General features: G+C 51.4%; 4 protein-coding genes across 4 annotated transcripts; 2 read left to right on the top strand and 2 right to left on the bottom strand.

Annotated features, from left to right (window-relative positions):
- Positions 1–14,887: 14,887 nt before the first annotated feature.
- On the top strand, positions 14,888–15,850 carry LOC116500328 (olfactory receptor 14A16-like). The gene has a single exon (XM_032205252.1). It carries the CDS (start codon positions 14,888–14,890, stop codon positions 15,848–15,850), a length of 963 nt encoding a protein of 320 aa, XP_032061143.1.
- Positions 15,851–25,278: 9,428 nt separating this feature from the next.
- LOC116500327 (olfactory receptor 14A16-like) lies at positions 25,279–26,238 on the bottom strand. Its single transcript, XM_032205251.1, has one exon. It carries the CDS (start codon positions 26,236–26,238, stop codon positions 25,279–25,281), a length of 960 nt encoding a protein of 319 aa, XP_032061142.1.
- Positions 26,239–42,069: 15,831 nt separating this feature from the next.
- On the bottom strand, positions 42,070–47,324 carry LOC116500326 (very low-density lipoprotein receptor-like; the record flags this gene model as incomplete). Its single annotated transcript, XM_032205250.1, is given in 2 exon segments — positions 42,070–42,246; positions 46,053–47,324. Coding segments are annotated over 2 exon segments (1,449 nt in total), but the record flags the coding sequence as incomplete, so codon positions are not given.
- A 12,472-nt stretch (positions 47,325–59,796) lies between these two features.
- On the top strand, positions 59,797–60,756 carry LOC116500325 (olfactory receptor 14A16-like). The gene has a single exon (XM_032205249.1). It carries the CDS (start codon positions 59,797–59,799, stop codon positions 60,754–60,756), a length of 960 nt encoding a protein of 319 aa, XP_032061140.1.
- The last annotated feature ends 555 nt before the right edge of the window (positions 60,757–61,311 follow it).

Genomic DNA, 61,311 nt, shown 5'->3' with positions numbered 1-61,311 from the left:
ATAACCATAAACCAGCCCCCACAAAGGATAAACAGCACAACAGGGAACACACAGAGTATGTAATATGCTATCCAACACAGTGCTGAGGCCAAACACAACTACTACACTGAGATAAAACCAAAATGAAGACTGTGGTCAGCAACTATGAAGCTGACAAAATGCTTGTATGCCTGTGATGATAATTGGTGCCCATGACAATATTTGGTGAGTGACCTGTTTTACCTCAACCCTTGAGCTCTTTTCATCATATTTTCTCCCCCTTTTCCTTGTAGGTGGGGAAGTGAAAGAGCAGTTGCTGTGGAGTTTGCCTGTGTAGCTGGGTAAAACCACCACATTAGGCATGTGGAAATGATGCAGCACCAGGATTGTGGCCATCCAGGGATGGCATCTTAGCACCGAGGACATGCTCTGCCAGCCTGGTGGCACAGGAGGGGCTGGTTCCCCTGAAGGAGTCCAGTACAAGGGGAAGGCTTGATTTCCAACTCAGGCATTTCTGGCACATTCCTGAGAGGTCTGTGGGAGCTGCAGACCACACCAGTCTCTGGGACACCAAAGGACTTTCCTCCCAGATCCAGATCCCTAAGAGGCAGCAGCTCCCAGGGAAACCTGGTCCTGGATTGTCCCAATCACAAGGAGGCTGAGCCATGCCCAGAGGAGCCCTTGGGCTCAGGACAGGACCCATCATCAGGAACCAGGGGTCCTGGCTGCCCCATTGTCCCCTGAGCCCAGTGGGACCCTCAGAAAGGGCTCTCGCAGAAGCCACTAGTACTGTCCAGTCCCCTCCATCTCGCTTGCTGCTGGCCCTCAGATCAGGACAAGGGATGCCCACCCTGGCTCCTCAACCACAGCTCTTCTGCAAGGTGCCCCTGCTCCTCTGCCTGTCAGCGAGGGTCGCCCAGTGCAAGCTTGCTGCCTGCTGACTCCACTCCTGGCCACAGAAGGACAGCAGTGGGGAGCACCCAAGCAGTGCCCAGCAGGGGTCAGGCCTCGCAGGGAAGTGCCGGCACTGCTGCTGCTCCAGTGACGATATCCTGGTGATGCAGTGCCCCCGCTGTGACATCAGCACGTGTCATTTGAAGTCCTATAAGGTCAGCAGCAAGGAGACAGAACAGGCTGGGAGAGAAATGAGAGGTTTCCCTTCTTGTCCTGAGAAAAAGATACTTCCCTTCTACCCTGTTATTTTCCAACATTTCCTGACAAATCCACAAGGGACATCTCCAAATGGTGACAAAGCCCATGGAATAAAGGAAGTGGAGCACTGGAGAAGTCCCTGCTGTGTTCTTGCACTAACAAGCCTCTGCTACTGGGAGTCCTCCCAGGAAGGTGGGGTTTGAGGCTTCTTCTGGGGCTGGGCTTTTTTCAAACGATGGGAGTGAAGGCATGAAGGCATCTGGGATGCAGCAGCCCCTCAGTATACCTGAATTCCTCTTCACTGCATGTCGCTCACCTGGAGAAGTAGTAGGTCTTATATGGAGGAATTGCAGCGCATGCCAGGGCCTTCCTTCCCAGATATCACACAGGGCTCTGAGATTTCAGAAGACCTCAGCACCATCCCCCGGTCTGCCATCCAGGAGGCAGAGGTGGTACACGTGGGAATGGCAAACGTATTTGCTGTTTATCATCCCTGCTTGTCTCTTCTGAAGAATCTGCCCCCATCCAGCACAGCACCCCAAGCTGAGGGACCTGTCCCCCCACACCTCAGCAGCTCTTCCATCAATGTCCCAGCCCTGTGACAGCAGGCGGGGATCCAGCTCCTCCTGCCTGTGCCCCAGGCTGAGGGCATTGAGGCACATCTGGGCTGCAGCACCTCAGCTGTGGCACAAGGTCCAAACTGAGACATGTTCCAGACCTTGTACCAAGAGCCTGGGCATGCACAGGCTTTCCATCACAGCTGCCGTGGATGCCAGATGGCCAGAGGAGGATGAAATAAGGGGTCCCATGGAGGGCAAGCCCTGGTGTTCCTTAGGCCAGAAGGAAAACAGGCCTGGGCTGTGCTGCCCTGACAGCAGAGGGTCTTTGTGGTGTTGGTGCAGCCCTGAGGGCCTGAGTGTTGAAGCTGTGCCCATTCTCCAGGCATGAGAATGAGCTGCGGAAAATGTCTTTGGCTATGGGCATCCTGTGATCCAGGGACATAGAAAAAAATCACTGGGCTGTGTCTTGACTGAGTAAGGGATGGGGATGAGAAGCAGCAGCAGTGTGCAAACCAAAGGACACAAGTGGAAACCCCGTTGTGATATGCCTCATATCCATGCACTGCCTACCTCTGCCAGATATAGAAGGCACAGACCTTGGCTCACTGCAGCCCTGGTAAGTGGTCACTTGCTCATAAGCACCAGGTCTGTCAGAGATGCCCTCAGGGGTGCCCGTTAAGTACCAGCTGTGAATGGCTAGAGCTGCCCTGTGGGTCCTGTGCTGCCCATGTCAGCTGCATGCTCCAGTGGTGCTGGGCAGCACTGGCATCTCAGGTAGCACTGCAGGCCTGGAATTGCCTTTAAATGGAGAAGCTGCCCCAAATTTCATTAGGCAATGTAGGGATGTCCATGAGAAAAGTGCCATTACAGTCCCTGGAGATGGAGGGAAAACCAGATGGAGAAGAGGGAGAGAGAGACTCAGCTCTCCTTTGGCACGGTTCTTCATTGGGTCAGCTGGATGCCTCTACAGGCTGCCCTGAGCCTACTGAGGAGGGACAGGTTTAGTTGTCCTAAATGGGTGCATTTGCTGTCATTTCAGCTGGCCAAAGGCATTCCTCACCAGCCTCCAAGGGGATGCCCCCAGGTGCTGCTCTGTCCCTCAGGGTTCCTCCATGAGAGCTCACAGATACCTGCACGTACCTCTGCCCCCTGACATGTCACCAGGTGTTTGCAGTCCCTGATTTCCTCCATCTCCATTGGTGATGCTGGAGCTGAGAAAAGGAGCTCACCTGCAGGAGCCCATGTTATGCACACCTAAATTGAGTGCAGAGGAATCCCAGGTCCTGTGGGTTTGTGGCAGGCATGGGAGGGATCTGAGTCCCATTGCAGCCCCAGGACAAAAACCCAGCATGAGATGTTGGGTTAACTCACTCTGCTGAATCCGTTCCTTAAGCAGGGAGTTAAAGGAGTTACATCCATGACCATGCCTGGGTGTCCCACCAGCAACTGGGAGGAGACGAGGTGATTGTCACAAATAATTGTTTTTTGTGCAAGGAGAAATGATCCTGCTGTCAAGAAGTGTGTGTGCCAGGGGAGGGAGGGCAGCCCAGGGATCCCTTCAGGCTGTTTGCCAGCAGGTTCCCCTGCAGCCCCAGGGCCATGTGCAGGGAGCCTGGTGGGGGGCAGAGCAAGGGAGGCCTTGGGCTGGGCCTCTGCTGCTGAGCTGGGCCGGGCTCCTGGGCCCAAGGGGAGCTCCTGACAAGCGGGCAGCGCTGCAGAGAGACAGCTCTGCCCAGGAGCAGCTCCTGTGCACAGTGCAGCAGGGCTGGGGGCACTGCCTGCAGAGACACAGTGCTAAAAGGCAGGCAGAAGTGGCAGGATGCCCAGAGCTCGCTGCCGGAGAAGACTTCCCAGCCCTGAACCCGGTGGGTTTCTGGCTGGAGACAGGAGAAGGCAGGGGTGCAGGCAGGGGTGTCCAGGGCTGTGGTGCAGAGCAGGGTCCCTGCTGTGCCTCAGGGGCTGTGTGCCGGGCCAGGGCCTCTGCCACCTGCCAGGCTCAGCACTCAGCCTGCCTGGGGAGCTGCCCAGGGCGCTGCGGGGAGAGGCTGCGGGTGGAAGGAGCCCCACTGGCAGGGCAGGGTCTTGCCGCTGGTGGGAGGCTGCTGCCTGGGGCAGCCTGCTCACGGATCTACATCACAACCAGGATATATCCAAGGGGAGTTTGCAAGAGCTGGGATGTGGTAGGGCATTTAGACTTCAGTCTCAGCTTTCCTGAGCCTCCTGAACATTCAATCTCTACTTTGGCTTGGCGGTAATAGAAACAGAAATAGTTAATCCAAGAAGAGGCTGAGATTCCATGATGCTGCCTGAGGCAGCCTGCTCACAGTTCCACATCAAATCAAGGCAATTTCAAAGGGAACTTCACTCTCATCTTTCCTTAGCCTCTGCTTTCAGTTTTCTCTTTTTGGCTCAGTAGAAATAGCAAAATATAATGTTATTTTCTAGAAAAGCCTGACAGTCCTAAGGCATCCTAGTGAGGTTGAAATGACCCCCAGCAAGTCCCTTTACTGCCCCTCAGCCCATAGAAAGCTCCACCACCACAGGTGCAGTGTCAGCAGGGTCTGTGTGACCTGGTCTCTAGGACATGCCCCCAGTGAGCTGCCCCTGGGTAGAGCCCTGCTGCCAGGAGGTGTCTGCAGGGCAGAGCTGAGCACCCAGTGGGTGGGATGGGGGCTGTGAGCTGCAGGCAGGAGGCATGGGGACAGAGACCCAGCTGCAGGCAGGGACAGCTGCAATCAGCACAGCCATGGGCAGAGAGTGAAAGGGAGCTGCTCCCAGCAGCAACATGGGAGGGGGGAATTGGGCACTTCCCTGCCATCCTTGCAGTGCAGACACCTTCCCCTTAGCAATCTCCTGGTCTCCTTTCTCATCGAGCATAGATCTCCAGCCATAATGTCATCGAAATTTTATTAGCTGCTTTGTACTCACTGCAGTTTTAGGGATGAGAATTCAGGTGCAGCTCAAACACTGATGATGTTCCTGTCGCTCAGGTAGGTCCATGGAAAAAGCATCGATGTTTCTTCCAAACTTTTGGGCCTCTGGGAAATGTTTGTGTGGCTGGGAAAGAGCTGGCTCTCTGTTCAGGACATCACATCTAACGACCTTTGACTCTTTACTTGGGGCTTCTGCTGGGCTGCAGGCTGCCCTCCACAAGAGCACAGCTCTGCCCTAGCAGCTCTGTGTTATCTAGCAGCACCATGGAGAAGACATGTCAGTCGTGAGGCCATACAAATGCTGCTGAATGGTTGTATATGGGCAGCTGCTGTGATCCCTGTGTGTCCCTGGGGAAAAGCAGAGTGCTGAGATCCTCCTTAGATATGATGAGATGGGTGAGGGGTTTGGAGATGCACACTTTGAACCTGGAGTCCTCTGCTGTCAGTAGCATTAAGGGTCAAGTCAGAGGAACACCTAAGTGTGACCAGCCTCCCGAGGTGCCTGCACGGGGCAGCTGAGACCAGGACTGATTGATACACCTTCTGTCCTCACTCTGCCCTGAGGGACAGTCCCTTTGCCTTGCAGGACCCCCAAGATTTCACTTGGTGGGCAGTACACCAAGGATTTCTACCTTAAAGGACTTCTCAGGTGTGTAGGACAAGTACAAAAAAATACACAAAATATTATGCACCAAGCCCTGCACTTCAGTGAATTTCTGCAACAATGATGAAAAGTTCCTTTATATATTATGACTACACAAATGTTGTTTTTATTTCCTTTTAGACCGGCCTCAAGGTCAAGAGACATCAAATGTCCAACAGCAGCTCCATCACCGAGTTCCTCCTCCTGCCATTTGCAGACACACGGGAGCTGCAGCTCCTGCACTTTGCGCTCTTCCTGGGCATCTACTTGGCTGCCCTCCTGGGCAATGGCCTCGTCCTTACCGCCATAGCCTGTGACCACCACCTCCACACCCCCATGTACTTCTTCCTCCTAAATCTTGCCCTCCTCGACCTGGGCTGCATCTCCACCACTCTCCCCAAAGCCATGGCCAATTCCCTCTGGGACACCAGGGCCATCTCCTATCAAGGCTGTGCTGCACAGGTTTTTCTGTTTATCTTCTTGATGTCAGCAGAGTATTCCCTTCTCACGGTCATGTCGTACAACTGCTACGTTGCCATCTGCAAGCCCCTGCACTACGGGACAATCCTGGGCAGCAGAGCTTGTGCCCAGATGGCAGCAGCTGCCTGGGACAGTGGGGTTCTCTATGCTCTTCTGCACACTGCCAATACATTTTCCCTGCCCCTCTGCCAAGGCAATGCTGTGGACCAGTTCTTCTGTGAAATCCCCCACATCCTCAAGCTCTCTTGCTGTGGCTCCTACATAAGGGAAATCAGGCTCCTCATGCTTAGTATTTTTTTTTTTTTGAGTGTTTTGTATTCATCATGCTCTCCTATGTTCAGATCTTCAGGGCTGTGCTGAGGGTGCCTTTGTCGTGGTTCCGCTCGAGTGGGCAGCCGAGCTCCACTACAGCCGCTCTCTCACTCCCCCTCCTCAAAGAGGAATGGGGAGAAAATATGTGAAAAGGGCTCAAGGGTTGAGATAAGGACGAGAAAATCACGCAATAATTATTGTAACGGGCAAAACAGACTCAGCATAAGGAGATAGTAAGATTTATTACCTATTACTAACAAGCGAGAGAAGTGAGAAAACAAAGGAAAAAGCAAACCAAAAGCACCTTCCCCCCCCATCCACCCTCTTCCACCTCCTCCCCCCAAGCGGTGCAGGGGAACGGGGGGATGGGGGTTATGGTCAGTCTACAGCACTTCTTCTTTGCCGCTCCTTCTCGGTCACTCTTGTCCCCTGTGCTGTGGGGTCCCACCCACGGGATGCAGTCCTTGATGAACTGATCCGGCGTGGGCTTCCCACAGGCAGCAGCTCTTCCAGAACTGCTCTAGATATGGGTTCGTACCACGGGGTCCATCCCTCAGGAGAAAACTGCTCCAACCTGGCTCCCCTACGGGCAGCAGCTCCTGCCAGGTCACCTGCTCCTGCGTGGGCTCCTCTCCACGGGCTACAGGTCCGGCCCGGAATCTGCTCCGGCAGGGGTCTTCCACAGGCGGCAGCCTCTGTCGGTGCAGGGCCACCTGCTCCACTGTGGTCTTCACCACGGGCTGCAGCATGGAACCCTGCTCCACCATGGTACTCCATGGGCTGCAGGGGGACATCCTGCTTCACCATGGTCCTCACCACAGGCCGCAGGGGACTTCTGCTTAGGTGCCTGGAGCACCTCTCCCCCTCCCTCTACACTGACCTTGGCACCTGCAAGGCTGTTCTCTCATTCCCTTGACTCTCCCGGCTGCTGTCTGGTGCAGCGTTTTTTTTTTCCGTCTTAAATATGCTCTCACAGAGGCGCAAACAACATCGCTTATTGGCTCAGCTCTGGAAAACAATGGGGCCCTTCCCAAACATGGGGCAGCTTCTAGATCTTTCTCACAGAAACCACCCCTATGGCTCCCTGCTACCAAAACCTTGCCACGTAAACCCACTACAGCCTTCTAAGCAGGGGCGGCACAAGCCTTTTCCACGTGCCTCCCTCACCTGGCCGTGGTCTCTCTGGTTATTAGCACTGGCATGTTTGCCTACCTGAAGCCGCCCCTCACCAGTTCCTCATCCCTGGACTATGTGGTGGCAGTTCTATATTCAGCGGTGCCCCCAGCAGTGAACCCCTTTATCTACAGCATGAGGAACCAGGAGCTCAAGGGTGCTCTTAGGAAAGTGTTTTCAAGGATATTTCTGAATAGTGATAAATTTCCCTTACTTCTCCACGAATGACTTCCTTCGGGCATGCTCTTCGTTATATTTTCCTTAGTGTTTTGGTTATCTTCAGTATCAATTGCATATATCATGTTATTAAAAATATGGTTTATACTCATTGCTGCTCTCCTTTCACGCCGTCTTTATTGTAAAGTTCCTCCAGAGCTTTGTTCATCTTTGTGGCCCTCCTCTGGACTCCTTCTAATAGGTCCATGCCCTTGTGTTCTGGGGCCCAGAGCTGAATGCAATACCCCAGGAGGGATCTCCAAAAAGCAGAGTGGAGGAAGAGAGTCACCTCCGTTGCCCTGCTAGGCACACTTCCTGCAGCCCAGGATACAGCTGGCTTTCTGGGCTGAAATGTTCCCATCGATCTCATTCCAGGTATGTGCCACAGCCACTGACCCCAGCGAGGGGCATCAGCAGTAGTGACCCAGCTGGGTCTGCTTCCCTCCCTGCGCAGCACAGCCAGTGTGCAGTCACCTCTTGGGCACCACAGCCTGCTTGGTCTACTCATGGCACCACCAGCTCAGGGCCCTGTGGGGAACATGGGGAGATGCCAGAAACATCTGGAGAGGTGAGAGGAGGGATGGGGAGAGATCAGATGGGAGCTGAGCTTGGCTGGAAGGTGCCTCAAATACTGGTGCTCACCTAATCCAAGACTGTGGGTACCCTAACTTGTACTCATCATGCAGAGCCATATGTCCATTGTTTCCTGGTGTATCACCAGGCCTGGGCAGTGGCTGAAGAAAGAAAAGTGCCCCCTATTGTTCCTGAAGCCTGGCATCAAAAGCAAGGCTGTGACCCTGCGTCAGGATAACAGTGTGGTGGTTCTAACCTGCTACACAGCTGAACTCTACCACCACCCCTCTCCCACTCCCCCTCCTGAAAGGAAAAGGAGGAGAAAATATGATGAAAAAGGCTCAAGGTTGAAACAAGGACATGGAGATCACCCACCAGTTACTGTCACAGGCAAAACAGACCCAGCATAGGGAGACCAATATAATTTATTGCCTATCACCAGTAGAGTAGAACAGTGAGAAACTAAAAGCAAAATAAAACTGCCTTCCCCCATCCACCCTCTTTTACCTCCTCCTCCCCAAGTGGTGCAGGGGAATGGGGAATGTTGGCTGTGGTCAGGCCATAACGCTTCATCTTCACTGCTCCTTCATGGGCACTCTCTGCCCCTGCTCCAGCTCTCCCCCCTCTCTCCCCACTGCTGATGGGGAAAGAAAGGGAAAGGTTTTTTTCACCTTAAATCTGCTCTCACAGAGGCACAAACAACATCACTCATGGGCTTGGCCAGCAGCAAGTCCCTTTTGGAGCCATCTGGAACTGTCTCTGATCTGACATGGGGCAGCTTCCTGACTCTTCTCACAGAGCCCAAACCTGCAGTCCCCCTACTACCAAACCCTTGCCATGTAAATCCAGTACACAGTGAGGGAAGCTTGACCCATGTCAGATTGCTAATGTTCCTGAATCCATGTCCAGCACATGTCTGTGAGACAGTCTCCCCCAACCTGTGTGCTGAACATGAGGCCAAAAGTCCTCAGCAAGTTCTCAGTTTGGGTCCACCTGGAGGACTGGAGTGAAGCCATAACCGCAGGAAGGATGAGCCCTCTCTTCGGACTGCTGCATGGGTGGAAGCCTCTGCATGCTCCATGTGAGGTGGGAGATTATATAAGAGATCCTGATGCCCTGTTCACCATCTCCATGTCCATAGGGCCCTCAAAAATGTCCCTCAGTCCTAAGATACAGCCTAGCATTTTCTTACATCAGGAACCTGGAGAAATTGCCCTAGAAGTCTCAACATTGGTGCACCCAGGCAAATACACACAAATATGCATGCCCAAACACACAAAGCCACAATCTCATCCACACACACACACACATATGCACACAAGGCAAGGACACAACCAACCAGACACAGACCAACTCCAACAGGGAAAAGCACCTTCACAGCCACCACATCACCAGCAGCACACACAGAGCCATGAGCAACACACTTGGCCCCATCCCATTCCCCACCTCAGCCTGCTCTGCTCTGACAGTCACCAGTGCTCCATGCATCCCCTGCAGCACTAAACATGTACAAGTGTATGGGGCCTGATGACTTGCATACCAGGGTCCAGAGGGAACTGGCTGACATAGTTGCCAAGCCTCTCTCCATCATCTTTGGAAAGTCCTGGCAGTTGGGTGAAGTCCCTAGTGACTGGAAAAAGGAAAACATCACTCCCATTTTTAAAAAGGGTAGAAAGGAGGACCCAGGGAACTACAGAATGGTGAGCCTCACCTCTGTGCCTGGCAAGATCATGGAAAAGATCATCCTGGAATCCATGTCAAGGCATATGCAAGACAAAGAGGTGATCGAAGACAGCCAGCATGGCTTCACCAGAGGGTAGATCATGCCTGATGAATATGGTGGCTTTCTACAATGGAGTGACCAGATCAGATGACCAGGGAAGACCGACTGATGTCATCTACTTGGAATTCTGTAAGACCTTTGACACAGTCTCACATGACATCCTGGTCTCCATAATGGAGAGATAGGCATTTGATGGACCATTCAGTGGATAAGGAGTTGGTTTGAAGGTCACATCCTGTTAGTGGTGGTCAACGGTTCTATGTTGAAGTGGAGCTGGTGACAAGTGGTATACCTCAGGGGTCTGTCCTCGGACCAGTATTGTTTAATATCTTTATCAGTTTCGTAGACAGTGGGATCGAGTGTACCCTCAGCAGGTGTGCAGATGACACCAAGCTGAGTGTTGTGGTTGATGCAACAGATGAAGGGATGCCGCATGAGGTTCAAGTGCAAGGTGCTGCACCTAGGCCGTGGAAATCCCAGGCAGGAGGATAGGCTAGGAGAAGAATTCATTGAGAGCAGCCCTGCAGAGAAGGACTTGGGGCTTCTGCTGGACGAAAAGCTCAACGTGAGCCAGAAATGTGCACTTGTAGCCCAGGAAGCCAACTGTATCCTGGGCTGCATCAAAAGAAGAATGCCAGCAGGTGGAGGTAGATGATTGTCCCCCTCTCCCCTTCCCTCCTGAGGCCCCGCTTGGAGTCTTGCGTCCAGGTATGGGGTCCCCAGCACAAGAAGGATGTGGATCTGTTAGAACAGGTCCAGAGGAGGGCCACAAAGATGATCAAGGGGCTGGAGCACCTCTCCTGTGAAGAAAGGCTGAGAGAGCTGGGGCTGTTTAGCCTGAAGAAGAGAAGGCTCCTGGGTGACCTCATCACAGCCTTTCAGTACTTAGAGGGGGCTTATGAAAAAGGTAGACAGTGATTCTTTGTTCAATCAGATAATGACAGAACAAGGGGGAATGGTTTTAAGCTAAATGAGGGCAGATTTAGAGTAGAGGTTAGGAGGGAATTCTTCACTCAGAGGCAGGTGAGGCACTGGAACAAGTTGCCAAGAGACCTTATAGATGCCCCATTCCTGGAGATGTTCAAAAGCAGGTTGAGCAAGGCCCTGGGCAACCTGATCTCATGGGTGGCATCCCTGCTTACGGCCAGTGGGTTGGAACTAGATGATCTTTAAGATCCCTTCCAACATGAACCATTCTGTGGTTCTATGGTCTCACAAACTATACCTCAAGCGTAACTCCCAACCCATCAGCCTTCTGGTGGTCTGTCACCTGACCAGAACAGAAGTTGCCTCGCCATCCTCTTCAATGCCATGTGCATGCTTCTGGCCTTTGCAGTCCCTATCTGTGCCATATTCCTCCTGCTGGTCAGTGAGCTCCAGAGACAGAAGTGACCTCCCAGCCTCCTTCACAGCCATGTGCCTCCTGCAGGCCCAGCAGATCCTGAGGCACACCTGATCCCATCAGAGCATCCCAAGCCACATACTCCTTGTGGCCTTTGATCTGATCAGATACTTGTCACGCATGCCTCTTCCAATGCCATGCACTGCTCCAGGACCTCACAGACCCTGTCCTACCCCAAACGGCTTAAGTTAGGGATAGGAGTGGGGTTAAAGCTGAGATGTGCTGTGTGCATTCTGGAGGGCTTTGGGAGTTAGGTGTTCAGGTTAATATTTAGGAATTACAGATCACACTCCTGGGTTAAGAGAACAGCAAGGGCATCAAGGGAGGGATTGATGTTCTGCTCAAGCTGTCTGTTCAAGGTTTGGGATAAGGGTAAGATTTGACGCTTTTAGTTTAGGTCTGTGTTGAGGGCTAAGGCTGGCATTATACTCCTTGGTTAGGCTTAATCATCTTTCTGCTTGCCCTTCTAGTAGAAGATGGGTTTGGTGTCTGCTTTTTCCAAGTACCGAGGAATGTCTCTGGTCAATCTGCCCTTTCCAAGGTCTTTGAGATAAGTCTTATGATGACATCTGCAGCTCCACCAACACCCCTTTCACCATTCCCACACTTCTTCTAAGCAACCTGAGGGCTGACCAGGCGGATGATGAGGGCTTGGGAAAGGGCTTGATTGAGATCTGTGAGGAGGGCTGTTCTGCTCTTCACATGGACAGTGATGATAGTGTCATAGAAAACAGTGACGTTCCTGAGGACAGAAGAGCACGTGGATAAGGCCTTGGGCTTGCCAACACAGGATGAACACACATGAACACTACATGAGAGGAAAGAGGAAGACTCAATCCAAACTAGAGATTCTGAAAGCAAAGACCATGAGTATCACCATGTCACTGCAGTAGAGCTCCAGCAATGGGGCAAAAGCATAGAACGGGTCCACAACACTGGGGCCACAGAACTGTAGCTGGGAGGAGGAGAAATGATTCCTGTACATGAGAGACATTCCCCTGGTTTACTAACAGCTGCCTTCTGGAGTCAGACCTTCCACTTCACAACTCTTCAGAGAACAGAGATGGCATACAGCCCAGGACTGACCATAGGGCATGGCCCTCAGCAGGAAGCACTCAATTCATGCAGAAGGTGCAGCTGATAGCGCTACCACCTCTGTGAGCAAAAGAGGTGCTGTCTCCAGCCAGGAAGCTGGCCAGCATCTGGCACAGGGTGGTGGAGCTGTACAAGGTCTGCAAGGAGGACAAATCTTCCCCAGGAAGAAAGCCAAAGGCATCTGCAAGTGTTTGCTTGTAGGCACCAGCACAATGACGAGGGTGTTCCACATCCCAGTCACCGTGCTGCTCGTGCAAGTGAGAGGAAGAAGATGCTTGTCTATGTGTAGAGGTCCTTCCATATGGACAGCAGGGGAAACTCAACCAACGATGTCTTTGTGTCCCATTCCGTTCATAGAAACCATTTTAGAGCATTCTGGTCCCCCCTATCTTGTTAGGACACCAATGAGCAAGATGTTTCTTTCTCAGTTTCTAAAAGACGTGGTAAAGGGTGTTCAGAAGGGTTAAATGATCCCTGGCTGTCATGCCTGAGGTGACCTGCCACATGGCGAGAACACAACAGGGGTTAAATGAGGAAATCATTTGTGCTCGTGTTTGACAAACACACTTTAATAGCACTAATCTCACTTCTAAAATGCATCTCTCCTGTGTTCAGAGAGGAGCAGTCAGTGATGACTTCAGTCTGCTTCAAACACCACGCCCCAGCAGAAACCCTGCTGCCTTCAGGAGCTGTCAGCACTGAGGCCTTGGGGACACCTGGAGGGAGCCCAATGGCACAGAGCAAGCGATGCCATAGTCAGATGCTGTGCTGCTGAGCTGGGCCAGGCTTCTGGGCCCAAGGGAAGCTCCTGGCAAGCAGGCAGTGTGGCAAAGAGACAGCTCTGCCCAGGAGCAGCTCCTGTGCACAGCACAGCAAGGCTGGGGGCTCTGACCGCAGGTGGCACTGGGAGAGGAGAGAAGGGAGAGAGAGGTTATGGGTTCAGTGGACTGAGTGTAAAGTAAGAGATCATTGGAGATTTAATGACTAAAGCACATAATATGGTAAGTTTCTAGCAGAAGGAAAATGTAGAGAGGCCAGGCCCCAAGGGCTCCCTTGTCACAGGCTGGCTGCAGGCTGTGAAGCCAGGGGTGCAGGCAGGGGTGTCCAGGGCTGTGGTGCAGAGCAGGGTCCCTGCTGTGCCCCAGGGGCTGTGTGCCGGGCCAGGGCCTCTGCCGCCTGCCAGGCTCAGCACTCAGCCTGCCTGGGGAGCTGCCCAGGGCGCTGCGGGGAGAAGCTGCGGGTGGAAGGAGCCCCCCTGTCAGGGCAGGATCCTGCTGCTGGTGGGAGGCTGCTGCCTGGGGCAGCCTGCTCACAGTTCCATAGCACAGCCAGGGCGTATTCAAGCCACCTTGTAAGAGAGGAGAGAAGGCAGGAGTTGGCTCCTTGGATCTCTGCTTTCCTGCGCCTTTTCTTTCAGTTTTCTGTTCTTTGGATGAGTAGGAATAGAAATAGACACTGTTATTTACTAGAAAAGGCTATCATTTCTACACCATCAAAAGGAGCTTACAAGGATCCCCATCAAGTCCCATTCTTGCCCCTCAACCCATAGAAAGCTCCAACACCACATGTGCAGGGTCAGCAGGGTCTGAGTAACTTGGGCTCTAGGACGTGCCCCCAGAGAGCTGCCCCTGGGTAGAGCCCTGCTGCCAGGAGGTGTCTGCAGGGCAGAGCTGAGCACCCAGCGGGTGGGATGGGGGCTGTGAGCTGCAGGCAGGAGGCATGGGGACAGGGAACCAGCTGCAGGCAGGGACAGCTGCAGGCAGCACAGAAGCTCGCTGTGGGAATGAGAGGGAGCTGCTCCTAGAAACACCATGGCAGGGGAGATTTCGACATCTCTCTGACATCTGTGCACTGCAGACACGCTCCCTGGAGCAACCCCCTTCTCATCCAATATAGTCCTTCAGACATAATGTCTTGGGAACTTGGTCATGAGTTTCCTTTGGATTTCCTGGGGTGGTGGTGTGAGAATTCACACAAATTCAAACCTGAAATAGGTTTCTCAAGTGAAAGTTCAGGTATGGTCTACCTCCAGGGTAGAGGCACTCAATCCTCTATTTGTTGCCCGACAGGCAAGCCAGACTGTTAGTAATGGAGGAATAGTGTTTTTATTACAGATTGAGGCTCCTAGAGCATTGCTCTGGAAAAGGTCTGCATGTCTTTAAAGAACCTCAACAAGTTCTTTCATAGACCTCAGCCTATAGCCAGTGCCACCATCAATTTTATTGTTTCTTGAGGGATTATCTGACCTGCTCCTCAGGATCTGCAAAGAGGGAGATGCCCCTCGCCAGCAGGCATTTGAGGTTGCACCCAGTTCCTATGCCTTTGGCTGCAGAGCAGAACTGACTCTCCCTGTACCAAAAGGCAGTTTCTCCTGCTCACAGAAGGAACATCAACAACAGAACCCAGCCAGAACTCTGGCCAGGGAGTTGCACGGAGGTCTTCCAGAAAGGAGTAAGGCAGTGCATGTCTGTTGTGTGCTGGTGAGAGAGAAGTAGCTTAAACGACCTATGCAATAGATTTTGTAGATGTTTGACTTTTCACTTGTTATTCCTTCCTTGGACAGAACCCAATGTCCAGAGGTAGCAAATGTCCAACAGCAGCTCCATCACCGAGTTCCTCCTCCTGCCATTTGCAGACACACGGGAGCTGCAGCTCCTGCACTTCGCGCTCTTCCTGGGCATCTACTTGGCTGCCCTCCTGGGCAATGGCCTCATCCTCACCCCCATAGCCTGTGACCACCACCTCCACACCCCCATGTACTTCTTCCTCCTAAATCTTGCCCTCCTCGACCTGGGCTGCATCTCCACCACTCTCCCCAAAGCCATGGCCAATTCCCTCTGGGACACCAGGGCCATCTCCTATCAAGGCTGTGCTGCACAGGTTTTTCTGTTTATCTTCTTGATGTCAGCAGAGTATTCCCTTCTCACGGTCATGTCGTACGACTGCTACGTTGCCATCTGCAAGCCCCTGCACTACGGGACAATCCTGGGCAGCAGAGCTTGTGCCAAGATGGCAGCAGCTGCCTGGGGCAGTGGGGTTCTCTACACTCTTCTGCACACTGCCAATACATTTTCACTGCCACTCTGTGGAGGAAATACCCTGGACCAGTTCTTCTGTGAAATCCCCAAGATCCTCAAGCTCTCTTGCTCTGACTCCTACCTAAGGGAAATTGGGCTTCTCACATTTAGTGTTTTTGTGCTTTGGGGGTGTTTTGTATTCATTTTACTGTCCTATGTGCAGATCTTCAGGGCTGTGCTGAGGATGCCCTCTAAGCAGGGGCGATACAAAGCCTTTTCCACGAGCCTCCCTCACCTGGCTGTGGTCTCCCTCTTTCTCAGCACTGCCTTTTTTGCCTACCTGAAGCCCCCCTCGCTCTCCTCTCCATCCCTGGATCTGGTGGTGGCAGTTCTGTACTCGGTGGTTCCTCCAGCAGTGAACCCCCTCATCTACAGCATGAGAAACCAGGAGCTCAAGGATGCACTGCGCAAAGTCATGAGTGGGTGTACATTAGAAGTAATGCACTGCCTATCTTCTGCAAAGCACTCATAGAATCATAGAATATCCTGAGTTGGAAGGGACCATTAAGGATCATCAAGTCCAACTCTTGACACTGCACAGGTCTACCCAAAAGTTCAGACCATGTGACTAAGTGCACAGTCCAATCTCTTCTTAAATTCAGACAGGCTCGGTGCAGTGACCACTTCCCTGGGGAGCCTGTTCCAGTGTGCAACCACCTTCTCTGTGAAGAACCCCCTCCTGATGTCAAGCCTAAATTTCCCCTGCCTCAGCTTAACCCCATTCCCACGGGTCCTGTCACTGGTGTTAATGGAGAAAAGGTCTCCTGCCTCTCGACACCCCCTTACGAGGAAGTTGTAGACTGTGATGAGGTCTCCCCTCAGCCTCCTCTTCTCCAGGCTGAACAGGCCCAGTGACCTCAGCCGTTCTTCGTACGTCTTCCCCTCCAGGCCTTTCACCATCTTCGTAGCCCTCCTCTGGACACTCTCCAACAGTTTCATGTCCTTTTTATACTGTGGTGCCCAGAACTGCACACAGTACTCGAGGTGAGGCCGCACCAGCGCAGAGTAGAGCAGGACAATCACCTCCCTTGACCTACTAGTGATGCCGTGCTTGATGCACCCCAGGACACGGTTGGCCCTCCTGGCTGCCAGGGCACACTGCTGGCTCATATTCAACTTGCTGTCTACCACGACCCCCAGATCCCTCTCTTCTAGGCTGCTCTCCAGCGTCTCATCGCCCAGTCTGTACGTGCAGCCAGGGTTTCCCCATCCCAGGTGCAGGACCCGGCACTTGCTCTTATTGAACTTCATGCGGTTGGTGATCGCCCAGCTCTCCAACCTATCCAGATCCCTCTGCAAGGCCTTTCCACCCTCATTCGAGTCCACAACTCCTCCAAGTTTGGTGTCATCAGCAAACTTGCTCAAAATACCTTCTATTTCTACATCCAGATCGTTTATAAAAATATTGAAAAGTACCGGCCTTAAAATGGAGCCTTGAGGGACCCCACTGGTGACCGCCCGCCAGCCTGACGCAGCCCCATTTACCATAACCCTTTGGGCCCTGCCCGTTAGCCAATTGCTCACCCATCGTATGATGTTTTTATTTAGCTGTATGGTGGACATTTTGTCCAGTAGGATCCTATGGCAAACCGTGTCAAAAGCCTTGCTGAAGTCCAAAAAAATCACATCAGCTGGTTTCCCTTGGTCCACCATACGGGTGATCTTATCATAAAAGGAAATCAGGTTAGTTAGGCAGGACCTACCCTTCACAAACCCATGCTGGCTGGGACCAATGACTGCTTTGTCCCCCGGGTGCGCCTCAATAAGTTCGAGAACCATCTTCTCCATGATTTTACCAGGCACTGACGTGAGACTGACAGGCCTGTAATTGCTAGGGTCTTCTTTCTGACCCTTCTTGAAAATCGGCACAACATTTGCCAGCTTCCAGTCTACCGGGACCTCTCCAAATTCCCAGGATCGTTGAAAAATAATTGAGAGAGGTTCCGCGATGACTCTTAATATAACTCATAATATAACTCATAATGTAACTCATGATATGCCAAGCTTGTCTTTTGCTCTTTGGTGGGTTTTGTTTGTTATTAATGAGGGGTGTAAGGGGCAACAATGTTTTCTATATAAATTGTGATTATTGATCCTACTCACGTATTTAAACAAAATAAAGGAACCTGCAGTGAAGAGTGTGTCTGAGATGCTTTTTCTGAGAATTTTGCTGGGGGTTCCAGGGTAATGCCCATGGGTGGAAATGAAGAGGAATATAGAGACCCACCATAGCAGCACTTCCAGGAAGCAGCAGGGTTTCATCTGTCCAGAGCTACTTTCATCCCACTTCCACAATCTCCTTCTGAGTCTTTTCTGTTGGCATAAGCCTGATTGTTCCTGTAGCTTGGTCACGGTACTGCTGTGTGGCAATCCTGTGACCACAGGCAGGGACTGGCAACGGGCATTTTTGTGACTCAGCTGGCCTCCAGAACAGCATTTCTATCCCATAATGTGATTCTGCTCAGGGTAGTGCCTGGCGGCTCAGGTCTTCCTTCGCAGTTGCTGTCAAGAATATTGCAGTCCAGAAATGGACTCCAAAGAGGGACCTGGCTTTGCCTGTTTCTCCATGGGCTCAGGGTGAAGTGATCAGAGCCCCAGCTGGCTGTTTGAGGGTATGGGGGCTGGATCAGGTGTTGCTTGTTGGTGTCCATCACTCAGGCAGATGGTGAGGAGTCTCCAATTAACCTGCCTGTGGCACTACAACATGTGCTGGGGCTGGTGGCAGGTGAGCAGATTTTGGAAGGAATCAGGAGAGCCCAGGGGAGCTGCAGGGACAGTGTGTCCCAGGGGGTCAGCAGTGAATGGAGCCCACAGAGCATGAGCCTCTTCCAGGTGGAGTCCCCCTGCGATAAAGTGTTAAATCTGGATGTGAGCAGGAAAAGAAGAGCCCCGTGACCCAGGGAACATAGCAGGAACAGGGAAAGAAGTCTGGTGAGCGAATGTGGAATGTGAATAGTGGAATGCTATAGGGTGCAGCACCCAAACACTTCTTGTGGCACTGGAAAGAAGGCACACTACCTCTGGGCACCCTTGACAGCCACAGAAGAGCTGGTGTGGGAGGCAGTCAGTGGAAGAGCCCTATGAGCTGTCTCTGCCTCCCAGCCTGCCCAGCACAGCCCTGCAGAGTGCCCCTGTCTCCCAGACACCACAGCCCCCTTGCTCTGCAAAGCAGTACCACCAGCTGGGGCAGTAGGGAGCATGGGGAGAGGGTGCAGGAATGGCTGGCCAGGCCAGCACAGGCATGCTCCTTCCTGGGAAAGGCTCTCTGTTGATGTGGGAAGTCCTGGAAAGAGAGTGGAGCCCCGTGTGTGTGCAGGGGATCCCTGGAAAGAGAAACCCCTGGGTACTTCTGCAGCTTGGAGCAGGCTGCCAGGGCTTGACGGCAGCAGGAGCTGACTGAGGAGCTCCAGGACCAGGGCGCTCAACCCAGCTCAGATAGGTGGTTTGTTCCTCTGCAGCGGGACACAGAATGGCTAAGTCAGAAGTCCAGATGTGCCTGGTACAGTTGAGGCTTCAGCATGCACATTGTGTACATGTGCTGAGGCAAACCTGAGTGAGCACAAATGCCCTCAGCCTTTGTCCATTCCTCATGCCGTGGAGGGTTGGGAGAATGAAGGCTGGGCAGCCTCACCTCAGTCCCTGTGAAGGTGATGGGGCAAGCTCTTCCACAGCCACCTCCAGGCACTTGAAGGAAAAAAAATAGGATTGCTGAACCTATAGGGGAGGGGAAGGAAATGGAAGCAAAGGGAAGAGAAGGTGCCTACCTGTCTTTAGCAAGGCCTTTGGCTTTGTCTCAAAGAATTCTTATAGCCAGAATGGTGCTATGTGTATATAACAAATTGGTGAGGCCGTGGGTGTGCCAGTTTGCTGGACAATCAGGCCCAGATATCATCCATGACACATAGTGCTGTCAGCCAGTTCTTAGCATCATCCCTCAGCAATCAGCACTTGGGGCAGCACTGCTGAATGTCGTTATTGACTCTCTGAATTACCAGATGGAGCACACTTTCATATCTTTTCTGGATGGTGTCAAGCTCAAAGGAGCCCTTGATCAATCTTATCTATTTAGTCTACCTTGATCAGAAGAGTTGAAGAAGATAAAAATCAGAAGTCTCTTGGAACATTTGTTTGTTTATTGTGATTCAATGACCTGTCTTTCAGAGAGCTCTCTGAAGACATAGCAGGCAGAGGAAGAGGAAAAGAGAGAGAGGCAGAGGCAGAGATAACGTCTTGTGTTACTATGACCACGGTAGATCCTGCAAAGAATGATTCCATATTTGAAGCAGTAGTAGAAAATTTACTTTATAAACTAAGGGTAGAAAATTTACTTGATAAGCTTACATTTTTTTTTATCTCCCCAGGCCCTGGCACACAATGACAGTGCCGGGTGAATAAGTTGAGGTTTCTGGTGCCTCAGAAACTTAACAACGAGTAGGAAGCCTCTGGTCAGCTCAATCTCTGGAGCTGACAGGCCAGCAGCAGTAACATGGCTGGGGACAAGGCCTGTGAGGTGACTGCTTCCTGAAGCAGCTGATGTGTCAGCCCTTGCCTCCTGGCTGACATCTGTGCTTTTCCACTTACACCTGCCAGCATCCCTGATAAGGCAGCAGAAGGCACCTGCTTGGCACACTGATTGTGAGATGCCCTCTGTCTGAGAGCCTGATAGGCCCCATGCAGGAAGAGACCTTGGGTGTGGGTTTTTACATCCCTTCTGCCTGAGCACATGGTGGGACAGGAATGGGTACACAACTTGGTTACATCTACCTGAGAAACTGGAAGGCCAGCAGCAGGCATGTGGCATCGAAGATCCTGGTGAGGATTCTCTCGTGGTGGGAAATAGCAGGAGAGAGTCAAAAGTGGGACAAAGTGCTGCTTGGAAGGTGAAGAGTGGGAATGAGGAGGAGGACATGTCACTAAACGGGTAGTGCTGTGGGACCTGACATCACCCAGAAGGAGTCTATGGTCAGCCCGTGCCATTTTGTTTCAAAGGACAGCCAGGCAGGGTGGGGAGACCTCAGTGAAAGTAAGGAAATGCCAGGGTGAGAGCAAAGTGGGAAAGTGAAGTTCATGCCTGTAGCCTGCAGGGGGAAAAGGGCAAGAATTGGACAGTGCAGGATAGCCTGTGGTGATGAAGACCGAGTACACTGGCAAGGCTGCAAGGCCCCAACAGCACTAAGGTCTTTCTCCCCCTGGCTATGGCAGTTGTCTCTGCTACTGAGGCCCATGAGGACACATGCTGTGCTCATGACACTGGGGTCTTGTGGCCTCCTTGCAACCCAATGGGGAGGCCAGCAGGTGTCATAGCATTGTCCTTCACACAGCATCACACACCCCACATCCCACTGCCCCAGGAAGAGCCCTGAGCCATGGGTGAGGGACAGGACCTCCCTGCCCAGGGGCTGAGGGCCAGGGCTTGGCCTTTCTGCTTCACCAAACAAACCAAGGCCTTTACTCAGCATCAGAGTCTCCTGCCCAGTGCCTTTGCCTACCTGCAATCATGGCCTCCAATTGTCTGTTCTAACAAGTCCATGGGGAGGCTTTGTCAGTAATGACCCTCACTGTGGCCCATTAGTACTCCCAGACACTTCAAAGTCTCCTTCTGACTTGAATTTCTCCTGCAGTTACATCATTCTCTTCTCACTACCTGAAGTTTATGGACTCAGCATCAAATGCACCATGGGGCTCATTACAATTCAGCCATTTTCATTCAGTCTTCTAGATTTGTACAGTTAATTAGAGAGGTTTCAAGAATGCAGTTTAAAGAGAAAGTATTCAATGACCAGATTTCTAAGAGCATTTTCCTTATTTAAGATTATTTTCCATTAGTTTAGAGTTTTCAGAAGAACTGCTAGCATCATTCTCTAGTTATCATGGATTCAATGTGCCTCCTAAGGAGGTCTGTATGGGTGGAAAAGCAGTCCCTTGAAGTCCTAGACTGTATGGACAACCTTGCTGCTCAGCTCTCCATCCCCACCACTTCTCTCATCAGCCACCTGGGACTTGCATCACTTTTCCTTACACCAGACTTCTCCACTGAAGTCCACAGCAGGGTGTTACAGCATCTTTTCACCAAGTCCCACCTCCTTTCCTCAGACAACGGGCTGCACACAGGCAGTTTTTGATGTTGTTATTAACATTTAACCACAAACAAGCAAACCCCAATGTCCTGAACAGTGAGCCAAATCCAAGTTGCCTCCAATGAGGTGCACCTTCCACAAGGGATGACTATACAAGAAATGTTTGACATAGATAGGAAATGATGAATAGAAATGCAATTACAGAGTTGGCTGTAGGGTTGATGAGATAGGAAAGTGAAATATGGGCAACTTTGAAGATTCCTCAAGTTCTGAGAACCAACTGTGCAGGTGAGAATTATCTGAATAATCAAAGAGTGAGGGGAGGGGAATCTGGAGAAGAATGGAGAGTGCACGTGTCCAGATAGTCTGATGGAAAAGTGACTTCCAATATGGTCTGTTTCATAAAGCCAGGCGAAAATACCAGAAAGACTAGGGAGATGAAGTGCAGAGCATAAGAGACAGAGTCATGCAAGTACAGGAGAAGATTGGTATTTTTTCTCTTGCTGTAATAAACATCCAAGGGAAAAAAATGTCATGGGACAGCTCAAACATTGTATTAGAAGTGTTCAATCATTTCAGCTGATTGAAGTGTGCTGATTGAAGTGAAATGATTGAAACGGTTAAAAAAATTGGAGGCAATGGGCCTACAGCTCAGATCAGGTCTTCAGCCCAACTCAGACCTAAAGCCTTAAAATGACGATTTTCTGTCCTGCATGGAGCCCAGTTACCATAAAACCCTCCCTGCCCAGGACTGTTCATGCCACTCCTCAGTCTGGCACAGAGCAAATCTGTGACATGTCAAGCTCTCTTTCCTGTTGGAGGCCCAGATGATGTAGGCAATGTTATCTGAATTACCAAATGTGGGTACAGGTATAGCAAACTAAGGATCAATGGGGGACAATGTGATTGGTGAGAACTGATAATTGAGCAGGGGACTGCATGTAAAAAAAGGAAGGGATTACAGTGTCTTGAGGAGGAAGAATCCTGTGGAAGAGGAGGGGAGAGGGATGCAAGGGGCCAGCTGCATGTGGATAGGGATCTGGTCAGGGCTGGTCTGGTCAGGCCCTGTGCCTGATCATTGTCCTGCCTTCTTATTCAACTCTGTTGCTGGTTATTTGCTGTGTGAGTGTGCTCACTCCTGGGTGTGTTGGGGGTGAATCATACAATCATGGAACCACATAGCCATGTGTGCGTCTGCACCCATGGGTAATTGCTGCTGGGGATGTGTGGAGCACTGGTGACCTTCAGAGCAGAGCAGGCTGAGGTGGGAATGGGATGGGGCCAGGTGTGTTGCACATGGCTGTGTGTGTACTGCTGGTGGTGTGGTGGCTGTGAAGGTGCTGTTCCCTGTTGGAGTTGGTCTGTGTGTGGTCGGCTGTGTCCACGTGTGCACATCTGTGTATTTATGTGTGTGTATTTGTGCATGCACTTGTGTGTATTTGCCTGTGTAAATGAGAGTGTTGGAAATTCTGAGAGAATTTCTCCAGCTTCATGATGCAAGACACTGGGCTGGATCTTAGGGCTGAGGGACAGTTTTTGCAGCTCCCAAAGGCACAGGGAAGTGAAAGGGGCATTAGCATGCTATGGATATGCTCCCTTTTCCTGTGGAGCATACCAAGGGCCATGGACAGGCCCAAGGAGAGGGCTCGTCCTTCCTGCAGTCACCACTACACTCCAGTCCTTGGAGAGGACCCAAGCTGAGGACTTGGTGATGAGTTTTGGGCTGAGGTTCAGCAGGCAGGTTGGGGGAGACTGTCTCACAGACGTGCTGGACACAACCTGAGAAACAGCAGCAAGCTGTTACAGCTGCTGGGCCCTGTTTCCATCAGTCAAAGCCCTGACACAGGGCACAGGCATTGCTTTTGATGCCACCAAACTAGAAATATGGTTGTAATAAGGCCTGGAGAATATAGGTCACCATTTTTTTCCTCAACCACTTCCTAGGCTTGGTGAAGCACCAGGGAACCATGGACTTGTGGCTCTGCAGCATAAGAAGCATAGAATCTTAGAATTATTAAGGTTGGAAAAGACCTTCAAGATCTTGTGGTCCAACCATCCCCCTACCACCAATATCACCCACTAAGCCATGTCCCTAAGTACTACATCCAACCTTTCCCTCTGCACAGCTTTCAGGCCAGTCTGCCCCAAGCCTGTAGCGCTCCATGGGGTTGTTGTGGCCAAAGGGCAGGACGCAGCACTTAGCCATGGTGAACCTCATCCCACTGGTCTCTGCCCATCAATCCAGCCTGTCCAGGTCCCTCTACTGGACCTTCCTACCCTCTGGCAGATTGACACTTTCCTCCACCTTGGTGTCATCTGCAAACGTACTGGCAGTACACTCAATTCCCTCATCCAAATCATCAATAAAGATGTTAAAGAGGATGGGCCCCAACACCAACCCCTGGGGAACACCACTCATGACTGGTCACCAGCTGGATTTCACTCTGTTCACCACTACTCTCTGGGCCTGGCCACCCAGACAGTTTTTAACCCAGCAAAGCGTGTACCTGTCCAAGCCATGGGCTGCCAGCTTTTCCAGGAGAATACTGTGGGAGACCATGGCAAGGGTTTTGCTGAAGTCTAGGTAGACTATGTCAACAGGCTTTCCCTCATCCCCTTGGCAGGTCACTGGTCATAGGAGATGAGGTTAGTCAGGCAGGACTTGCCTTTCTTGAACCCATACTGACTGGGCCTGATCCCCTGGTAGTCCCGCAAATGCTGCATGATTGCATTCAAGATGACCTGTCCAATCACCTTCCCTGGCACCACTATAAGACTGACAGGCCTGTAGTTCCCTGAGTCCTCCTTATGACCCTTCTTAAAGATGGGCATCACAATTAGCAAGTCTCTACTCAACCGGGACCTCTTTGGAGGACCATGACCACTGACAGATGATGGAAAGCATCTGATAGATGATGCAAAGTGGCACAAGCTTCTGGAAAGCTTGGTAACAACCTTGAAAAAACAGCCAAGCCTTCAGACAGTGCACTGTGGAGATCTGTCCTGGTTTCAGTTAGAACAGAATTAATTTTCTTCCTAGTAGCTGGTGGAATGCTGTGTTTTGGCTTAGGATGAGAAGAGTGCTGATAACACCCCGATGTTTTAATTGTTGCAGAGCAGTGCTTATACCAAGCCAAGGACATCTCAGCCTTTCGCTCTGTCCTGCCAACAGGCAGGCTGGGGGTGCAGTAAGAGCTGGGAGGGGACAGACCCAGGACAGGTGACCCAAACTAGCCAAAGGGGTATTCCATACCATCTGACGTCATGCTAAACAATATATAGGGGTGGCTAGCCGGGGGGAGGGGGGCGGGACTGCTCGGGGTTAGGCTGGGCATCGGTCAGCGGGTGGTGAGCAATTGCATTGTGCATCACTTGTTTGTACATATTACTATTACTTTCCTATTATCACCATTGTATCATTATTATTATTATTATTATTATTTTGTTATTATTATTTTCCTGTTTTATTAAACTGTCTTTATCTCAACTCACAGGCTTCACTTTCCATTTCTCTCCCCCGTCCCAGAGAAGGAGGGGGGAGGGTGAGCGAACGGCTGTGTGGTGTTTAGCTGCCGGCCGGGTTAAACCACGACAAGATCCCATTTTATTTTGCAGATGCTATGTAAGAGTCAGTTCTGACCTTCTGTTGGACTCATATTTGTAGAGCCTCAAGAGCAAACAGAGAAGTGTCAATCCTCAGCAGAAGTAGGGTGAAAAAGAGATATTACTCTAAGAGCGCAATAAATCAAATGATACCAAAGAGAACAATAACAATATTGACAATGGAAGATGGACCAGGCCTGAGGGGAGGTACCAAGTTAAGTCATTTCTGGAAAAAGAGGGGAAATTTGTCTCTATTCAGAAGCATCCATGAAATCACTTTCCTAATAGCCCACTTGAGCTCCCTGTTTCTCATGCTGTAGATGAGAGGGTTCAATGTTGGAGGCATCACCGAGTACAGAACTGCCACTATCAGGTTCAGGGATGGAGAGGACATGGAGGGGGGCTTCAGATAAGCAAAAAAGCCAGTGCTGATAAACAAGGAGACCACAAACAGGTGAGGGAGGCATGTGGAAAAGGCTTTGTGTCGCCCCTGCTCTGAAGGCATCCTCAGCACAGCCCTGAAGATCTGAACATAAGAAAAAAGAATGAAAACAAAGCACACGGACGCTAACCAGACACCAACCACAAGCACCCAAAAACTCCTCAGGTAGGAGCGTGAGCAGGAGATCTTCAGGATCTGGGGGATCTCACAGAAGAACTGGTCCACAGCATTGTCTTGGCAGAGGGGCAGGGAAAATGTATTGGCAGTGTGCAGCACAGCATAGAGAACTCCACTGCCCCAGGCAGCTGTTGCCATCTGGGCACAAGCTCTGCTGCCCAGGAGGGTCCTGTAGTGCAGGGGCTTGCAGATGGCAGCATAGCGGTCGTAGGCCATGACAGTGAGAATAAAATACTCTGCTGACATCAGAAAGGGAAAAAGAAAGACCTGTGCAGCACATCCTGCATAGGAAATTGCCCTAGTATCATGAAGGGAATTGGCCATAGCTTTGGGGACAGTGGTGGAGATGCAGCCCAGGTCGAGGAGGGCAAGGTTGAGGAGGAAGAAGTACATGGGAGTGTGGAGGCGGTGATCGCAGGCTATGGCAGTGAGGATGAGGCCGTTGCCCAGGAGGGCAGCCAGGTAGATGCCCAGGAAGAGCACGAAGTGCAGGAGCTGCAGCTCCCGCGTGTCTGCGAATGGCAGGAGAAGGAACTCGGTGATGAAGCTGCTGTTGGACATCTGATCCTCCTGGACAAAGGGGACTACCTAAGGAAGAAAAGACAGTGATCATTAGGAGAGAAAACCTATTTATCTTCCCGTCCAAATACCCCTACAGTGACTTTCCCCTTTCTGAGGCGTTTCTGTTACTCCCTTGCTTGAGGTCTGGTTATTGCGGGAGGAATGTGGCCCTGGGAGCAGCGGTCTCTGCTGTGGGTGCTGGAGGATTCAGACCTGTCCTACAGCTCTACATGAAAAGAAACCAGGAGTGATCTCTGATTAAATCTCTCTCTCTGATGTATGTGGACTTCACAGCATTACCACTGTCAACACTCTTTACTGATGAACAGTACTTGTGATTTACTTTGTTCCAGTTGTGTCTCACTCAGAAGCATTTTTAGAGGGTAGAAAACACTGGCATTTGTAAGGTATTCCAGGTGAGCTCTTGACAGGCAAAGTGACTGTCCTTAGTGCAGTGAGGATAGCCAGTCTGCCATCTACCCTGGTCTCAGACAGACTCACCTAGTGCTCAGCCAAGTTTCCGACACTGAGCTGCTCAATGATTGTGAAATTGGAAAAAAACTCCCTGGAAGGAGATGCAGCTCTCTCCCTGCCTCATTGCCCAGAGCCCCACAGGTTAGAAGGGGAACTCTGGGCACCTTCCTCCTATGGACACATCTGCGTGGTGGGACCCAAAGGGTCAGTTCTTGAGCTGCAACTGAAAGCCCCATCTCCTCATCTGCAGGGAGCCATAAAGCAAGAACAGCAGCTGCAGGTCTAAGAAGAGAGAGGAATAGCACAGGGCTTCTGCCAGGGAAGGCAAGGCAAGGGACCAACAGGAACTCAGAGGGGTCTGTTGTGAGTGAGGTCCTGCTACTGAGGTTATGAGTCCACCTGAATCCTGTGGGCTAGAGGGCAGACAGAGAGGTGCCAGACTATTCTGTTAGCACTGTGCTGCCATTCCCTGCCCATGGCTGTAAAGCCTGCAGCTGTCCCTGCCTGCAGCTGGGTCTCTGTCCCCACGCCTCCTGCCTGCAGCTCACAGCCTCCATCCCACCCACTGGGTGCTCAGCTCTGCCCTTGCGACAACTCCTGGCAGCAGGGCTCTGCCCAGGGGCAGCTCACTGGTGGCATGACCTAGAGCCCAGGGCACACAGACCCTGCTGACACTGAAAGTGAGGTGGTGGAGCTTTCTATGGTTTCAGGGACAGGAAAGGTCCTGACTTGCTGGGATTTCTTCAAATCCTCCTTGTGAAGGCTTAGTACTCTCAGACTCTTCTTGGAAATAGCATCGAATTCCCTTCCACTGACTCACAGAAAAGAAAAGAAAAAACAAAAACAAACAAACAAACAAACAAACAAACAAAAACAACAACCAAACAAAAAAAGATAAAAAAGAAAAAAGAAAAAAGAAAGTAAACTAAGGACTGCTGATCGTGAAGTACCTAACACCTGCCTTAACTCTTGTCCTCAAAAGTCCCTTTGGAAATATCCTTGGTGTGCTCTGAATCTGTAAGCAGCCTGCTGAAGGGAGCAGCCTCGCACCAGCAGCAGGATCCTGCCCTGCTGGGGGGACTCCTTCCACCCGCAGCTTCTCCCTGCAGCGCCCTGGGCAGCTCCCCGGGCAGGCTGAGTGCTGAGCCTGGCAGGTGGCAGAGGCCCTGCCCCACCACACAGCCCCTGGGGCACAGCAGGGACCCTGCTCTGCACCACAGCCCTGGACACCCTTGCCTGCACCCCTGGCTTCTCCTGCCTCCAGAAACTGCAGCTGCATGGCCCTCCAGCCAGAGACTTACCAGGTGCAGGGCTGGGAAGTCTTCTCCGGCAGTGAGCTCTGGGCATCCTGCCACTTCTGCCTGCCTTTAAGCACTGTGTCTCTGCAGGCAGTGCCCCCAGCCCTGCTGCACTGTGCAGAGGAGCTGCTCCTGGGCAGAGCTGTCTCTCTGCAGCGCTGCCCGCTTGCCACGAGCTCCACTTGGGCCCAGGAGCCCGGCCCAGCTCAGCAGCAGAGGCCCAGCCCAAGGCCTCCCTTGCTCTGCCCCCCACCAGGCTCCCTGCACATGGCCCTGGGGCTCTAGGGCTCACGGCTCCTTGAGAGAGCAGGGTCTCTCCTGGGGAACACACTAGCAAGCAGACAAAGCAAACACTGACTGGCCCTCTCTAAACACTGTACTAACTGATTCCTGCAGCAGGAATTGCCCTACTTGCGTGCAGGGCTACGGGATGTGCCAAAGTTCCTCTCTGTTGTTCAACTTATTCATCAGTGAAGTGCATGATGTAACAGAGTGCACTCTCAGCAACTTTGGTGATGACGCAAAGCTGGGATGAGTAGCTGATACCCCAGAGGGCTGTGCTGTCATTCAGAGGGATCTTGACAGGCTGGAGAGGCAGGCTGAGAGGAACCCCATGAAGTTCAACAAGGGCAAGTGCAGGGTCCTATCTCCTTCCTAGGGAGGAAAACCCCCAGCACCAGTACAGGCTGTGAATGACCTGCTGGAGATCAGTTCTGCAAAGAAGGCTCTAGAAGTCTGGGGGGACAGCAGGCTGAGCACGAGTCAGCAGTGTGCCTTGTGGCCAAGAAGGCCGACGGGATCCTGGGGTACATTCAGAAGAGTGTTGCCAGCAGGTCAATGGAGGTGGTCCTCCCCCTCTACTCAGCCTGTACTGGTACTTGGCGTTATTCCTCGCTAGGAAGGAGACACCACCTTTTCTTTGTGGTATCAAATGCATGAGAAGCCTGACAGGGTCAGAAAAGTGGCCATTTAGTTGCAGAATAAGTAATAGGTCTGAGTTCTCCTGAAATGCTGCTTGTTGCTTAACAGAGCGGCACACGGCGACAGTCATGGTGACAGCCTGGCAGCCTTGTGCCTGGGTATGACTGTGAGATCAGTCCAACAGGATGAAGGCTTTGTTCCTCATCCTTTGTGTCAAGAGAGGGGGTTTTGCCTCTCGGCAGAAGCTATCGCTGCCACATGTCACCTGGGCAACCTCTGTGATTGGCATCCACACTTGGGGACAGATATACACAAAGCCCCGGTTCCACTGGCACTCATTCCAAGCTAAGCAACCCAAGGCCTTCACCAGAGCTGGTCACCAGGGAAGGCACTTCCAGGACTCCTTGCAACAGGTTGCAGTAATTCTGCTATAGCTTATGTCAATTGTGAGTGCCTGGAGGGTTTTGGACTCTTCTAGAGGTGAATTTGGAGTACGGGAATGCTCTATACAAACACAAAAGAGGTTTGATCTATTAGCTTGTGCTCAGTGACTTCTGTCCTAGAGGTTATTGAATGAAAGCCTGGAATATCTGGAGTGCATCCTTGTCCTACAGCCACTCACACACTGGCTGGTAATGACTTGGTTACTGAATATACAGTCTGGCGGGGGACTTCAACTTCCCAGATGTCTGCTCGAAATACAATGCAGCAGAGAGAAAACAGTCTAGGAGGTCTTTGGAGCGGGTGGAAGATATCTTCCTGACACAGCTGGTCAGTGAGGCAACCAGGGAAGGTGCCCTGCTGGACCTTTTGCTTCTGAACAGAGAAGGACTTGTGGAGGATGTGAAGGTTGGAAGGCAAATCTTGGGCATAGCCATCATGAATTAACAGAGTTTTTAATTCTTGGAGGGGTAAGAAGAGGGGTTAGAAGAATTGCCACCCTGGAATTCCAAAGGGCTGACTTTGGCCTGTTAAGGAGCCGGGTTGGCAGAGTCCCTCAGGAGGCAGTCCAGAAGGGCAAAGGAGTCCAGGAAGGCTGGGCACTCTTCAAGAACGAAATCCTTATGGCACAGGAAAAGGTCATCCCCATGTGCTGAAAGATGAGCCAGCAGAGAAGGTCAGCATGGCTGAACAGAGCTTTGGCTAGAGCTGAGGAAGAAAAAGAGAGTTTATGACCTTTGGAAGAAGGAGCAGGACACTTAGAAGGATTAACTACAAAGATATTGTGAGCTTGTGCAGGGAGAAAATTAGAAGGGCCAAAGCCCAACTGGAACTCAGTCTGGCTGCTGCCATAAAGGAGAATTAAAAATGTTTTTATAAATGCCTTAGGAACAAAGAGAGGACTAAGGCTATTCTCCATCCATAATCAATGCAAGGATATCGAAGGAGCTGGCAGAAGTACTTACCAAGACATTTTCTGTAATTTATCAGCAGGCCTGGCTGTCAGGGGAGGTCCCAGTCAACTGTCGGCTAGCAAATGTGATGCCCATCTACAGGAAAGGCCAGAAGGAGGACCCAGGGAACTACAGGCCTGTCAGTCTTATATTGGTGCCATGGAAGGATATGATGCAGATTATCTTGAGTGCCATCATACGACACATACATGATATCCAGGTGATCAGGCCCAGTCAGCATGGCATGAAAGGCAGGTCTTGCTTAACAAACCTGTTCTCCTATGGAAAGGTGATGCTCTTAGTGGATGAGGGAGAGGCTGTGGATGTTTTCTACCTAAGTTTTAGTAAAGGTTTTGACTCTGTTTCCCAGAGTTAAATCCAATTGGCAGCAGGTCACAAGTGGAGTCCCCCAGGACTCAGTACTGGGGCCAGCAACAGGACAAGAGGAAATGGCCTGAAGTTGCACCAGGGGAGATTTAGGTTGGATATTGGGAAAAATGTTTTCCCTGAAAGGGTTGTGATGCACTGGAACAGGCTGTCCAGGGATGTGGTGGAGTGGTCATCCCTGGAGGTGTTCACAAGACGTGTAGATGTGGTGCTTAGGGACATGGTTTAGTGGTGGATGTGGCACTGTTAGGTAAATGGTTGAACTTGATGATTTGAGAGATCTTTTCCAATCTACATTATTCTATGGCTCTATGGTTCTATGAGTCTAACATAAGTCACAATCATTGGAAGGCAGCCACTGCAGTCTGGGAATTCAAGACTATGGCCTGGACAAGTCTGTAGGTTCTGCAAGGGATTCCTCTGGGCTGGCACCACACAAGTCCTGGAAGACTTTCCAGTGGATTCCTGGGGTTCACTACACTTGAAATTGCCACTGAAACCCAAAGATATTCATGTTTGTCCATGTGTGATAAACTCAGGCTGAAAGACTCAAGAATAGGTGACTTTGAGTGGCTGTGGCAGAGCCCAGCAGCTTGTCCCAGTCTGGGAATATGTTATATTCCAACTAGGGAAATTAAAAGGGATTAGTGTAAACAGACCCATCAGGTCAATCCGCACAGTAAGGGAAAGTAATAGTTATTGTGTGGTGCATTCGGGCATCAGGAGACTCAAGCAGATGTAATCCAGTTCATCCGTGAGCTAAGACAAACACCGTGAGCAGAGCAAAGGACATGGAGTGGTGCCCTCCCATGAAGGAGGATGCAGAGTGCATCTGTAAGAGGCGTCTTGCTTGTGCCACAACCAACACAGGTTCAGCTGAAGTGAAAGGCCCAGCCCAGGACCAATGGAGTGAAGGTCCCTGGGCACAACTGCAGAAAGACTTTGCAAGACCTCTGCCAGTGACAGCTGGAAACACCAAATGCATCTTGGTGGTAGTAGGTCCTTTTGGCACATGGGCAGATGTCCTCCCTGAAATTGTCCTGCACATCAGAAAGCCCTCTGGGCAGCAATGACGTCACTGCAGAGGGGAGGGCGAGGGGCTGGCAGAGCCCCATCGAGGGGCTGGCTGGGGGTCCCCTCTGCTACAGCCACCTGCCGGCGCGAAGCAGGCAGGAGGGCAGGCAGGGCTTGTGGCCACCTTGCTCAGGACGAGCCCTGGGTGAGCTGGGTGAGAAATCTGAACCTTAGCTCCAGCAGAAGCTCTTCTCTTTGCTCTTGACTTTTCTCGATAACACCACTTACAGGCGAGCTTGTAAAACCTTGCTAAAACCATATCTCCATCTCCACCATAATTTCCTGTTTTGGAGCCTGTCCTTGCTGTCACCCCCTACCAGCTCATTCATGGCCCCTCTCAGAGCCCTGTTCCTGCATCGTCGCAGCCCCACTGCCCCACACATGGTCCCACAGCTGTGCCACCATGGCACCGCACATGGCAGTGCACATTCAGGGCTGGGAGGAGCTCCCCCCATTACAATCCCAATGGCACCCTCAGGGTCCCTTCCTGCCATGGCCCTCCTTCCTTTGCAGCCTTCTGAAGCCCATGGCCCCTGCCCTGACCCAGCCACGTCCCATGGGGGCCTCTGCAGACAGCCCTGCTCCAGGTCGGCAGGGCTCTGGGCCAGGACAGAGGCCAACAGAGCTGGCTGTTCCCCCAACACAGACCTCGAGAACGGCTCTTCCACCTCCCTGATCTCTGCCCACCTCCCTGCCCTCATCCCAGCCCAGTGCCAGTGATCCTTAGGGTAGTGTCCACCGCAGGCTGCTGCAGGGCTCTGGGCACTGCCACCACAGCCCCAGCCCCTCTGAAGGGCAAAGCAGTTCCTGGGGCACAGAGGGCTCAGCCCCACAGATGGGGACTTCCATGGCACAAGCGTACAGTGGTCAGTGTCCCCTGCTGTGTCCCCTTCTCTCTTCTGCAGCAGATCCCCTTGAAGCCTGCAGCCCCTCAGTGCCATCCCTGACAGCACTTGACATCCATGACATCACTTTCCTAATGGCAGAAATGGTCTCTCCTTGTGCTCCTGGTTCCTTGTGCGGTAGATGAGGGGGTTCACTGCTGGGAGCATCACTGAGTACAGGACAGCCATCACCAGGTCCAAGGATGGGGACGAGATGGAAAGGCACTTCAGGTTGGCAAAAAAGGCACTCCTGAGAAACAGGAAGACCATGTGGAACAGTCATTCCTATGTACCTCAGTTACCATCTCTGCTGCCATTAGACACCAACAGGTTGCTCCTAAATCCTATGCTTGGTCTCTCCCAAATCCATGCAGCAACATGGGGAGCAACTGCACAGCCCTGATTATGGCACAAGCTGTGAAAGAAGAGTGAAGCATTCAGACTGCACTATGAAGATCCTGTTTTATTAAGCAGATACTAAAACAGTCAGTGCTGTCCTACTGTGAGACATGTTTATAGAGCCTCCAGAGTAAACAGAGCGGTATCATTACTCATTACAGACATCTGCAAATGTTTCTCTAAGAACATAAATGGTAATGACATTAAAGATAACAATGAAAATATACATATGAAACAAGGATGAGGCCTTCATGGGGATAGGAAAGTCACTTGTGTGGAAAGAAGGGAAATTTATCACTACACAGAAACATCCATGAAATCATTTGTCTAATGGCACCCTTGAGCTCCTGGTTCCTCATGCTGTAGATGAGGGGGTTCAGTGCTGGAGGCATCACCGAGTACAGAACTGCCACCACTAGGTCAGAGGATGGGGAGGAAATGGTCAGGGGCTTCAGGTAGGCAAAAATGGCTGTGCTGAGAAAAAGAGACCACAGCCAGGTGAGGGAGGCATGTGGAAAAGGCTTTGTGCCGTCCCTCCTCAGGAGGCACTGTCAGCACGGCCCTGAAGATCTGTACATAGGAAAAGACAATGAAAGCAAAACATCCAGATGTCAAACAAGCACTGAACAGAAGCACCCAAACTTCCCTGAGGTAGGAGTCTGTACAGGAGAGCTTGAGGATCTGGGGAATTTCACAGAAGAATTGGTCCAAGGCATTGCCTTGGCAGAGGGGCAGGGAAAATATACTGGCTGTATGCAGCAGAGCATAGAGAACCGCACTGCCCCAGGCAGCTGCTGCCATCTGGTCACAAGCTCTGCTGCCCAGGAGGATCCTGTAGTGCAGGGGCTTGCAGATGGCAATGTAGTGGTCATAGGACATGATGGTGAGAATTAAAAACTCTGCTGATATCAAGAAGACAAACAGAAAGACCTGTGCAACACATCCTGAGTAGGAAATGGCCCTGGTGTCCCAGAAGGAATTGGCCATGGCTTTGGGGACAGTGGTGGAGATGGATCCCAGGTCGAGGAGGGCGAGGTTGAGGAGGAAGAAGTACATGGGGGTGTGGAGGCAGTGCTTGCAGGCTACGGTGGTGAGGATGAGGCCGTTGCCCAGGAGGGCAGCCAGGTAGATGCCCAGGAAGAGCGCAAAGTGCAGGAGCTGCAACTCCCGTGTGTCTGCGAATGGCAGGAGGAGGAACTCAGTGATGGAGCTGCTGTTGGACATTTGCTGCCTGTTGGGTATAGGGATCTGTACAGGTAGTAAAAGATAATGAAAAGTTTGAACAGTCTTCTCTGAGTGAAACCTATACCATTCCTTGTAGACCCTCCCCCTGCCATACTTACAGGCTTTTCTTTTCTCTCCTGGAATCTTTCAGTTAGCTCCATGACATGTGCTTCATTTTTAAAGTTCACTGCACCATGAGGAGCAGGGAACTCTGCTCCTGGGCTCTTGAGGGAATCAGTCCTGACTGAGTGCAGTGAGTACACAGGCGCATGGCAGCTGGGCAAAGTTTTATATTCAGATTTTGTCAGATGAAATCTTTTCTCACACAGAAGGGCATGTCAGCATCTGCATTCCTGTGCTACAGAATGTAGTTGACAGAAAGGAGTTTTAGGGGCAATTTTTTCTACATATCCTCTTCCCCCTCTTTGTGCCAAAGCAGTGTTCTCCACAGTCAGAAATTCTGAGGATTTCTGCTGCACTCACAGTGAATGGTTGTGAGACCTGAGAGGCAAAGGGATTCCCTTTAGCTCAGAGCAGGCTGAGGTGAGCGGGCTGGGCTTGTTCCCAATGGCCATGATCTTGCAGCTTTTGGAGATGAAGGATAATCACATTTCTCTTACCCTGAAAAGAAGCCAGACACTGCTAAGAGAGGAGGAATGCTCTCTCACTGCCAATCCCTGAACGCCCAGCCCTTCTCAAGGTACCTGAACCAGGTCTCAGCACCACACCTTTTGCCAAGGACACCTAACATTCATTTCTACAGCCCAATAGCATGTCTTTGCATTTAGCATCTCCTCTAATATGTATGCCTTCCAGATATTACAAACATACTATGGGAAAGATTTCTATCCTCAGGGCAGCTCACAGCTCAAAAGACCAAGAGGGCAGCGACTTTTTTGTTTAGGTGGGAGAGGAAGCTAGGGGTAGGTTCAGAGGAAGGGGTCTTCACTGAATGGAAGAACATGGACTTTTCTGATGAATTAGCCCTCTGATCTCCCTTCCTCTCATTCCTTGATCATATCCCCACTGACAGAAAGTTTTATTTCTGGGAGCTGTTTCCTTGTCTCAAGTCTTATTCCTGTTTCAGCTCACAGCCTCAACCCAATCTCTGTGCAGTAATCTTTGCCCTTCAGCAACCTCCTGTATGCAGGGGACTGGCTAGTTGCCTGTGCATGTTTACAGGTGGAAAAGGACCTGTAAAAATGCCTGGATGGGTGCAGCAAAGATGATGCTGTTGCTTTTGATAGGAAGAGGAGAGTCTGCAGGCAGCTTCGGGGCAGCTCACAAACCTACTGATCATCAGTACCACAGTTCAGGAGTCTCAGCCATGAGCTCATACTTGGCAGCTCCTTTTCCATTTCTCCCTGCTATCCGTCCCCATCCAGAAGAGTAGGACACTGGCAAGAGGACAGAATATTCCTAATTGGACTTTAAACATTAAAAACTTGCCTGTAAAATGCCACTGGGTGCTGTGGAGCTGTGAGCAGGCTGCCCAAGGAAGCAGACTTCCACCAGCAGCAGGACCCTGCCCTGACAGGGGGGCTCCTTCCACCCGCAGCTTCTCCCTGCAGCACCCTGGGCAGCTCCCCAGGCGGGCTGAGTGCTGAACCTGGCAGGCAGCAGAGGCCCTGCCCCACCACACAGCCCCTGGGGCACAGCAGGGACCCTGCTCTGCACCACAGCCCTGGCCTCCACTGCCTGCACCCCCAGCTTCTCCTGCCTCCAGGAACTGCGGCTGCATTGCCCTCCAGCCAGAGACTTACCAGGTGCAGGGCTGGGAAGTCTTCTCCGGCAGCGAGCTCTGGGCATGCTGCCACTTCTGCCTGCCTTTAAGCACTGTGTCTCTGCAGGCAGTGCCCCCAGCCCTGCTGCGCTGTGCACAGGAGCTGCTCCTGGGCAGAGCTGTCTCTCTGCAGCGCTGCCCGCTTGCCACGAGCTCGCCATGGGCCCAGGAGCCCGGCCCAGCTCAGCAGCAGAGGCCCAGCCCAAGGCCTCCCTTGCTCTGCCCCCCACCAGGCTCCGTGCACGTGGCCCTGGGCTCCAGGGCTCACAGCTCCTGGAAGGCAGCAGGGTCTTTCCTGGGGAAAACACTTGGAAGTAGACCACACAAAACACTGACTGGCCCTCTCTAAACACTGTGTTGACTTATTCCTGAGGCAGCAATTGCCCTACTTGAGTGTGCAGAGCTACAGGATGTGCCAAATTTCCTCTTTCTGTTCAAATTATTCATCAATGAAGTGGTTGATATGCACCCTCAGCAAATTTGCTGATGGCACAAAGCTGGGTGGAGTGGCTGATACCCCAGAGGCCTGTGCTGCTATTCAGAGGGAGGAGACATGAGGCAGAGGACTGACCAGCAGGAGAGCAGCTCTGCAGAGAGAGACCTGGGAGTTTCCCCATCCCAGGTGCAGGACCCGGCACTTGCTTTTATTGAACTTCATGTGGTTGGTGATCGCCCAGCTCTCCAACCTATCCAGATCCCTCTGCAAGGCCTTTCCACCCTCATTCGAGTCCACAACTCCTCCAAGTTTGGTGTCATCAGCAAACTTGCTCAAAATACCTTCTATTCCTACATCCAGATCGTTTATAAAAATATTGAAAAGTACCGGCCCTAAAATGGAGCCTTGAGGGACCCCACTGGTGACTGCCCGCCAGCCTGACGCAGCCCCATTTACCATAACCCTTTGGGCCCTGCCCGTTAGCCAATTGCTCACCCATCGTATGATGTTTTTATTTAGCTGTATGGTGGACATTTTGTCCAGTAGGATCCTATGGCAAACCGTGTCAAAAGCCTTGCTGAAGTCCAAAAAAATCACATCAGCTGGTTTCCCTTGGTCCACCATACGGGTGATCTTATCATAAAAGGAAATCAGGTTAGTTAGGCAGGACCTACCCTTCACAAACCCATGCTGGCTGGGACCAATGACTGCTTTGTCCCCCAGGTGTGCCTCAATAAGTTCGAGAACCATCTTCTCCATGATTTTACCAGGCACTGACGTGAGACTGACAGGCCTGTAATTGCTAGGGTCTTCTTTCTGACCCTTCTTGAAAATCGGCACAACATTTGCCAGCTTCCAGTCTACTGGGACCTCTCCAAATTCCCAGGATCGTTGAAAAATAATTGAAAGAGGTTCCGCGATGACGTCCACCAGCTCTTTCAGCACCCAGGGATGAATCCCATCCGGACCCATGGACTTGTAGGGATCCAGGTGGAGTAGCAAATCACGCACATGTTCAGGGTCGGTTGGGAGTTTGTCATCCCCACCGTCCCAGTCCTCCAGCTCAGGGCACCCTGGGTCCCGAAGCCCATCATCAGCAATGAAGACAGAGGCAAAGAAGGCGTTAAGCATCTCTGCTTTGCCTATGTCATTGTCTGTGAGGATACCTTCGCTATCAAGGAGCGGCCCTATGTATTCTTTAGTTCTCCTTTTTCCATTCACATATCTAAAAAAAACCTTTTTATTTTCTCTCACAGACACAGCCAGCTTCAACTCTAGGTGTGCTTTGGCCAAACGAATTTTCTCCCTACAAACATGAACAGCATCCCTGTATTCTTTCCATGAAACCTGGCCCTCCTTCCAGTAGCGAAACACTCTCTGTTTCCGCCTAATCTCCATTAGAATGTTCCTGGTCAGCCACGCCGGCCTCCTGCCCCGCCTGCCTGACTTGCGATATTTTGGAATTGCCTGATCTTGTGCTTCTAGGAGGCATCGCTTAAAGAATGACCAGCACTGGTGGACATCGAGGCCTTCAAGAACAGATTCCCAGGGGACCTTGCTGACTAGTTCCCTGAGCAGCCTGAAGTCCGCTTTCCCCATATCTAGGGATGAGGTTTTGGTGGCACTTTTCCTTCTGTCACCATAAATTTTGAACTCAACCACTTCATGGTCGCTATGACCGAGGCGGCCACCAATCACCACATCTCCCACCAGACCCTCTCTGTTTTCTAGCAACAGGTCTAGGAGGACACCTTTCCTAGTTGGCTCCGTTAGCACCTGCACCAAGAAGTTATCATCTAGGTGCTTCATGAACCTCCTGGACCTGCTCATGTCAGCCATGTGGCACTCCCAGTTAACGTCTGGCAAGTTGAAGTCCCCCATAAGGACAAGGGGAGTTAATCTCGAGGCCTCTCTTAGTTCTGTAAAGAATAATTTATCGGCGCTATCATCCTGGCCAGGCGGTCTGTAATAGACTCCCACAACGACATCCCCTTTATTCGTTCGTCCCTTGATCCTTACCCAGAGGCTCTCAACTTTGCCATTGCCGACCTGAAGTTCCATACAGTCCAGCCCCTGCTTCACATACATCGTCACCCCACCACCTCGCCTACCCTGCCTGTCCCTCCTGAAGAGCCTGTAACCATCTATCGCAACACCCCAGTCACAGGACTCATCCCACCAGGTTTTGCTTATGCCGATGATGTCGTAGTTGTGGGACTGGGCCAGGACTTCTAGCTCATCCTCATACTGCGTGCGTTCGTGTAGAAGCACTTCAGGTGCGTCTCCTTACACTCAGCACCTTGTGGATCTGACCGAAGGACCTCACTGGCACACAGCCCCTCTGATTCTAGCGTACCATCCCTTAGGTCTTCACCGGCGTGCCTGGTTTTAGCCCCTTCCCCCTTCAACTCTAGTTTAAAGCCCTATCTATCAGCCCTGCCAACTCCTGACCAAAGATCCTTACCCCTCTCCGAGAGAGGTGCATCCCATCCGGTGCCATCAGGCCCGGTGTAGCATAGACCTTCCCGTGATCAAAGAACCCAAAATTCTGCCGGTCACACCAGTCTCGAAGCCACGAGTTTATGTGAACAGCACGCCTTTCAGCTTCAATCCCCCCTATCGGAAGGACAGAGGCAAACACAACCTGCGCCCCTGATCCTCTAAGTAGTCTCCCCAAATCCCTAAAGTCTCTTTTGATCGCCTTCGGACTTCTCGTTGCTACTTCATCGCTACCAGCCTGAAAGACCAGTAGCAGGTAGTAGTCAGTGGGCCGTACCAGGCGCCTGACTTTCTTGGCAAAGTCTCTCACCCAAGCCCCAGGGACGCAACAGACTTCTCTGCGGGTTGGGTCCGGTCGGCATATCGGTCCCTCTGTCCCTTTCAGAAGGGAGCCCCCCATAACAATAGCCCTTCTTTCTTTTTTGAAGGATGATGTGGCAATGCGATGTGTAGGTCTCCTTGTCTTAGGCACCCCCTCCAACTGGGACGGGTTTTTATCTACTTTGTCATTCAGATTGTCTTGTTCTAGTCCTTCATATCGATTATTTAAGGGTAGATGAGAAGGTGAGGTGGGCAGAGAGAGGGCTCGCCTACCACCCCGAATAGGTACCTGCCTCCATTCCCCCCCTTGATCTAGGTCTCCTCCCGCTGCCTGGCAGGAGGAGGGAACCTCCGTCTTCTGCATAACAGGAGACGCCTGTGCTGTGGCAGGCTCGTGAGCCTGCCTCAGAGAGGGTAAAGTGCACCTCCACCAGTCAATTTCCCTCTCTGATTCCCTGATGCTCCTGAGCCTGTTCACCTCCTCCCGGAGCTCCGCTACCTGGCTGAGCAGTTCTTCAACCTGGGCACACCTCCCACAGGCATACCCACCACTGCTGTCGGAGACCGACAGAAGGCTGGGGTACACTCTGCAGCCCAGGACCTGGATGGCTGCGTGTTTTCCCGAGCCCTCCGTCTGAGTAGCCACACCGGTGACCATGGCTGGAGATGCCGCACGAGATGTGGAGGCCACGGTTTTCTGCCTGGTTGATACCATGGTCAGGTTCTACGCAAGCAGGTTACAAGCACCGAAGGGAGAGGCAGCTGCAACAGAGCAACGATGGGCCCCCTGCTTGCCCTGCCCGCGCGAACTGCCGCGCAAACTGCCGCGCCACGCCCTGTTTGCCCGTCCTGTTCGCCGCGCTCCTGGTCGCTCGCGCTCCCTAGGGGCAACTTTTAAACAGCCTGGGAGGGGGCGCTGCTGGCTCTGCCTGCGCCTCGTCAGCCTCCCTCGCGAGGACTGCCGGGTCCTGGCGGCTCCCCCGAGTGGCCTTGATGCCGGACAAAAAGGCCTGCCCGCCTCGGTCCCCTGCTCCACTGCAGAACACGTCTGCCCCGGAGCCGATCGCCTCAGCAAAAATGGGGCTGGATTCTCCTGAAATGTTACTTATTCCTTGACAGAGCGGCACACGGTGACAGCCATGGTGACAGCCTGGCAGCCTTGTGCCTGGGTATTCCTGTGAGATCAGCCAAATGGGATGAAGGCTTTGTTCCCTGTCCCTTCTGTTGTGAGAGGGGTTTTGCCTCTCAGCAAAGCATATTGCTGTTGCCTGGCTCCTTCTGTGAGTGGCATCTGCCATTGGGGCCCAGAGATGTGCAAAGTCCTTGTTCTCTTGCTTTCCAATATCCTCTGGCATTCAGTCAACACAAAGCAACCCAAGGCTTTCACCACAGCTGGTCATCATGGAAAGGTGCTTCTGGGACTCCTTGAGACTGGCTTCAGTAATTCTGCCATTGCTTATGTCAATCATGATTGCCTACATTATTTCGGACTCTTCTAGAGGTGACTTTGGAGTATGGAAATGCTCTATACAAACACAAAAGAACTTTGACCTGTTAGCTTGTGCTCAGTGACTTTGGTCCTAGAGCATTGCAGGTTATTGAATCAAAGTCTGGAATGTCCTAGAGCCACTCACACACAGGCCTATACCGACTTGGTTACTGGAAATAGTCTGCTGGGGGACTTCAACTTTTGAGATGTCTGCTGGAAAGACAACACAGCAAGAGGAAACAGTCTACGAGGTCTCTGGAGTGGGTAGAAGATAACTTCCCGACTGAGCTGGTGAGTGAGGCAACCAGGGAAGGTGCCCTGCAGGACCTTTTGCTTGTGAACAGAGAAGGACTTGTGGAGGATGTGGAGGTTGGAAGGCAAATCTTGGGCATGGCTGAGCAAGGACCTGCTGCTTAAACTGAGGGAAAAATAGGAAAATGTACAGGGAGTGGAAGCAGGGTTGTATAGCCTGGGAGGAATACAGGGGTGTCATCCGGAGGTGTAGAGATGGGATCAGGAAAGCCAAGGTACAGATGGAGCTGAACTTGGCAAGGGACATGAAGAATAACAAGAAGGGGTTCTACGGATACATAGGCAGGAGGAGACAGGCCAAGGAGAGTGTTCCCTCTCTGATAAACGAGATGGGAGAACTGGCTTCCTCAGACATGGAAAAAGCTCAGGTACTCAATAAGTGCTTTGCCTCAGTCTTCACTCGTGGTCAAGTTTCCTGTGTCTGTCAGGACCCTGAACCTCGAGGAGAGGGTGAGAGGAGTGGATTCTGTCCCACTGTGACAGTGGAACAAGTCCAGGACTGCCTAATGAAACTGGATGTGTACAAGTCCATGGGGCCATAGGGTATATATCCCAGGGTGCTGAGAGAGGTGGCTGATGTGGTTGCTGAGCCACTCTCCATCATATTTGAAAAATCATGGCTGTCGGGTGACTGGAAAAAGGGAAACATAACTCCCATTTTTAAGAAAGGGAGAAGAGAAGAGCTGGGGAACTACAGGCTGGTGATCCTTACCACTGTGCCTGAGATGATCACGGATCAGTCCCTCCTGGAACACATCTGAAGGCATGCATGAGATAAAGAGGCGATTTGAGACAGCCAGCATGGCTTCACCAAAGGTAGATCTTTCCTAACCAATCTGGTGGCCTTCTATGATGGAGTGATGGCATCGGTGGACAAAGGAAGGACGATGGATATCATCTACCTGGACTTGAGAAAAACCTGGTATCCCTCAGGGGTCAGTCTGGGGGCCGGTGCTCTTCAACAGCTTTATCAATGACATAGATGATGGAATCGAGTGCATCCTCAGCAAGTTTGCAGATGACACCAAGCTGAGCGGTGCAGTCGATACGATAGAGGGAAGGGATGCCATCCAGAGGGACCTGGACAGACTGGAGTACTGGGTCCATGAGAACCTAATGAGGCTCAACAAGGCCAAGTGCAAGACGTTGCACTTGGACTTGGGCAATCCCACATATTTATATGGACTGGCCAAAGAAGAACTTGTGAAGGACATGAGGCTCCTGCTGGATGAGAAGCTGAACATGAGCCAGCAGTGCGCGCTTGCAGCCCAGAAGGTCAACTATGTCCTGGGCTGCATTAAAAAGGAGTGGCCAGGAGGGAGAGGGATTCGACTGTCCCACTCTGCTCTTGTGAGACCCCACCTGGAATACTGCGTACAGGCCTGAGGCCCCCAGCACAAGAAGGATGTGGAGCTCTTGGAATGGGTCCAGAGGAGGGCCACTCAGATGATCAGAAGGCATGAGCACCTCTCCTGTGCAGAAAGGTTGAAGGAACTGGTCTTGTTTAGCTTGGAGAAGAGAAGGCTCCACTGAGACCTCATTGTGGCCTTCCAGTACGTGAAGGGAGTGTATAAACAGGAGGGGGAAATGCCTGTCCACATGTGTTGGTAGTGATAGGACAAGGGGGAATGGTTTTAAAGTAAGACAGGGGAGGTTTAGACTAGAAATTAGGAGAGCTTTTTTCACTCAGAGGGTGGTGAGGCACTGGAGCATGTTGACCAGAGGGGTTGTGGATGCCTCATCCCTGGAGGCATTCAAAGCCAACTGGATGCAGCTCTGGGCATCCTGCTCTAGTGGTTGGGAACACTGCCCAGAGCAGGGTTGAAACTAGATGATCTTTAAGGTCCTTTTTGTGATATATGTTCATCTGATTCGTGTCAGTATGGAACAGTGCTAGGGCCGCATGGTATGATGAATGTGACTCTGTCTTACATAGCCTTGTATAACCAGAAGTCTAAGAAAAACAGGAAGGTTAATGTGTATAGTTCTTGTACCTTGCAAAGGAATTCGTGTCACTAGAGAGCAGTTCTGTCTGCCTCTGGGTCCTGCACTGGCAATTTAATTCTTCCACAGATGTGGTTTCTTCCCTTTCCTCCCAGTGTCCCAGTCTCCCCCTCATTATAGTCGAATTATCAAATCTTCAGAAATATTCCTCAAATCCATGACCCTATTTGCTTTTGTTATTCCGAGCTCTTATTCCTAACAGTTCCAGCCTTTTTGCCTTCTTTGTGGTTGATTTAGCACTGCTATAGATGTGACTGGAGTGTCCCTGTGAATGGCCTGTGAGGAATGTTTCAACTTTTTTAACTTTTTTAAACTTTTAATGTTTTTTAACTTTTGGGACCAGTAAAACCATTGTATTGGACTTCTGGAGGGCTGACTTTGAGCTGCTCAGGACACTACTTGGTAGAGTCCCTTGGGAGGCGGTTCTGAAGGGTAGAGGAGTCCAGGAAGGCTGGGTGCTCTTCAAGAGGGAAATCTTAATGGCGTAGGAACGGTCTGTCCCCACGTGCCCAAAGATGAGCTGGCGGGGAAGAAGACCAGCCTGGCTCAACAGAGAATTGTGGCTTGAGCTTAGGAGAAAAAAAGAGGGTTTATAATCTTTGGAAAAGAGGGCGGGCCACTAGGGAGGACTATAAGGATGTTGCGAGGCTGTGCAGGGACAAAATTAGAAAGGCCAAAGCTCATCTGGAGCTCAATCTGGCTACTGCCGTTAAAGAGAACAAAAAATGTTTTTATAAATACATCAACACAAAAAGGAGGACTAAGGAGAATCTCCATCCTTTACTGGATGCAGGGGGAAACTTAGTTACAAGAGATGAGGAAAAGGTGGAGGTGCTTAATGCCTTCTTCGCCTCAGTCTTTAGCGGCAATACCGGTTGTTCTCTGGATACCCAATACCCTGAGCTGGTGGAAGGGGATGGGGAGCAGGATGTGGCCCTCACTATCCACGAAGAACTAGTTGGTGACCTGGTACGGCACTTGGATGTGCACAAGTTGATCTGGCTGGATGGGATCCACCCAAGGGTACTGAGAGAACTGGCGGAGGAGCTGGCCAAGCCACTTGCCATCATTTATCAACAGTCCTGGCTATCGGGGGAGGTCCCAGTGGACTGGTGACTAGCAAACATGACACCCATCTACAAGAAGGGCCCGAGGACTGACCCGGGTAACTACAGGCCTGTCAGTTTGACCTCAGTGCCAGGGAAGCTCATGGAGCAGATTATCTTGAGAGTCATCACACAGCACTTGCAGGGCAAGCAGGCAATCAGGCCCAGTCAGCATGGGTTTATGAAAGGCAGATCCTGCTTGACGAACCTGATCTCCTTCTATGACAAAGTGACGCGCTGGGTGGATGAGGGAAAGGCTGTGGATGTGGTCTACCTTGACTTCAGCAAGGCTTTTGACACCATTTCCCACAGCATTCTCCTCAAGCAACTGGCTGCTCTTGGCTTGGACTGGCGCACGCTTCATTGGGTTAGAAACTGGCTGAATAGCCGGGCCCAAAGAGTCGTGGTAAATGGAGTCAAGTCCAGTTGGTGACCAGCCACTAGTGGCGTTCCCCAGGGCTCAGTACTGGGGCCGGTCCTCTTTAATATCTTTATCAATGATCTGGATGAGGGGATCGAGTGCACCCTCAGTAAGTTTGCAGATGACACCATGCTAGGTGCGTGTGTCGATCTGCTTGAGGGTAGGAAGGCTCTGCAGGAGGATCTGGATAGGCTGGACCAATGAGCTGAGGTCAACTGCATGAAGTTCAACAAGGCCAAGTGCCGGGTCCTGTGTTGCAGGAAGCACGGCCGAAAGCATGACAGACACCAGTAGAGTCAGATCATGCTCCATTTTATTGCCCGAATAGCCTAACTTTTATAGAGAACTTAACAGGGGTGGACAGTGTTTCACACAAGATTATTGGTCAAAAGCACTCAGACAAACAGCTACAAGAAAACAACCCCACCTGCAAGAAAACAACCCCCTTGTGATTAGCAGTCACATAGACCTTGTCCTTGAGGCCAGCTACTGGTAACAATATTTTCCTGAATTCCTCAATTGGGCGATGTGGGAACACTGTCATGGGAACTTCTCATAGTTGCCCTGGTAGCTTGGTTTGCTCAGCTACAGCAAGCCATGGGATTTTTGCCGTTTCAAGAAATCCCTCAACAATTCCCCCTTCTTCTTTTGAGCAAACCAAGCTTGACACAGCAGTTTTACAAGTAACTCTTTAGCTATACTTACAACACACAACCATGATTACCACCACCATAAACCAAATCCTTAATCCCCTTGTGATTAAACCCAGCAACCATCTACACTTTGTTTCAAACAAGTCAGTGAACCATTGATTGAAAGGATTGATACCATATTGAATCTTTCTCATGTGCTCTTTCAGGAAAGTAATGGATTTGTGAATTGACTCATTATGATCAGAAAGGTTTAAACGGTACATTCCCTTAAAGTCCTCACACTCATTCCTTTGAGCCAAAAGCAAGATCCTGTAAAAGCAGATGTCGCAGACTATTTTGATCTGGTAACATCTCCTCAAGTATCTCTGTCGTGGCATAGGCTTGCCTCTCAGCCCAGCATACCAATTTTTCTAAGTTGTTACGTGTGGCCACAGATGCCACTCCAGGCACTGAAATTGCTAATGCCGCTCTAGCTGCAACCCCACACAATTCAACATTATCATTGCAATCCAATGCAAGCAATGTCCATTTATGTCTGGTGATCTCACGCAACTGTAACAAGCTAGGAGCAAATACAGTGAGTTTATCTATGTAACATGGACATCTGATAGCATTTGCAGGGATACCTTGCCAGGCCCCATCCCCACAAATCAGAAGCACATCAGGAGGTAAGGCCAAAGCTGTACAATTGTTCCAAACACTGTAGTTGTTACCCCTTGTCTCCATGCTATAAACCCCTAAACCCTGCTTAGCAGTGTCATTGCAATCACAGGTGTTATTTGTGTCTTTGTACCAGTATGGCCTTTTCCAGGTTCCTGTAGCAGGAATCATCTGATATCCATGGCTACGTTCACTTTTGTAGCCACCTTTCAGGTTGATACACATTTGACTACAGATACCAAGGTTTTGACATTCATCAATGTCTCCACAGTTTCTCTTATCTATAAACTCAAACCCAGCTGGACAGTCACATTCATTTATGATGCATTCCTCCAGGGGCTCATCACCCCAGTCCTTGCAGTCTCTCTGCTGGTTACACACTTTATTGATATCTGTGCATTCTCCACTTCTGCACTTGAATTTGCCAGGTCCAGAGCACTGAATAACATTGTTACAGTTTGCTTCATCAGTGCCATCCAGACAGTCTCTCACACCACTGCACTGCCTATTCCCATGGACACAGTTCCCATCTTCACATCTGAACTGGTCTGGCCTGCAGGTCCGAGAAGGGCAGTTAATTTCATCACTTCCATCCTTGCAATCAGGATCTCCATCACATCACCACTTCTTGTGGATACATTCACCTGAGCCGCACTGCACATCACTCGTAGAACACTTCACTGGAGGTGCAGGCCGGCGGCCACACTGCTCCAAAGATTCATCCGAGTGGTCGGAGTAGTCAGCATCATCATCACACACCCAGCTGATAGGGATGCAGGTAGAACTCTTGCACTGAAACTCATGAACACCACAGGTAGGAGGTGCACATTCCAGCTCATCGCTACCATCACTGCAGTCATCTTGAACATTGCAGGCAAAGCTTTTGGAAATACATTGCCCACTACTGCATGTGAATTCTGCTGCACTACAAGTCACAATGCCACAATTCTCTTCATCTTCTCCACTGTCACAGTCCTTTTCACCATCACATTTCCACGACACTGGGATACACTGGGTTGACTGAGGACCACAGCTGATTTCATTTACCCGGCATGTTCTCGTATGACACAGCTCAGCACTCTCATCAGACCCATTTTCACAGTCCGGATCCCCATCACACTGCCATCTATTTGGCACACACTGACCACTGTTGCACACAAAGTCAGATTCAGCACACGTCTTCTTCACACAAGCACTCTCATCACTGCCATCTAAGCAGTCTTCACATTTTGCTCTAGCACCGTCGGCAGCAGTGCACAGGCCGGCGAGGGCGAGCAGCAGGCAGAGTGCCCCACAGCGCGGCAGCACCCACCGCCACCCTGCACCTGTGTCACTTATACTGCTCCTATTACCCATGCTGTTAGTGTCAGTGGCATCCTCCTGGTACCGTTTCTGTCTTTGTCACCCCTTACTCTCCCCTTTTCTTTTTGCCACTGACCATTCACCACAAATGGATGAGACACATGATTACTAGTTAGGAAAGAGAGTGTAACGTCTGCTATACGGCTGCAGGCCGTGCCAGCTGCAACCCTAGAAGCTGTTTGTGAACGAGCCTGACGGTGGTCATTTGGCGGTGTAATCTGCGTCTCTGCACTCCTGCCCTGCAATAGAGCTAAATCGTCATTAATAGTCTGTAGAATGTGGCAACCCCACGGAATGTTATCCAGAAACATAGTTATAACACCGATCTGGGGACGAATAGTCTTTTTTGCATTGCAAGATAACTTCTTATAAAAAGAATGCCAGAGAGAAGCAGCACAGCCGCTGCTGCCGCTGCCTCCATGGTTACGTCAGACAGGCTGCAGGGTCCTGATGTCCGTCCCTCTGCTCTGTGCCGACTCGCCACATGTTGAGGGTCGGCTGCCGTTGTCCACTGACGCCTCTGGTCTCCCGTAGCAACTCGATCTCGGATGGCCCGTATCGCACCGCGATTACTTCAATTTCATGCGATTACTTCAAATGTCCCGCGTCCCCCCATGATTCCGCATCTCTCCACAATTCCCTTTTCCGCGTCTCTCCGCAATTCCGCGTCTCACCGCGATTTATTTTTCCGCGTCTCTCCACGTCCCGTTTCTCACCCCGTGGCAGTTGCCCAGGTCGGTTAGTAGGGTGTTTCAATGCTTCTCTCTGTGCGGTGGTCGGCTTGCCGTGTGCCTCGGATCTCACGGCGCCGCTCCGATGTCCCGGCGCTGCTCCGATGTCCCTGCGCCGCTCCGATGTCTCGGCGCCGCTCCGATGTCCCGGCCTTAGCCTGTTCGGGTCTCAGCCTGTTCGGGCGCCATATGTTGCAGGAAGCACGGCCGAAAGCACGACAGACACCAGCAGAGTCAGATCATGCTCCATTTTATTGCCCGAATAGCCTAACTTTTATAGAGAACTTAACAGGGGTGGACAGTGTTTCACACAAGATTATTGGTCAAAAGCACTCAGACAAACAGCTACAAGAAAACAACCCCACCTGCAAAAAAACAACCCCCTTGTGATTAGCAGTCACATAGACCTTGTCCTTGAGGCCAGCTACTGGTAACAATATTTTCCTGAATTCCTCAATTGGGCGATGTGGGAACACTGTCATGGGAACTTCTCATAGTTGCCCTGGTAGCTTGGTTTGCTCAGCTATAGCAAGCCATGGGATATTTGCTGTTTCAAGAAATCCCTCAACAGCCCGCAGCTGTCCCTTCTAGTAAATGCTTCCCATGTCTCCTTCTTGTCATCACTCACAGACCGCAGCCCAGCCCCTGTTCACACAGCTTTGCCCTGCAGACACCCCCTGGCAGCAGGGCAGTGATCAAAAGCATCTTCCTGCTTGCAGGTGCACAAGATCAGGTCAGACAAACCCAGATGTGTCTAGCAAAGGTGATGCTGGTGTGGTCTTTAGGCAGCGCAGTGTGTAATAGACCATTATGAGGTACCTGGCAGATGTACTGATTTCTCCTGATGAGGATCTTAGTGCTGTATTAACACCTGACAGTGCCAGTTCATTTTCCCTTCGGAGGCAACAAAAACCACTGACTTTAGAGGATCCTCATCTGAAAGCTGTCATCCCTTGCCTGTATTCTTAGTAACACCCCCTTGGAAGACTCCTTGGTGTGCTGTGGATCTGTAAGCAGCATGCCAAAGGCAGCAGCCTCCTGCCAGCAGCAGGACCCTGCCCTGACAGGGGGGCTCCTTCCACCCGCAGCTTCTCCCCGCAGCGCCCTGGGCAGCTCCCCGGGCAGGCTGAGTGCTGAGCCTGGCAGGCGGCAGAGGCCCTGCCCCGGCACATAGTCCCAGGGGACCCTGCTCTGCACCACAACCCTGGACACCCTTGCCTACACCCCCAGCTTCTCCTGCCTCCAGGAACTGCGGCTGCATTGCCCTCCAGCCAGAGACTTACCAGGCTGCAGGGCTGGGAAGTCTTCTCCCACAGTGAGCTCTGGGCATGCTGCCACTTCTGCCTGCCTTTAAGCACTGTGTCTCTGCAGGCAGTGTCCCCAGCCCTGCTGCGCTGTGCACAGGAGCTGCTCCTGGGCAGAGCTGTCTCTCTGCAGCGCTGCCCGCTTGCCACGAGCTCGCCATGGGCCCAAGAGCCCGGCCCAGCTCAGCAGCAGAGGCCCAGCCCAAGGTCTCCCTTGCACTGCCCCCCACCAGGCTCCCTGCACATGGGGCTGGGGCCACAGGGGAACCTGCTGGGAAACAGCCTGAAGGGATCCCTGTGTTTACCTCCCTCCCCTGGGCAGACAAACTTCTTGACAGCAGAATCACCTCTCCTAAAATAAAAATAAAGTTAATAAAATCTGTATAAGATTTACCTTCCTTTGTCCTGTCCACAGAATTGGCAGCAGGCTGTGGAAGCCCTTTTGGGTGAAGGTCAGAGGAGAGACAGTCAGGGGGACAGCGTGATCGTGCTGAATGGGTGCAGATTCTTCAGAAGAGACGATTGAGGATGATCAAGAAGAGGTTGCCCTCCACGTGAGGAATCTGTCTGGGTGCATGGATCTCTTCTATGGACTGGGCAGCAGACTGGGGGAGCCCTTATGGTTTAGGGACAAAAGCCAGTCAGGGTGACAGCATGGCAGGAGGTAAATGTCTGCAGCCAGGCTGAAGAAGTGGGCAAAATCTTATGTAAGCTTGAGTTCAATGACTCCATGTCACCGTGGGGGACTTTAATCACTGTGACAATCACAGGAAAGGGACACTGCTGGGTTCAAACATTCCCCATGGTTTCTATGGGTTCTTGGAGACAGCTTCTGTGCACAGCTGCCAGATGGGCCAACCTAGGTGACGTTCACCAGGATCTGGGACTTGCAAACAGGAAATCCTGTGTCTTGAAACTCCTCTTGCACAAGGCATGATGTAGTCCAGCTGCTTTTCAGCACATGGAAAGAGATGAGCTGTCATGGACAGACCTACACCCAGCGCTGCACATGCTCGCTCTTGTCTTTCCCTGCAGCCCACTTGACATGGTCCAGCTGACACAGGACCAGGTACATCTGTGTGCAGTATATTCAGGCGCTGTAGTCCTGCCTTCAGCATGCCACAGGTCTCCTAAAATGAGAGAGTTTAGATCCTAAATCAGGATGGGTTCCTCCTCCACTGTGGACACAGAGACACAAGTGTTCTCCTGCAGGCAGATCTGGCAGCCCAGCTGCAAGGGGCAGGCTGCCCCTCCACCTCAGCCCCTTCTGTGGTCTCCACCTCCTCTGAAGGCCAAAAGCTGTGCACCGTAGGGAGGCTGTGGCAGCCTACAGGAGAGCACGGCATCCATCCTAGACCATTCTCCCCACTCCCCCTTTTGTCTGCAGCACTGCCCTACTCCTCTCTCTCATCATGACATGGTGAGGGTACGTCTGCCCTTCCCTCGTGTACCACTCCTGCCTCCTGCATGGCAGACTGGGGGATGGTGCTGAGGCTCTGGCATGTACTCCAATTCACTCTGTAAATCCCATCCTTCTTTCAGAAGTGAGTTCTATGCAGTGAAGAGTTCAGTCACTCCGAGGGGCTGTTCCATCCCAGGTGCCTTTGCTCCCATCTTTTGAAAAATCCAAGCCCCAGGACAAGACTCAATCCCAACCATCCTGGGAGGGCTCCCAACAGCAGAAGCATGTTCGTGAAAGGGGGCAGTAGAGGTATCTCCAGGGCTCCACTTCCTTTACTCTGTGGCCTTTGCCACCATTTGGAGATGTCCCTGATCTGTTCCTGATCCCAAAAAGAACTGGGCAGAAGGGAGGTGACTGTTTCTCAGGACAAGAAGGGAAATCTCTCATGTCTCTCCTGAGCTGTGCCATCTGCATGCTGCTGACCTCACAGGCCTTCAAATGACACAGGCTGATGTCACAGGGGTTGCACTGCATCACCGGGATATCGTCACTGGAGCAGCGGCAGTGCCGGCACTTCCCTGCAAGGCCTGGTCCCTGCTGGGCACTGCTTGGGTGCTCCTCACCGCTGTCCTTCTGTGGCCAGGAGTGGGGTCAGCAGGAAGCAAGCTTGCACTGGGCGACCCTCGCTGACGGGCAGAGGAGCAGGGGCACCTTGCAGAGGATCTGTGGTTGAGGAGCCAGGGCGGGCAACCCTTGTCCTGAGCTGAGGGCCAGCAGCAAGTGAGATGGAGGGCTGCAGGAGGGTGACCATCACTTTTGGCCTGACTTCCATGTACCCAGTGCTCCTGCAGGTCTCCTCCAAAGGTAAGTGTGTCAGGAGCCCCTTTTCCAAGATGTGTCACAGGGGCTGTCAGCTGTCCAAAGCTGCAAGTCCAGGGCTTTGAGGGGAGGCTGGAGAAGGCTGTTGGCTGCTGTTTGGAGACTCCTGCCTGAGTGTCTCTCTGAGCTCAGGGGACAATGTGGCAGCCAGGACTCCTGGGTCCTGACGCTAGGGATGCCTTTATCCCTATGCCTTTTCTAGGCATGCCTCCTTGCTATGGGGGACAATCCAGGACCAGATTTCTCTGGGAGCTGGTGCCTCTTTGGGATGTGACTCTGGGACAAAAAAACATTATAGAATCATGGAATGTCCTGGGTTGAAAAGGACCTTAAAGATCATCTACTTTCAATCCCCCTGCTCTGGGCAGGGTTGCCAACCACTAGAGCAGGATGCCCAGAGCTGCATCCAGGTGGCCTTGAATGCCTCCAAGGATGGGGCATCCACAACCTCTCTGGGTAACATGTTCCAGTGCCTCACCACCCTCTGAGTGAAAAAAGGTCTCCTAATTTCTAGTCTAAACCTCCCCTGTCTGACTTTAAAACCACTCCCCCTTGTCCTATCTCTACCAACACATGTGGACAGGCATTTCCCCCTCCTATTTATACACTCCCTTCACGTACTGGAAGGCCACAATGAGGTCTCGGCGGAGCCTTCTCTTCTCCAAGCTAAACAAGCCCAGTTCCCTCAACCTTTCTGCATAGGGGAGATGCCTTAGCCCTCAGATCATCTGAGTGGCCCTCCTCTGGACCCCTTCCAAGAGCTTCACATCCTTCTTGTGCTGGGGGCCTATGGCCTGTATTCAGTATTACAGGTGGGGTCTCACAAGAACAGAGTAGAGAGGGACAGTCACCTCCCTCTCCCTCCTGGCCACTCCTTTTAAATGCAGCCCAGGACACAGTTGGCCTTCCGGGCTGCAAACGCACACTGCTGGCTCATGTGCAGCTTCTCATCCAGCAGGACCCCCAAGTCCTTCTCAAGTTCTTCTTTGCCCAGTCTATATAAAGACCTGGAATTGCCCAAGTCCAAGTGCAACACCTTGCACTTGGCCTTGTTGAACCTCATTAGGTTCTCATGGACCCAGTACTCCAGTCTGTCCAGGTCCCTCTGGATGGCATCCCTTCCCTCTATTGTATCGACTGCACCGCTCAGCTCGGTGTCATCTGCAAACTTGCTGAGGATGCACTCGATTCCATCACCCATGTCATTCATAAAGATGTTGAAGAGCACCAGCTCCAAGACCAACCCCTGAGGGACACCACTTGTGACCAGCCTCCACCCAGACATAGAACTATTGACCACAACCCTTTGGCTGCGACCAGCCAACCAATTCTTGATCCACCTAACATTCCATCCTTCAAATCCATACCTCTCCAATTTAGAGAGACAAATGTGGTGAGGGACCATATCAAAGGCTTTGCTTAAGTCCAGGTAGATGATATTCATAGCCCTTCCTTTGTCCACTGATGCCATCACTCCATCATAGAAGACCACCAGATTGGTGAGGGAAGATCTGCCTTTGGTGAAGCCATACTGACTGTCTCAAATCACCTCTTTATATCATGCATGCCTTAAGATGTGTTCCAGGAGGGACTACTCCATGATCATCTCAGGCACAGAGGTGAGGATCACCAGCCTGTAGTTCCCCGGCTCTTCTCTTCTCCCTTTCTTAAAAATGGGAGTCATGTTTCCCTTTATCCAGTCACTGGGGGCTTCACCCAACAGCCATGATTTTTCAAATTATGATGGAGAGTGGCTCAGCAACCACATCAGCCATCTCTCTCAGCACCCTGGGATGTATACCCTCTGGCCCCATGGACTTGTACACATCCAGTTTCATTAGGCTGTCCTGGACTTGTTTCGCTGTCACAGTGGGACAGAATCCGCTCCTCTCACCCTCTCCTCAAGGTTCAGGGTCCTGACAGACACAGGAAACTTGACCACGAGTGAAGACTGAGGCAAAGCACTTACTGAGTACCTGAGCTTTTTCCATGTCTGAGGAAGCCAGTTCTCCCATCTCGTTTATCAGAGAGGGAACACTCTCCTTGGCCTGTCTCCTCCTGCCTATGTATCCGTAGAACCCCTTCTTGTTATTCTTCATGTCCCTTGCCAAGTTCAGCTCCATCTGTACCTTGGCTTTCCTGCTCCCGTCTCCACAAATCTAGATGACACCCCTGTATTCCTCCCAGGCTATACAACCCTGCTTCCACTCCCTGTACATTTTCCTATTTTTCCCTCAGTTTAAGCAGCAGGTTCTTGCTCAGCCATGCCGGTCGCCCACCTCCTCTGCTTGAAGTGTCCTTCACTCTGCTCACCATGTTTGTCTTAGTTCATGGATGAACTGGATTAGATCTGCTTGAGTCTTCTGAGGCTCAGTCCAAGGCCTATTGCCTGCTGCACCTACAGCAGAGTAACTATTACTATCCCTTACTGTGCAGATTGACCTGATGAGTCTGGTCATATTAATCCCTTTTAATTCCCCTAGTTAGAAGGGAACATATTCCCAGACTGGGGCAAGCTGCTGAGCTTTGCAACAGCCACTCAAAGTCACCTGCTCTTGAGTCTTTCCACCTGAGTTTATCACACGTGACCCAACACGAATATCTTCAGGTTTCAATGGCCATTTCAAGTGCAGTGAACTCCAGCAATCCACTGCCAAGTCTTCCAGGATGCGTGGTGCCAGCCCACAGGAATCTCTTGATAACCTATGGTCTTATCCAGGCCATAGTTTCGAGTTCCCAGACTGCAGTGGCTGCCTTTCAATGATTGTGACTTATGTTAGACTCATAGAAGCACAAAACCATAGAGCCATGTAGATTGGAAAAGACCTCTCAAATCATCAAGTCTGTTAACCGCATGATGGCAGTCAGGATAATCTGCATCATATCCTTCCATGGCACCAAAGTCAGACTGACAGGCCTGTAGTTCCCTGGGTCCTCCTTCTGGCCTTTCCTGTAGATGGACATCACATTTGCTAGGGGAGAGTTGACTGGGACCTCCCCTGACTGCCAGGACTGCTGATAAATGTTGCAAAGTTACTTGGTAAGTACTTCTGCCATCTCTTTCAATACGCTTGGGTGGATCCCATCTGGCCCCATTGTGTATGTGTAAGTGGAGTAGCAAGTCGCTAAACATCTCCTCTTGGATTAGGAGGGCTTCATTCTGCTCCTCACCCCTGTCTACTAGCTCCGGGGGCTGGACACCCAGAGAACAACTGGACTTCCTACTAAAGACAGAGGCAAAGAAGGCATTAAGCACCTCTCCCTTTTCATCATCTCTTCTCAACTGTGTTTCCCCCCACATACAATTAAGGATGGAGATTCTCCTTAGTCCTCCTTTTGTTGCTAAGGCATTTATAAAATCATTTTTCAATCTCCTTTATGGCAGTAGCCAGACTGAGTTCCAGTTGGGCTTTGGCTCATCTAATTTTCTCCCTGCACAACCTAACAACATCTTTGTAGTTAATCCTCCTGAGTGTCCTGCTCCTCCATCCAAAGGTTATAAAATCTCTTTTTCTTACTGAGCGTCAGCCAAAGCTCTCTGTTCAGCCAGGCCGATCTCCTCTGCTGGCTCATCTTTCAGCACACGGGGATGACCTTTTCCTGTGCCTTTAGGATTTCATTCTTGAAGTGTGTCCAGCCTTCCTGGATTCCTTTGCCCTTCTGGACTGCCTCCCGAGGGACTCTGCCAATCAGTCTCCTTAACAAGCCAAATTCAACCCTCCAGAAATACAGGGAGGCAATACTGCTAACCCTGCTCCTTACCTCTCCACGACTCAAAAGCTCTATTAATTTGTGATTGCTATGCCCAAGATTTGCCTTCCAACCTTCACATCCCTCCCAAGTCCTTCTCTGTTCACAAGCAAAAAGTCCAGCAGGGCACCTTCCCTGGTTGCCTCACTCACCAGCTGCATCAGGAAGTTATTTTCCACCCACTCCAGAGACCTCCTAGACTGTTTCCTCTCTGCTGTGTTGTCTTTCCAGGAGACATCTGGGAAGCTGAAGTCCCCCACCAGACTGTATTTTCAGTAACCCAGTCAGTGTCAGCCAGTGTGTGAGTGGCTCTAGGACAAGGATTCACTCCAGATATTCCAGGCTTTCATTCAATAACCTGCCATGCTCTAGGACAGAAGTCACTGAGCACAAGCTAAAATATCAAAGCTCTTTTGTGTTTGTATAGAGCATTCCCATACTCCAAATTCACCTCTAGAAGAGTCCAAAACACTCCAGGTACTCACAATTGACATAAGCTATAGCAGAATTATTGCAGCCTGTTGCAAGGAGTCCTGGAAGTGCTTTTCCCTGATGACCAGCTCTGGTGAAGGCCTTGGGTTGCTTGGCTTGGAATGAATGCCAGTGGATACTGGAAAGCAAGAGAACCAAGACTTTGCACAAGTCTGATCCCCAAGGCTGCATGCCACTCACAGAGGTTGCCCAGGTGACATGTGGCCACGACAGCTTCTGCTGAGAGGCAAAACCCCTCTCTCAATGGAAGGGACAAGCAAGAAAGCCTTCATCACATTTGGCTGATCTCACAGTTATACACAGGCACAAAGCTGCCAGGCTGTCACCATGACTATAGCAGTGTGCCACTCTGTCAAGCAAGAAGCAGCATTTTAGGAGAACTCAGACCTATTACTTACGCTGCAGGTAAGTGGCCACTTTTCTGACCTTGTCAGGATTCTCATGCATTTGACATCACAAAGAAAAGGTGGTGTCTCCTTCCTAGTGAGGAATAACCCCAAGCACCTGTACAGGCTGAGTAGAGGGGGAGGATCACCTCCCTTGGCCTGCTGGCAACACCCTTCCGAATGCACCCAGGATTCTGTTGGCCTTCTTGGCCACAACGGCACACTGCTGACTCGTGCACAGCCTGATGTCCCCCAGGACTTCCAGGTCCTTCTCTGCAGAGCTGCTCTCCAGCAGGTCATTCCCAGCCTGTACTGGTGCTGCGGGTTATTCCTCCCTAGGAAGGAGACAGGACCCTGCACTTGCCCTTGTTGAACTTCATGGGGTTTCTCTCAGCTTATCTTTCTAGCCTGTCAAGGTTCCTCTGAATGACAGCACAGCCCTCTGGGGTATCAGCAACTCCTTCCTGCTTTGTGTCATCAGCAAAGTTCTTGAAGGTGCATTCAGTTACATCACCCACTTCACTAAAGAATAAGTTGTACAACAGGGAGGAACTTTGGAATGTCCCATAGCCCTGCACACAGGTAGGGCAATTCCTGCTCCAGGAATCAATCAGCACATTTTAGAGAGGGCCAGCCAGTGTTTGCTTTGTCTGCTTACAAGTGTGTTTCCCAGGAGAGACCCTGCTGCCTTCCAGGAGCTGTGAGCCCTGGAGCCCCAGGGCCATGTGCAGGGAGCCTGGTGGGGGGCAGAGCAAGGGAGACCTTGGGCTGGGCCTCTGCTGCTGAGCTGGGCCGGGCTCTTGGGCCCATGGCGAGCTCGTGGCAAGCGGGCAGCGCTGCAGAGAGACAGCTCTGCCCAGGAGCAGCTCCTCTGCACAGCGCAGCAGGGCTGAGGGCACTGCCTGCAGCTGTCATTGGGAGGACAATGAAGGGAGAGTTGTTAAAGACTGTGTGGAGTGTTAGAAAGCTGAGAGTATATGGAAAAGCAATGCTTGCAACCCTTAACACAGTAAGTATACGTGCATTGAAATGCACTGGAGTATCCTGGATGTGCCCTAGACCTGGATTTTTCCAGAGCAGATGAGGCTGTAGTCAGAGCATGTCTATTTCTTGTAGAGAAGGACATGCTCCAGCGCAGCGGTTCCCTGCCATACGGTCATTGTCCAGGCCCCAAGGGCTCCCCTGTCGTGGGCCAGCTGCACGCTGTGAAGCTGAGGGTGCAGGCAGGGGTGTCCAGGGCTGTGGTTCAGAGCAGGGTCCCTGCTGTGCCCCAGGGGCTGTGTGCCGGGCCAGGGCCTCTGCCGCCTGCCAGGCTCAGCACTCAGCCTGCCCGGGGAGCTGCCCGGGGCGCTGCGGGGAGATGCTGCGGGTGGAAGGAGCCCCCCTGTCAGGGCAGGGTCCTGCTGCTGGTGGGAGGCTGCTGCCTGGTGCAGCCTGCTCACAGATCCATTGTACATCAAGGGCATTTCCCAAACAATTTTTCTAAGCAAGCAAGGTTAAAATAGGGATTTTCTGCCCTATTTTCAGTTTCCTACTCTACTGGAAGGGAGAGGAAGCAGGAAGAAATCCAAGAGAAATATGAGCACATTGCTGAGACTCCTGAACTGGAACTTTGATGATCGGTATGTTTGTGAGCTGCTCCAAATGTACCTTCAGCCTCTCCTCTTCATATTGAAAGAAACAGCATCGACTTTGCTGACTCCATCTGGGCTTTCTGACAGGTCCTTTTCCACCTGCAAAGATGCACAAGCAGCTAAGCAGTCTCTTGCATATTGGCAGGTTTCTGAAGGGCAAAGTTTACTGTGCACAGATTTGGATGAGGCTGTGAGCAGAAACAGGAATAAGACAGGGAAACAGCTCCCAGAAAGAAAACCTTTAGGTATCAGGGATATGATCAGGGAATGAGAGGACGATTAATAAGAAGTCTCGTCCGAGGGAGAATTCATCAGAATACTCCATATTTTTTTCCATTCAGTGCAGACCTCTGAGCATGCCCCCTTGCCTCCTCTCCCACCCAGAAAAGCCTCTGCCCTCACAGCCATGAGTCCAAGGCATGGAGCAGGTATTCTGCAGCCAGAGCTCCAGCAGAGCAGAGGTGCATCTCTCCAGCCACTTGCCCATTTCCACCTGTGCTGCAACTGCAGAGGGGGTCAGCTGCCTGGGGGTTGTGGGCAATGCAGTCTGTGAGGCTGGGGAGAGAGTTGACTTTCCCTTCATGAAGGACCATCACCAGGTCATTTGGATATCTCCTTGGGTGTCCTTTCAATCTGTGAGCTGTCCTGCAGGCTGCAAATCTTTTCCATAGCATCTCTGTGTTATGTGAAACCCGTGGAAGAAGCAGAGAGATGCTACATGCAACTGTTGGGTTGGTGAAATGAATGATTGGTGTCCTTGACTAGAGGTGCGGTGCTGAGACTTTTTTCAGGTACCTTGAGAAAGGCTGGGCGTTGACAGATTGGCCGTGGATTCATCTGGTCTCAGCAGCATTTGGCTTCTTTTCAGGGTAACATAAATGTGATTGCCCTCCATCTACAAAAGCTCAGGTAGTTGGGGACAAGTCCAGCCAGCTCCCTCGCTCTGCTCTGAGCCACAGGGAATCCCTTTGCCTCTGAGGTCTCACAGCCATTCACTGTGAGTGCATCAGAAATGCTCAGGATTTCTGACTTCTGAGAACACTGTTTGGGCATGAAGAGTGGGAAGAGAATGTGTATTAAACATTGTCCCTAAAACTCCTTTCTGCCAACTGCATTATGTAGCACCGGAATGCAAATGTTAACATGCTGACATGAAGATGATCAGCATACCTCTCCTTCGAAGAACGGCTGAGAGAGCTGGGGCTGAGCATGGTGACCTCACTGCAGCTTTTCCGTACTTAAAGGGGTCTTATAAAAAAGATGGAGAGCTACTTTTTGATCAATCAGATAATGACAGGTTCAGGGGAATGGCTTTAAACTAAAAGAGGGGAGATTCGGAGGGAATTTTTCACTCAGAGGGAGGCAAGGTACTGAAACATATTGCCCAGATAGGCTGTGAATGTCCTGTTCCTAGAGGTGTTCAGGACCAGGTTGGATGAGGTCCTGGGCATCGTGATCTAGTGGGTAGCATCCCTGCCCATGGCAAGGTGTCTGGAACTAGATTATCTGTAAGGTCTCTTCCAACCCGAGCCATTCTGTGATACTATTCCTTTTTGTGTAAGAAGGGATTTCATATGACAAAATCTGAAAATAAAACCTTGCCCTCCTGCCATGTTCCTGTGCACTCCCTGCACTGGTCAGGTCTGATTCCCTTGCGAGACCAGAACCAGAGCCCCCTGTTCCTCATTCAAGACTGAACCTTAAAAATGAAGCTCATGTCATGGAGCTAAACCAAAGATTCCAGCAGAGAAGCAAAAAGCGTTTGAGTATGGCAGGGGAGGTCTAAAAGGAATGGCATAGGCTTCACTCAGAGAAACCTGTCCTAACATGTCGTTGTCTTTTACTACCTGTACAGATCTCCATACCCAACAGGCAGCACATGTCCAACAACAGCTCCATCACCGAGTTCCTCCTCCTGCCATTCGCAGACATGCGGGAGCTGCAGCTCCTGCACTTCGTGCTCTTCCTGGGCATCTACCTGGCTGCCCTCCTGGGCAACGGCCTCATCCTCACCGCCGTAGCCTGCGACCACCGCCTCCACACCCCCATGTACTTCTTCCTCCTCAACCTCGCCCTCCTCGACCTGGGCTGCATCTCCACCACTGTCCCCAAAGCCATGACCAATTCCCTCTGGGACACCAGGACCATTTCCTATGCAGGATGCGTTGCACAGGAATTTCTGTTTGTCTTTTTGATGTCATCGGACTGTTCCCTTCTTACCATCATGGCCTATGACCGCTACGTTGCCATCTGCAAGCCCCTGCACTACGGGACCCTCCTGGACAGGAGAGCTTGTGCCCAGATGGCAGCAGCTGCCTGGGGCAGTGGCTTTCTCAATGCTGTACTGTACACTGCCAATACATTTTCACTGCCCCTCTGCGGAGAAAATGCTGTGGACCAGTTCTTCTGTGAAATCCCCAAGATCCTCAAGCTCTCCTGCTCACATTCCTACCATAGGGATCTTGGACTTCTCACATTTAGTAGTCTTCTGTTCTTGGGTTGTTTTGTTTTCATTGTTCTCTCCTATGTTCAGATCTTCAGGACTGTGCAGAGGATGCCCTCTGAGCAGGGACGGCACAAAGCCTTTTCCACATGTGTCCCTCATTTGGTCGTGATCTCTTTGTTAATCAGCACTGGTGTGTTTGCCTACCTGAAGCCCCCTTCTATCTTTTCTCCAGCCCTGGATCTGGTGGTGGCAGTTCTTTACTCTGTGGTTCCCCCAGCACTGAACCCCCTCATCTACAGCATGAGGATGCAAACACTAAAGGATGCTATTGTGAAAGTGCTTTTATGGACATTTTTCAGGAATCATAAATGTCCCATATCTCTCCAAAGGTGACCCCCTGTATCCATTCAAACCTTGTGTTGCCTTCTTTTGCATTATTATATTTTGTCTTGTTTTCATATTTCATTATTTTTAACTGCTGGTGCTTCTGCTTTTCATCCCTCCCCACCCTCCCCCCAAATCCTTTCACTCCTACCACTGATACTGAGGAATGAACATGCATTGTGTCAGATGAAGCCCGTCCAAGCCTGTTTAAAAGTGTGTATCAATGTGGACTTTCTTGTAGCAAAGTAATAGCTGTATATAAATTAAATGGGACTTTTTCACTTCCTGATGGCTGAGCTTGTTGTTTAAAGCTCAGTATTGGTGGCATCAACCAAAGGGAAAGTACAAAATCCCAGGTGGGAGCTGGTCTTGAAGATGTCTGGCTCCTTCCTCCTGTTGGGATCTGTGGCTTTGAGTGGGGCAGTGGTGCTGGGCCAGCCCAGAGACAGGCCTGTGGACAGGAGCCACAGCACTGCGGCAAGTTCCCACAAGGCCACCACCCCAAAACTACTGCCAGGCCCCAGCCAGGCCTGCCTCTCCCCTCAGTCACAGCAATGATCCCAG

The sequence above is a fragment of the Aythya fuligula genome, chromosome 34 (genome assembly GCF_009819795.1).
Source record: "Aythya fuligula isolate bAytFul2 chromosome 34, bAytFul2.pri, whole genome shotgun sequence".
NCBI lineage: Eukaryota > Metazoa > Chordata > Aves > Anseriformes > Anatidae > Aythya > Aythya fuligula.
This window is presented reverse-complemented; position numbering and strand designations above follow the sequence as displayed.

What these genes read in the sequence shown, in the direction of transcription:
- LOC116500328 (XM_032205252.1), top strand. Translation starts at nt 14,888, where the DNA reads ATGTCCAACAGCAGCTCCATCACCGAGTTCCTCCTCCTGCCATTTGCA.
- LOC116500327 (XM_032205251.1), bottom strand. Translation starts at nt 26,238, where the DNA reads ATGTCCAACAGCAGCTTCATCACCGAGTTCCTTCTCCTGCCATTCGCA.
- LOC116500325 (XM_032205249.1), top strand. Translation starts at nt 59,797, where the DNA reads ATGTCCAACAACAGCTCCATCACCGAGTTCCTCCTCCTGCCATTCGCA.